The sequence below is a fragment of the Dipodomys merriami genome, unplaced genomic scaffold (assembly GCF_024711535.1).
Source record: "Dipodomys merriami isolate MVZ:Mamm:240054 unplaced genomic scaffold, mDipMer1.0.p SCAF_10, whole genome shotgun sequence".
In the NCBI taxonomy this organism is placed as follows: domain Eukaryota; kingdom Metazoa; phylum Chordata; class Mammalia; order Rodentia; family Heteromyidae; genus Dipodomys; species Dipodomys merriami.
In genome coordinates, this window is record NW_027202271.1 from 16,823,402 (window position 1) to 16,891,843 (window position 68,442).

The following is a 68,442-nucleotide window of genomic DNA, read 5'->3' on the forward strand; positions in this document are numbered from 1 at the left end:
ATGTAATCTCTTCCAGTTTTCTTATCTTTAAAATGAAGATGAAGTCTGAGATGGTTAGGTACAGGTCAATGATTTTTCATGTACCACTACCTTTTAATAAGAAAAATAATCAAGGAAAAAATTCTATCACACATAAGAATACCTAAGCATATATAACATATATAACAATAACAAGGAAACTAACCTAAAAAAAAAACAGTAAGGAGTGCCTTCTGTATCAGAAACCAACATGTCATATAAAGCTTTGGTAGTTACCATGGTGCCATCAGACGAATCAAGTGTCCAGAGGAAAGTATTTCTGCTCCGATTAAGCAAGGACTTGATTCTCAGTGCTTCTTACCAAAGGTGAGCATCTTTTAATCTCATCTCTGCCAGCAGCACTTCAAAACAAAAATCTCTAACCAAATCTACAAAAAAGGAAATAACTGGGGCTGGGAAGGTGGCTCAGTGGCAGAGCACTTGCCTTGCATGCCTGAGGCCCTGGGTTCAATTCCTCAGCACCACATAAGCAAAAAGAAAAAAGCCAGAAGTGGCTCTGTGGCTCAAGTGGTAGAGCGCTAGCCTTGAGCTGAAGAGCTGAGGAACAGCGCCCAGGCCCAGAGTTCAGGCCCCACGACCGGACCCCCCCCCCAAATAAAAAAGGAAATAACTCTCCTTAAGTGTGTGATTTTCTTTTTGATTTTATAGGAATTTATAGTAAGAACTCTAACACTTTGAGTCTCAGAGGAGACTGAATTGAAACATTTTTTTGTATCCCTTTCATTTCTTTATATTGTCTTGGCTTATATTACTCTGACTATAATTTCAATGTAGTAAATAAGAAATCTGAGGGGGTAAAGAACTCTCTGTTATGAGAGTATTATTTCACTGATTTTTGAATGGCTTTCCTTTTCAGGGCTGTTGGGGCATAAAGTACGAACAGTGAAATTCGCTGTTTTTAGGTATATGGTTCTATGAGTTTAGCCAGCTTAGTTCAGATACTGGGCAGGAGACCAGCCACCAGTTAATGGTGGTCAAAAGAAGGAAAAAAACACCCTCAGGATTGTACAGCTTTCCCCTCCAGGGTCTAACTCCCCTTTCTTCCCTGATTCTCTTACAAAGATTCTAATTTGAAGAAAAGCGCTGAGTGCAGGGGACTAAGCTGGTAACCATCCACCTAGAAAATTCCTATAACATTCCTCAGTGTTGACTAGTAAGGACGCTGGGTAAGGAGCAGCAACAGCTGTCAATGGTGAGGAATGGAGTCTTCAAGATGAAGCACAGTTTACAGAATGGGAAAGTTTCTGAACCAAGAAGAGGAATACAATCAACCAAACAAGGCATTTCATATTTTAAATCTACTGTATTTAACAGAAAGAAAAACTGAAGCAGAGAGAGCAGAGAACGAGGAAGAAACTGGACATCAACAGGGTTGGGTCATGAGGGAATTCTCTGTTTGCCCAGGATTGATATCAGTTCCTCAGGGAAATGAATGATATAATCATTTCAGGATCATGGAAGACTTGTGTTCATAAAAGTATCAAAGGATATTCATAATTGTCATCATTTTGCAGGTGATCCATGGGCTCAGGAGAACAGTCACAGACAAGAACAACAGAGAACTGTGACCTTCTCTGCTCCAACAAGAAAGCAGAGGCAAGAAGCCAAAGGACAAGCATGAGAGCAAGGGGCTGTGCAGCCAGAGCTGAGGAGAGCACCCAGGAGCAAGGGACACAGTGGACTTTAGTACTTCCTGTGGGAGGAGGTGGTAGTGTATTTGATGGTAGAGGTGCTGCCCCCAGAGGTGCTCAGGCCTCCCCCAAAGCTTCTGATGCTTCTGGAACTGAAGCCAACTCCAGGATTCTGGCCACCGCTGCCTTGACCCAGGGCTAAGCCACTGTTGGCACCACTGGCACTGCCATAAATTCTGGAAACAGTGGACTGCAACACGGCTGTAGGGAAAGGACAAGGACACAACAGACACAGTGAGCCAGGTGGTAAGCACTGAGACAGGGAGACACACAGCTCAGTACTTACAGACGTTGGCGGGTCCCAGGCCTTCACCAATCAACCTAGAAGCACAGAAGAGTGAGCTAGAGGGAGGGGTCACCCGGAATCCACAGGAAGACACAAACTAGGAATGGTTCACAAAGAACCATCTTCCAAAGGGTTGTGATGGATGCGTTATTATAAACAGCCAGTTACTCATCATCTTCTGCTTTGAGCTTGATTCTTGGGAATGTCCTCAGGGAGGCTTGCGATACCCACCTGCACTCTTCCCCTTCCAGCAGCTTCCTGTAGGTGGCAATCTCCACATCCAGGGCCAGCTTGACACTCGTGAGATCCTGGTACTCCTTCAGCAGCCTGGCCATGTCCTGCTTGGCCTTCTGCAGGGCATCCTCCAGCCCTTCCAGCTTGCTCCTGGCATCCTTGAGGGCCAGCTCACCTCGCTGCTCAGCATCAGTGATTGTGCCTTGTAGGCTGGCACACTGGCGGAGAAAGCAAGAACTTACAATCTAGGGGTCCACAGGAAAATAAAGCTGATTGTACTTCTTTTCCAATGAAGAGGATTCCAGAACCCCAAAGGATAGAGAAAAACCCCTAATATGTGTTGTCTAGTCTTTTTACTTTGTTTTGACATTTACATGTCTGGAACCATTTGCCAACAACGTCTGTGGTTAAGTCCATGAACCACCCCAGACGAGCAGGTGTTTGGTTACTGAAGGAGACACTTCAATAGAAGAAGGAGGAGCAAGTAGTTTATTTTGAATATAATCCTTAAAGCCAAACAGAGACTGTGTTTGATGGACACCTGTGGATACTACATGAAGTGACCCCAGATTATAACCATCACCATGGAAGTCATGAGAAGTCCCATGATGCTGTGGAGAGCTTTCCTCCCTTGCACTTCAGAAGCTACCATAACCTTGGACTTCCCGCTGCTGGAGCCTCTGCTCTTCCTCCACTTGTTCCACCTGGAATCTCCTGAGAAGGTTTATGATGATGTTCCTCCATTCCTTGCGGCCTGACAGTTTTCCAAAAGTTATCACAGTGGAATTCCCGAGTCCATCATTCCTCTTCTGCAAACTCTTCTAATGCCCATAGCTAATTTTTCTACAACCTTTTGCACCGGGGCTTGGTTCACTTTAGAATATGGATCAATGCACCAGTATGAACCCCAGTGTATTACCTCAGGTCAGGAGCTGATGTCAATCTGGCAGAAGTGGCTCACACCTGTAATCCTAGCTACTCAGGAGGCTGAGATCTGAGGATCATAGTTTGAAGATAGCCAGGACAAAAAAAGTCCTTAAGACTCTTATCTATAAATAACCACCAAGGAGACAGAAGTGAAACTGTGGCTCAAGTGGTAGAGCACTAGCCCAAAGTACAAACGTTCAGGGACAATGCCCAGGCCCTGGGTTCAAACTCCCAGAGCAGCACAAAAGGAAGATGAGGAGGAGAAAAAGGAGGAGGAGGAGGAGGAGGAGGAGGAGGAGGAGGAGGAAGAGGAGGAGGAGGAGGAGGAGGAGGAGGAGGGGGAGGGGGAGGAGGAGGAGGAGGAGGAGGAGGAGGAGGAGGAGGAGGAGGAGGATTGCATGTCCCCTCTCCCTGGTGTTTCATTGTCCCATAAATGCTGCCCATATGATGTTTTCTGTTGCCTGATGGGGTCTAGAAAGAGGAAAAGGAAATGGAGCCTTCTTCACCATTGTCCCCAGCCTACCTGCTTCTTCACGTGGTCCATCTCGGATCTCAGCCTCTGGATCATGCGGTTGATCTCAGCAATCTCCTGCTTGGTGTTACGCAGGTCATCTCCATGTCTGCTGGCTGTGACCTGCAGCTCCTCGTACTGGAGGTCCATCCAAAAGAGAAAAATGTATGTGAGCATGCACATGCAAATGCTAACTCCTACTGCTGGATCAGACCTGAAATATATTGACCTAATAGTTCCTGTTTAAAAAAATTTATGAACATTTAAGGAAAGCTGATGTCACATGGACATTTGAATCTATAAACAAGTCGCAAAGCAGCTTAAGTGAGAGACCACAGATAGCAAAATTCTCTTGGGACCCACAGTGTCTGAAAAGTATCCTGAAAGCCATAATTTAGGGTGAATCTTAAAGCAAAGTTGCCTAAGTCCTCATCTATGGTAGTTTTCTTCTTGCCTCTGAATGACTTTGATTCCTGGCCAGGGATATAAGTCCTATAAAAGTGACTTCTAACACAGCAGGGAACATTTGCTATGATAAGGCCCTGGTTTCCTTTCATTGGACCACCTTGAATGAGCTCAAAGTCTTAGGGTATTCAGGATGGGCACAGAGATCCCTGAGCATCTGCCACCTCCCTGCTCACCTGGGTCTGGTACCAGGACTCAGCCTCAGCCCGGCTCCTCTGAGCAATCTCCTCATATCGGGCTTTGACCTCCACAATGATGCTACTCAGGTCCAGGTTACGGTGGTTGTCCATAGAGAGGATCACAGAAGTGTCTGAGATGTGGGTTTGCATTTGAGACAGCTCCTGCAGACCACAGGGGGCAAAGGTCAACTCTGCCTGTGAAGAACCAGAGCATCCCAACTCCCAGCTCTTCCCACTTTGCTGAGTCTTGTCTGAGTAATGGAAGGGAGGTAGGGATCCTTACTTCTTCAAAGATGGATGTGAGGAAGGTGACCTCATTTCTAAGCCCAGTTGCATTGGTTTTCAGTTCAACCTCCTTCATGGAGGCAGCATCCACGTCCTGGAGAAAGAACCCATAACAGGCAGTCCTCTGAGCCCTCCAGCACAGCCCCACAATCCCAGGTCCCTGGCAACCTCCCTCTTAGGTTGGCCAGAGATACAGAGCCATGACTCTTCTACAACAGGGAACTTGATTCAATCAGCTCACCTTCTTCAGTGTCACAAATTCATTTTCTGCTGCTGTATGCCTGTGGATTTCATCTTCATACCTAGGAGAAGGATATAACACATTTGAGTCTGTCATGGATGAAATCAAAGACAGCCTGGGATCGTACTTTCCATAAATGGAAACATCCTCATGCATCCCTCTCTAAAAAAATACATATCTTCAAGCAGTTTTACAAAGGGGTTTCAATTCAACAGGTCAGTTAATGAGTATAATGTACTTCTCCCTACCCCACCCATCCCCTCCGTTTTCTTTGTTCCATTCTCACATATATACATTGAATACTATTATTGCATTCTCTCACCCTTTCTCTTCTTTGCCCACCCCCTCTTCTTAACCTCTTCTCCTCTGAGACTTCAAGCTCTAGCATCGTGGTGTTCAATTTGTTAGACTCTAGGTAGGTTAGTAGCTCAAAGGAGTAACAGCGTTGGAATTCTCCCTTGCATATACTATGCTCTAGTTAGTATATTTATTTATATATGTGCATCTGACACTGTATACATTATTCTGTATGTTCTCAAGTTAGGATGTTAACTTCTGCATAGAGAAAACATACATCCCTTGTCTCTCTACGCCTGACTTAACTTAGTTTTTCTATATCCATCTATTTATTTGTCAATGACAGACATCATTCTTGGATGTGTAAAATTGTATCGATCAATCAATAGATATGAAAACTGTAGTATATCTATCTATATCTCTAAGATATGCCACAGCATTCATCCTTCTTGATCCACAGAGGCTCAGGTGGTTTTTGTGTCGCTGGGTTTTTAACTTCTCTATTTCTGTAAACTTCCATAGCCCTCTGGGTATTATGCTGTCATTTCTCAACTTTATTACATGCTCATGTTTAATAAGGATTGGTCTCACCTCTTGACCTGAGCACCCACTGTCGTGAGGTGTGAAATTTAACAAATAATCCATTTTCCTCTTTGACTCACTTGTTCTTGAAGTCTTCCACCACACCCTGTATGTTCTTCATTTCTGATTGCATATGATTCCACTCTGTAGTGATGGAGTCCAGATGTCTCCTGAGACTTTTGATGTACTCCTCAAATAAAAAGTCTATGCCCGGCCTCACAGTCTTGGTATCCTGCTTTTGCAGCAGGGTCCATTTGGTCTGCAGGACCTTGTTCTGCTGTTCCAGAAATTGCACCTGCATTTGAGACAAGATGGTTGTGAGGACCTGGCTAGAAGAACAGAATTGTAGGCCTCTCCCTAGTTGCTGTTTCTGACTTGGAGCAGAGGCTCAGGCTTAGGATTCCACATCCTTTTGCTTCTTCCTGGGTACCACAAAGAATACTCTAGAAAGAAATCTCAAGGATCATCACCAAAGGGAACTCACACTGTGAGTTAAGGGGCCAATCAGTGACTTTCAATGTTTCTTCTGTTCTCAGACATAATGTCAAATCTAGTTTGAAGGTAGTAACTAGTGACAAACATATAAGGGTTCTTCATTGGGGATAAAATCTGAATTAGAAAGGATGCCAATGTTACCGAAGAATTATGTTCAATTTCATACTCATTATGAGTAACTACAATGAATTAGCATTTCTACATATCAGACCATTGTTTCATTTTTCTAATGCAGCTAAAGAAGTTTTCACTTTTCTGTTAAATAACTTTGATACTCTCCAGACTACTATTGGATTTACCACTGCCAATGTCACTAGCATCCTTCTGTAATTGCTTACATCCTAAAGAGAGGAAACTATAGCTACTGCTGTGTCTCTGCCTCCTCTGTACTTGGGACAGTCAAGAGTGAGGGTCACAGCAGGAACCAGAGAAATGGAGGACACAGGGAAATTTTAAATGCTAGCTTTTCCTATGTTCTTGTCAGGGCCCAATCCAGCATCCCTGTGAGGAAGTGGTCTGAGGTCCTCTCTAGATCTAGCCTACTCTTGTAGGACACTGGCGTCTATAGCTGGGACTCTGGATGCCTTGTGCAGAACTCAGTGTCCTGCTCACCTTGTCGATGAAGGAGGCAAACTTGTTATTGAGGGCCTTGATCTGCTCACGCTCCTCAGTCCTCACCCGCTGGATGGTGGGGTCGATTTCCAGGTTGAGAGGAGTCAGGAGGCTCTGGTTGATGGTAACTTCTTGGATGCCTCCAGGAGGGCACACAGGGAAGTCTGAGCCCCCATAGCCCCCACCAAAGCTAGCGCCGCCACCACTGAGCCCAAAGCTACCACTGCCAAAACCAAATCCACTGCCGGCTCCACCTCCAAAGCCACAGCTGCGTCCAACTCTGCTATATCCCCCTCTGATGCCACAGCTGCCCCCTGCCATGGAGATCCTCAATGAGCTTCCCAGGCCATAGAGGCTCCTGCTGCCCAAACCAGAACCTGCACCCACTGCCCTGATGTTAGACACACTGCTAAAGCCTGAGAGGCTCAGCCCAGGCACTCTGGCTGAGCCAGAGCTGAAGCCCCTGAAGCTGCTCTTAAGATTGATTTGTCTAGACATGGGTCCTGGAGATTCAAAGGCTACGGAATGCAGAAAGACTGCAGGAAGAGCTGAGGAACAGATGAATGTGCTGCTCTCTGGATGGCTGCTTATATGGAATACAGAGAGACTGGGCCATGTCCTGGACCTTACAGACAGCAAAGAGTTGAACTTTACCAATAATGAGATTACATCTGATTAATAGAAAAGTTATGAAATATTGAAATTGCAGCTTTGGCCTACTTTATTGAGAAATAATTCTCCTGCCCCCAGCTTTGACTTAATCTCAGCACAATAAGACTATCCCTGATTCTCTGTAACAAGGAGTTAAGTCAACATCCTAACAAAGATTCTCCCCATCTGTCTAAACATTTTGGGTGTCCTCTGCTCCACAAAGATGTCTTTTCTGCCTTGGAAATAAAAGAGGTCATGAAAAAATAGATTGCATATGCCTCCACAGACGGCTTAACTTTTACCTCCAATAATTACACATGTTCCACAACACTTTGTTTGTTTTTTATGTAACACGTAAGTCAGGTAGACAAGTAGAAGGAACGTAGTGAGTCCCGGATATGTGTCACCTGCTAGAACCACCAGGATCCCTTGGCCAGCCTTCCTGCTCCACACTTCTTCCCTAGAACTTCACCAGCTCTAAACTATTTGAAAGAAAAAATCTCAGAGATTATATGATTCCTTCAGGAAGAAATTCTGTATTAGTATCTAAGTGATAAAAACCTAAGACTATATCCAAGTCACAATTTGTACTTTAAATCCTCAAGTGTTCTTTCACATCTCTTGATACGTATTTAATCTGCAAATAACCCATTTGTGTTTATTTGTTTTATATTTTTATTTTTATGTTTTATATTTGTTTTATATTTTGTTTCAATCAAGACCCACGTCAATTTTATGCATATGCAATTGGAACATCACATCTTTTTTATTTGTTTTGTTGTAATTATAAAATTGATGTACATTAAACATTTTGGAACCTCTCTGTATTTCTCTCCTTGAAATGTATTTGCCTAAGACCCTTTGCTACTTTTCCTATGGAACCTTTGGGCTTTCCTACTTGTGTGTTTATGATGGTCACTTAATATGCTACTGTCACCTTTACATTTCCTGCCACTTTTTTACACTGACAACTAGAAATTTACTAGTGTCTTAGGATATGTTTAGACAATCCAGCATAGACACAGTAGCTTGTCTATTTAGTATTGAATATTGTTACTAACACATCCACTGGTATATATTCAATATATATTTATTAATTCAATGTTAATATATTGAATTAATTAACTTAATATTAAATTAAATGTTAATTAATATTTTATTTAATACTTTCATTTAAATATATTTTACATGAAATATTTACATATTAAATATATTGGCCCCTTGAGTAATTATGAATTTTTGTTACATGCAGTTATGTTCATTTACATATTTACAAATATATCACATAGTTTATTTGAAAAAATGTACTACTTTTTTTTAAAGTACCTGTTTAAGGGAGAAAATACATGCCTAAAGCCATTTCTAGGTACTCAGTTCTTCAGATAGAAGCAAGGAATATGATCAGTTCTTAGCCTATCTTTGGAATAACTTGATAGCTATGTGGCTCTGCTTTTCCTGAGACCTGTGTGACATGTCTATGTGTATGTATGTGTGCACTTGTGGTATGTGTATGTATATGACATACAGAGAGAAAGAGAGACAGAGACCATGCAAGACAAGTGTGGGAGTTGTATTGTGCAGAAGAAGTTCCTTCTTATAGCTGTAGAAAGTTATACCAGTAAATAAATGCTACTTATGGTTTGTGTATATCTGAGTAGTCTGCTTTGTGTATAAACATATATACATACAGATCCAGGTGGTCATCAGAAGAATGATCATGAGAAGCCAGCTCTGGATAAAAGATATCTATCTCCACAAATGTGCTCCTGTCATTCTAGCTATGCTGGAGGACATAGGTAGATCTAAACTACAGAGTGAACCCCTGGCCCTGTCTTCTCAAAATAATGCAGTGACACTAGATATGGAGTAGTAGAGAATGTATCTGAAAGTAAAGATGGGTTGGAAACCGGGGCTATTTCTGTGTGAAATGAATTAGGCCCATATGTCTACTGAGGCACTTCATTTCTTGAAACAGTAAAGTTTCTCATTGTTCAGGGTCTTGGAGAGAACAAGGCATCTCAGTGAGTCATCCTTGAGGACCAGCAGTGGTTCTTAAAGGAGAGAATTATGTGTGGGGCCAGGCATGGAGGCGCCTGCTTGTATTCTCCAGGTCTGGGGAGACAGGCAAGAGAATTGTGAGCTCAGGCCAGCCTTGGCTACATAGAAAGGCTCCTGCTCTAAAACAAATTAAATTAAATTAAAACAATAAATATTTAAAAATACTGCTGCTGTTGTAACTTGCCCTTGGAAAAATAGTGTTTTTCCTCTAGGAGCATAATTCACTCTTATTCTGATGAATGACTGGGATTGGTTTCATACTTAAAGTTCAAGTTGACATATGTAATTTATTTTAACAACACAAAAAGTGATACCCAAGTTCTTCCTTACTTCCTACCATAGCAAAATTCTCCAGGTTCTTTTTGTACATTTTGGACCCTGGCTCTAAACTCAGCCAGTGTCCAAGGGATCCTACCACCTATTAGCAAACATTCTCAGAGAAACACTATTTACTTTAAAGGATCAACCCACACCATGGGGAGACAGGTGAATCTGCAAAGTCTGATATGCCAAGTATATACAAGGCTGGTACCTGTTAATTTATTAAACATGGAAAGACATCGTATTTTTATTTTACTAGGCAAGTTCTCTACCTGTGTAGATACATACTCTATCTCTGGTAGCTACTAGTGAACCAGTTCAAAGTTCAGGGCTTGAGTATTCTCCAGCCTTTTCTTCTATTCAACTGAGCTCATGATGCTACTTACATTGAGAGGTCAATCTGCTTTATCCAGTCTACTGTTCTTCTAGACCCTGTTAGGGAACAGAAGATGTCGTGTATATATATTCTCACCTGAGCACACACACTCATTTCCATCTATTCCATCTGGATCTTTAAACGTAAGTTCACACTGCTGTGTCCAGCTCCAAATCATTGTAGAGCTCCTTCTAACCTGTTCCCTGGCTTATTGGCATCCTCACTGAAAATCAGGGAGAAGCTTGGCTCTCACTATCTGCCATCTGTTTATTTAATTGTTCTGTTTCACATTGTATGTTGTTCAGATTAACTTCAGGTAAAGGCAACTACTCTGAGTGTGTCTGAGTGCGTTTCTATGAGATTAACGCATGAATTGATCAACTGAGGTAGAACAAATTTCCCTGGTTGATGTGAGCAGGCTTCATTCCCTTAGTAAAACAGGGAGAAAATAAAAAGGCTGAGTCAGAAAACATTCCCTTTTCCCCCACTGTCTTTCTGACTGTGTTTATCCTGCCTTTGGATTCATAATGAAACATTGGTTGTTCTGTGCCTCCAACTGGCTAACAAATCTTACCACTTGTCAGTCTTGAAAGTTATAATAAATCAATCTCTCTCTCTCTCTCTCTCTCTCTCTCTCTCTCTCTCTCTCTCTCTCTCTCTCTCTCTCTGCACCTTGGTTTTACCTCTAAATTTATCTGGATGTGGATTATGCATATACAATATACAATATAGATATAAATATGTGTATACATGTACATGCACATATTCTGTTTCTCTGGGAACACTAACTAATCCACATGTACAGAAGGTTCAGAATTACTAAGCTATATCCCCAAGAGATCTGCATTATCACTGACAACACAGTACTTACTCGGAGCTCCTTTTCTTATAGTCTTACACACACCTCTGTTCCCAGTTCTCCTAAGGTCAGCCTTGTCTCTCCCTTTCCACTTAGGACATATTTCTACCCAATGTAACTTTAATTTCTTTTTCTCATCTCATTTCTCTAGATGGACTAAACATTTCAATGCCGCCACTAACAGTGATGAGACAGGACATGCTTGTTTCAATGTCAAACTTAGTGAGCAGGTTCCAGTGTCTCATCATTAACTTCTTACTTTAAGTTGTTAATTACATTTAGTTAATGTAATTTCTAAAACATTTGAAGATTATATCCTATATACTTTTCCTGCATTGATTGATACAGTTGCATGGTATTTTTTTTCAGTTCTTTCTGGGACTAGATTGTATTGTTTGGTTTTGATTAGAACAAAACCTTCTTGGCTATGGTATATCATTCTTTTAATACTTAATAGACGAGGTTGCTGCTATGTTGTTGAGATTTTGTTCTCTGTGTATAAGAGGTATTTATTGATTTTCAAAATGATTTTATGCAGCTCCAGTGGTAAAAGAGAGTTGTCTGCCTAAAATGAGACAGAAAGAACTCTCTGCACTTTTATTTCCTGGAAGTACATGTGGAGAACTGGTGCTGTCCCAGTTACAAGGTTACATGTTATTGAATTAATTTTTGTAGTGAGAATATGAAATTCTGATTCTCATTCTCTGTGTGAAACCTGGTATTTTTCCAAGGATGTGGTGCATTTTTATCAAAACACACAATTTTATTGGCAGATAATTATTTGTTGTTATTCTTTATTATAGTTTAAATCTTCATGTGATGTTTGTATCTTATCTATTTAAACCCTCATGCCTACACAAACTTTTTAAACCTTCATTTCATATATTGCTATACACAAGATGATTGTCCTTTCTATTTTTTTCCCTTTTGTATGTCATAGATACATGACAGCACATGTTAGAGGTGGGCTTATATGAGTCATCTAATATCTACTGTTGGGAAAGTCTGGATAGGAAGAAGTAAGGAAGTAGCAATGTAAGAGAGTACCCTACATCACTAAGGAGATGATCAGAAATAACACAAAAAAAGATACTGATGGAACTGGATCCAGAACTACATCCTATAAATTAATCAGTTCAAGAATTGTAGGGAGACAAGTGTCACACGTTTGAGAAAAAGAAACTGATACAGCTCTAAAAACAAGTTCATCTTGACTGACCCACACACCATGTCCTAAGGCTTTCCTTACTCAGTCACAGATGGAAACCAAGGTGATCCACTTCTCAGAAGGAGAATAGGTCCGTCTCTTCTGACAACACCAACTGGGCTGCTTGGAATCTCTGAGATTTTAGGGAGTGATCCCATTCTAGTTTTGTTTTTGTGCCTCCCTCCTGCCCCCAAAGAAAATAAATATCTGAGTAGTATTTCTGGTTCTTTGAATCCTGGATTTTTCAACTGGAATATCTCTGTGTTTCCTGTGTTGGAGATTATGCAACGCACATCTGTGTGTGCATCTTTCTGCATTTACACTATTTCCTCAGACCACATCCTGGAAGTGCAAGTCCAGCATACTTAATCATTCTTCACATTTGTTCTCAGGTAAGTTTACTGGTCATAGGAAATTTTAAATGAAAATAAAAAGTATAGTCTTCATTTCAGATGTCATTTGCTCTAATTGACAAGAACAAGGTCTCTGCACTTGAAGTCAACACTGGGGGTGTGGTCTCAGAAACCAAGACAGAGGAATCCATCCACTAGATGCTGGCTACAATTATCACAGTCAGTGCTCCTTTCATATGGAGCCACATCTTCAAATTCAGCACCAGTGTTTAGAAAATGTTTTTTAAAAACTGTATCTAGCTGGGCGTGTATGCTTACACCTGTAATTCTAGTGACTCAGGGGGCTGACATATGAAGCTTGTGGTTCTATGTCAACCTAGACAGGAAAGCCTGTGAGATTCTTACTTCCAATTAACCACCAAAAAGCCAGAAGTGGAGCTGTGCTCAAGTGGTAGAGCACTAGCCTTGAACAAAGCTCAAGGACAGTACTTAGGACCTTAGTTCAAGCCCTAAATTTTTCTTATCAGGATTCCCTAAATATTTACATTGTGTTAGGTGTTAGAGGTTGCATAGAATATGTAAAGAATATGGGAGAATGTGCATAGGTGTTTTGCAAATACTCTTCTGTTGTATATCAGGACATGGAGGAAAGCAGAAGCCAGTGACTGGGAACTGGGACCAGCCTGCCATGGATTCTGAGACACAAATGTATACAGTAATATTAGATAAGCCCACCCCACTCCTGTAACACGAAATTTGAATGAAATATGGTCTGAATGTCAGCAGGCCATAATGTGCATCAAAAATAGAAATAGCCACTCTAAAAGAATTGAAAACACTTCAGTGCATTATTTTATAAATCTGCTTTATTTGGCAATTACAAGAAGGCAAGGGAAGAGATTCTACACCTCATAGGACTTTTCACTTGTTCACTTAAGATACTGTGAAGGAGGCTCCCACGGGGGTCAGATGGGATTTACATGGACCAGTGGAAATCAAAAGGAAGCTGCCTGCCTGAGTCTGGAGAAGGACCCAGAGAGAGATTTCGAGAATGAAGATGGAAGAGATTCTTTTCTTGTCATGCTTGATCTCAAAGATAAACAGTCCAAGGGATAAAATGAGCATCAGATGTCAGTGAACCATGATGTGAAGTCAGAGGTTGACATGGGGTCTGGAATGGCAGGAACAGACAGAGGAACACCGAGGCGTCCTCAGCTCCAACTAGAGAGCAGGGGCAGGAGAACAGAGAAGGACAAACACCTGAGCAGAGGGGCTCTGCAGCCAGAGGTAAGGAGAGCATCCAGGGACCACATCCAGTGGTAGACTTTAGTGCCGGTAGCTCTTCCTGCTGGAGGAGGTGGTAGTGTATTTGATGGTAGAGGTGCTGCCCCCAGAGGTGCTCAGGCTGCCCCCAATGCCTCTGCCACTGCTGGAACTGAAGCCACCTCCCAGGTTGTGACCACTGCTGTAGGAGTAGCTGCCACTTCCGCCTAGGCCTAAGCCACTGCTGGCACCACCGGCACTGCCATAGCCACTGGAGACGGTGGACTGCATCACGGCTGTGGGAAGGATACAAGGAAACGACACACACAGTGAGCTCCCTGTGCCAGACCAAGCCAGCTCACAAGGGCTGAGACAGGAAGACACACAACTCGATACTTACAGATGTTGACTGGTCCCACGCCTTCACCGCTCAACCTGGAGGAAGAATAGAGAAGTGAGACCCAGGGAGTTGTCACCTGCATTCTGTGGCATGTCCTGACCCTTTCCATATCTGTAATGGCTCTAACCAGTGTCCTGTAACTTTATGCTCAGTGCCTGACATCCTGAAGGTATCCTCAGAGTTTACGGGCCACGTGTGGTGGTACCCACCTGCACTCCTCGCCTTCCAGCAGCTTCCTGTAGGTGGCAATCTCCACATCCAAGGCCAGCTTGACATTCATGAGCTCTTGGTACTCCTTCAGCAGCCTGGCCATGTCCTGCTTGGCCTTCTGCAGGGCATCCTCCAGGCCTTCCAGCTTGCTCCTGGCATCCTTGAGGGCCAGCTCACCTCTCTGCTCAGCATCAGCAATGGCAGCCTGCAGGCTGGCACACTAGGAGGGGAAAACAAGCCCAATGAATTTAATAGTCTAATCCTCTCACAGGAGAGTAGCCTTGCTTCTTCTTTCCCATTGAGGAAAAGTCCTAGAACCCACAACTAGGAGCTATCATCCTTCCTGGCCAATGTCTTTGCAGTCTGAAATTTGGTCTAGTCTTGTAAATCATGCCTTTACTCTTTGGGTTCACCATCCACATGCTGATCTAGATGATAGAGGTGGTAGATGTAATAATGTATTTAAGGCCAGGGGTATTGGGTGAACTGGATCTCACCAGTTGTTTGAACTGCTTTCTCCAAAGACATCCAAGGAGCATTTTGGAAGATCACATAGAGATGCCGGACTTGGTTATACAAATGATCAAGTCTTCACATGAATTTCTTGGGCCTTAGTCCCATTGGTGAAGCTCTAAGAATGTGGGCTATACTGCTCTTACTCTCTTTCACCTGGGATTCTGAGCAAATTCATAGCACTGTTATGCATGCTTTCATGTTTCTATTTCCCATCCTGTCTGTGCATTTCAGAAGTCAAGCAATTTTCTTACATACACATTACATAAAGCATTGATCATTGCAGCTGGTTCTGTCACTATTCATCGATCATGATTATGTCTTTTAACCAGTGGGTACCTCCTCTCTGAAGCTTCACTAATCCCTGGGAAACTCCCCCAAGTGATAGTTGATGACTGAATACTAGATGGCCTCGCAAGAACAGAAGGTTTTGTTCACCACTGTCCCCCAGCCTACCTGCTTCTTGACGTGGTCGATCTCGGATCTCAGCCTCTGGATCATGCGGTTGATCTCAGCAATCTCCTGCTTGGTGTTGCGCAGGTCATCCCCATGTCTGCCTGCTGTGACCTGCAGCTCCTCGTACTTGAAAAAGAGAGAAAACCCTATGTGATCACATACTTACAAAGGAGGATTTTTACTTTAGAATCAGACATCTAATACTATTAACCTAAGGGTTTTTTATCTCTCATGATATATTTTAGGAAAATCTGATGCCACATGACCTTTGGTTGAACAGAGGTCTGTAGACCATGCTAACTAGGACTGTGGCAATGTGCTAGGGACTGGCAGTGTCTGTGCTGTCTACTGAGAGCTAGCAGGCAGGGTGAGGTTTAAAGAAAAGATGCCTAGATTGTTATTTCTATTAGTTTTCCTCCTGCTTCTGGGCTCTATGCATTCGAGATGTAGACACAACTCTATGTAAATGATAATCAGCACTAACAACTAGGAGCAAATCTACTTTAAAGTAAACTCTTTAAGGTAAACTCATAATAGTGAATATTTATTTTATGAAGGAAAACCACAGATTTCTTTCAATAGATTCTTCTTTCCTCCCATATTCAGTTAATCAATGAAGGCAGATCTTTCCATTATTCTATGTGAGGGACACAGGGATACCTGACATCTGCCACCTCCCTGCTCACCTTGGTCTGGTACCAGGACTCAGCCTCAGCACGGCTCCTCTGAGCGATCTCTTCATATTGGGCTTTCACCTCTGCAATGATGCTGTCCAGGTCCAGGTTGCGGTTGTTGTCCATGGACAGGACCACAGAAGTGTCTGAGATGTGGGTTTGCATCTGAGACAGCTCCTGAAGAACACAGGGGGCAAAGGTCAACCCTGCCTGTGAAGAACCAGAGCTTCCCAACTCCCAGCTCTTCCCACTGTGCAGAGTGCATAAAGGAGAGGAGGGAAGCTTACAGCATCATAGAAGGCTCTCAGGAAGTTGATCTCATCCCTGAGACCGTCTGCCCTGGCTTGCAGCTCCACCTTATTCATGTAGGCAGCATCCACGTCCTAGAGACAGAACCCACCAACAAGGGAGGAGTCAGCTGAGCCTCCATCTCCACCTTTCTGCCCATCTTTCTGTGGGATGGGCCAGAGAGACAGAGCCATGGCTCTCCTTCAGCAGAGAACTGGAAGCTCTCAGTGGATCATCTCACCTTCTTCAGGGTCACAAATTCATTCTCTGCTGCTGTGCGTTTGTTGATTTCATCTTCATATCTAGGAGAAGAAGGGATTAACACGTTTCAGTCAGCAAGTTGCATGACATCAAAGCAACCTGTAATCCCACACTTCTCATGAATCCAAGTGTCCAAATCCACAGATGATTTTACTCATGCTTCATTTTCCACTTTTTGCTTCCCCCTATCCATCCACACCCTCCTCCTGGAAATCTACACCTTGAGCAGATTTACTGTTACTGCTGATTATTATTTGCCTAGGCATGATTGCTAAGGAATCATGCCCACATGAACCCCCATTAGTGTTCACCTGGTGCTTTAGAAATGTGAGCCTATTTCTCTTCTTCAACTCACTTTCTCTTGTAGTCCTCCACCACGTCCTGCATGCCTCTCAGCTCAGAGTCCAGGCGGCCTCGCTCCCCAGTGATGGAGTCCAGCTGCCTTCTGAGGTTGTTGATGTACTGCTCGAACAAAGGCTCCAGGTTGTGCCTCACAGTCTTGGTGCCCTGCTCCTGCAGCAGAGCCCATTTGGTGTCCAGGACCTTGTTCTGCTGTTCCAGGAACCGCACCTGGAGGGAGCCAAGTGTGAAAAGATGGTTGGATTTCTCTTGTCTATGACAGACTCATTGTCCTGCCTCCCAGATGGGGTGCGTCCTAGGGCCACTTGGGGATTCCACACTGAGACCCCAGGCCCTCTCTTCTAGGGCAGGTGGGACCCATTTGCACCAGGAACTGCTGGCTGCAGCATGGCCCTGGCTTTTGCTTCTGCAAAGGCCCTCAGCTTCTGTCTGATAAATACATCCACCCTGTTCATCAATCCACACCTCACAGGAGGCTGGGAGCTCATCAGGGCCCTGCTGAAACCAGGAGCTCTAAGAGGGCAGCCTCTGGGTGGGAACAAATTAGACTCAGTCTCCCTGCCTGCCAGTGCAGTTAAGAAAGAGGGCCTTGAGGCCAAGACACAGAAACAACTGATCACACCTGCACAGTGTGAAGGCCTCTACACAAAGCCTAGTAGATCTTCCCTCTTCCCTCTTTGTTTGGCATTTACTCTCCACTCACAGGGTGCATTCCGAAGGGCCACAACTCACCTTGTCGATGAAAGAAGCGAACTTGTTGTTGAGGGTCTTGATCTGCTCACGCTCCTCTGTCCTCACCCGCTGGATGGTGGGGTCGATTTCCAGGTTGAGAGGAGTCAGGAGGTTCTGGTTGATGGTAACTTCTTGGATGCCTCCAGGAGGGCACACGGGAAAGCCTGAGCCCCCATAGCCACCACCAAAGCCAGCGCCGCCACCACCGAGCCCAAAGCTACCACCGCCAAAACCAAATCCACTGCCGGCTCCACCTCCGAAGCCAAAGCTGCCTCCAACTCTGCTGCCATATCCACCTCCGATGCCACAGCTGCCCCCTGCCATGGAGATCCTCGATGAGCTGCCCAGGCCATAGAGGCTCCTGCTGCCAAAACCAGAGCCTGCGCCCACTGCCCCGATGCCACCGCTGCCCCTGGAGCGGCACACAGACACACTGCTGAAGCCAGAGCGGCTCAGCCCAGGCACTCTGGCTGAGCCAGAGCTGAAGCCCCTGCGGCTGCTGCTTTGGCTCCTGATGGTGGTTTTGCTAGACATGGTTCCTGGAGCTTTGAAGGCTGGAGAATGGAGAGAGACTGCAGGGCAGAGCCAAGGAACAGATGAGTGAGCTGTGCCCTGGACAGCTGCTTATATGGGGTGCTGATGGGCTGGGCTGAGTCCTGCCTGGAAGGTGAGCTTGCAGAGTGGGAAGGGCTGGGCTTTACAAATAATGAGATCACACCTGGATTATTAGAAAAGTTATGAAATATTGAGGTTGCAGTTTTGACTTTCTTTAGTCAGGGAAAAATGCTCAGGACGCCAGTTTTGACTTGATCTGAATGCAATAAGTCAGTTCTTAATTCTCCATATCTCAGAGTTAGTCACTACTCAAACAAAGGTTCTGTCTGTTCTCCTGGAGTTGGAGAGTGTGCCCAGTACTGGCTGTACCACCTGTGGTCTTTTCTCCCAGGAAGATACTAGAGATTACTTTAGGCTAATAGAAAGATGACCGTTTTCTTTCCATGACTAGGAATGTGAAATATGACTTGTATTCATTTCTATAACATTTAAACACAGAGAGAAACCTCATAATGAACCTTCATATACCTGTCACCTAATTTTAACAATTGCTAGGTCATCCCCAGTCCTATTGTTCCACATTTCTTTTCTCTTCACTCACTGACCACAAATTATTTGAAACCACATCCTAGAAATCATATTATTTTCCTGTAGGTATTTTAATATTATAAGTAAAAATGGATTCTTTAACACAATAGATTTAAATCACTTTTACACCTTTAAATCCAATAACATCAAGAATTATTCAACTGATTCTAATCTTCCATATTTTTAAAAATATTAGTGTGTGTGTGTGTGTGTGTGTGTGTGTGTGTGTGTGTGTGTGTGTGTGTGTGTGTGTGTGTGTGTGTGTGTGTGTGTGTGTGTGTTGGTACTGGGGCTTGCTCTCAGGACCTGGACACAGTAAACTTAGCTTTTTTGTTATAGACTGGCATCCTACCACTTGAGCCACAGCTCCACTTCCAGCTTTTTGCTGGTTAATTGAGTATGAGTCTCAAGAGTTTTTCTACTTGTTCTGACTTTGAACTGCTATCCTCATATCTCAGGCCTACTGAGTAGGTAGGATTATAGGTATAAACCATCAGCACCTGGTAGTTTTACTGATTTAAAAATATTTTTGTTTGTCCGAATCAGCCAGATAAGCTTCATGTTTTATTTTATACTGTTCAACAATATCTGTTTAAGTAATTTACATTATCCACTCCCCTTGCCATAATTTTTTTCTCTTAGCAGTTTACTTGTAAATGACTGTGCAGTGTTTAATCTTTATATCTCTCTACTTGCTCATGGTGTTTTATTCTGCATGGTACTCTTTCTTTCCTGTTTCCTATATTCAAAACATGAAGCTTAATAAGACTCTCTAATTTATCGACATGTTTCAGAAGTATATATAGCAGTATGCCTATTTAAATACACATTTGTTATTTTTATCTATTTACAAATTGAGTATGTAATAAGTGTTTAAGGATCAAAACATGCTAAGGTTTTCCCCACCAATTTCTACATACATAAGAAAAACAGTGTTTTTAGTTCCTTCTAGGAACTTCAGTTGGTTTTTGTTTTGTTTTGTTTTTTTGTGAGATGTGTTCATTTGTGTGTGTGTGTGTGTGTGTGTGCATGTGTGCGCATGGGTAGGGCTGTTTCTTTTGCAGATATGAACATTTTCACGGACATATAAATATTGAAAATGTTTTATATAAGTAACACATATGTAATATATATGTTATACATATTACATATATATTATATATTACATATGTTGTCTTTTCTGGTTATTCTTGTTGTATCCACATCATCTCTCCTGTCTCCAATTTTTCTATGTGTTTTAAGCATTCTAGATCCCCTTTCTTAACTGTATACTGTTTTTAACTGCTTGTCTTTCCTTGCATGTCCCTAAGTGGCAAGCAGCCTTATGCTTCTCTTTGTGCTGTTTTCAAGTTAGTCTTCATCCATGTATGTGCCTTTATGGTTTTTTTTTCTGTCCCTTTTCTAAACTCTGCCAGCTAATGTAATCTTTTGCTCTCTCACTATATTGTTTCTTAATTCTCTTACTTTGCATTTAATTATCTTACTTTGCATTTGCTAATATTTCATTGTGACATTTTTTTTACTGAGTGTTAAGTGCCTTTTGCTTTGTCAACTGCTTTCTTGCCTGAGTCCACAGATCTTTTGTAGGTCCTGCAATGGTTCCTTTCTGAGCAGTTCTTATTTTTGAAATAGACATCTTCAGAAGTATGTGGAAGGAAAAAACAGGACTATTTCCTGGCTAACAGGAATTCTCATTATGACACACAGCTGAGTAATTCTCTAATTCAGTTAACCCAGCAAAGATCACTGCACTATAGCTCACAAGCTCTCTGCTTTCTTTGTCTCATCATTAAAATGCTGCTAATAAGCACCAATGCCATCAACTTGACTAGGCCTAGGAGTGCCCAGATATTTGGTTACACATAATTCTAGGTATATCTGTAAGAGTATTTCTGGATGAGATCAAAATTCAAGTTTGTTAACTGACTAAGGCCAATCTCTTTGTCCTAATTCAGACAGGCTGTTTTACTCTGTTTAAGGTATGACTATAATAAAAGGCCAAGTGCTAATCCTCTGTGGGACTGCCTCTGAGCTGAGACATTGCTGTTTTCTACCTTCAAACTTAAGCTAAAACATCAGCTTGTTCAGGGTCTTTGTCTGTGTTTTTGATTGCAGTACTGGCTTCTTTGGGACTTAGTCTAGAATAGGGTTATTGATTGTTATGGGACTCTGGATCACTGTGTAGAGATACTGGGATTATTAACCTCCCAATTTAGATCTACATGTTCTTTCTTCTTTCTTGCTTGCTTCTTTCTCTCTTTCTTTTTTCTTCCTTTCTTGTCTTTTTTGTGGTACTTGGGTTTGAATTCAAAGTTGGTGCTTGTTAGAAAGATGCTTTAATACTCGGGCTATGTCCTCAGTTTTGCTTCTGCTATCTTTGAATTGGGTCTTGATCTTTGCATGGCAAGTCATCAACCGTAAGAGAAATAATTGATAAATAAGACTTCATTAAAATTAAAAGTTCTAACATTGAAACAAGGACACAGGATGACCCAGTGCAACAATAATACCCACAAGACAGCATATTGGAAATGGACTTTACAACTTCGGGGTGGGGGAGGTAGGGCAGGGAAACGATAGTGGAAGAACAACGAAGGAGGAGGTAACAATGCTCAACATGAAATTTACTCATTACCTTACTCATATATCTAACCCCTCTGTATAGCATCTTTACAATAAAATAAAATTTAAAAAAATTAGAAGTTCTTCTCTGTAAAAGCCAATGTTAAGGAGAAGTCAAACCGCAGACTGGAGAAAATATTTGCCAATAATAAACTGTCATTAATAATGTACAAAGAACTCTTAAAATGCAACAATAAGTACATAAAACAACCTAATTATAAAATGAGCTAGGTTTTTTCATTTGTTTTTGTTTTTGCTAGTCCTTGGTCTTAAACTCTGGGCTGGACACTGGGCCTCTTTGTACTCAAGGCTAGTGCTCTATCACTTGAGCCACAGCTTCACTTTCAGCTTTTACTGAATAGTTTATTGGAGATGAGAGTTTCATAGAGTTTCCTATCTGGGCTGGCTTTAGACTGAGATCCTTAACTACTCAGTCTCCTGAATAGCTAGGATTACAGGCATGAGCCACCAGAGTCCAGCAAAATGAACTAGTTTTTAAAAAGGACCTCACTGAATAAAGTAACTGTTGACAATTTAGCATATGCTGACTTGTAGATGCTCCATGTCATAGGTCATCAGAGAATTAAAATGACAATGAGATATCACCACATAGTGTTTGTTACAATGTCCAAAATTCAGAGCTCTGACAGCATAAAATGTTAGACACAAGCTCTCTCCTGCATGGCTGGGTGAGCACAATGTGTCACAACCACACTGGAAAACAACTTGGCAGTGTCTTTCAAACCTAAGCATACTTGTTCCAGACAGCCCAGCAACCACAGCCCTCCCAAATGAGGTGAAAAAATGAATTGCACAAAAACCTACATGCTGATGTGGGTTTTTGAAGCAGCTTTATCCTAATTGCCAAAAACCTGAAGGCACAAAATGTCCTTTGGTAGGTAAATGGATACATAAATCAGTACATCAAGACAATGGAGTATAATGAAGCACTATAAAATGAGTTATCATGCTATGACAGGGCATGAATATTACTAAATGAGAAAAGTCAATCCGAAAAGTCTACAAACCATGAGAGTCTAACTTTTACGGAAGATGGTAAAAGCATGAATGACACTCAGAGTTGGGAGAGGGAGGGATGAATAGGTTGAGTATAGTAGACTTTAGGATGAGACTATATGTTGCTGTTATATTAAAGGCTATAGTGGTTGATACATGTTCAAATGTAAACATGCATTTTTCCCAAAAACACATAATAGGTAAAACAACAAGACTGAATTCGGATCCAAATTATCGACTTTGGATAGTAATGGTATGCTACTGTAGTACATTCATCAGCTAGAATGCATATAACTAAGCTGGGTGCTGGTGACTCACACATTGCAGTCCTAGTTATTCACGAACCTGAGATCTGAGGATTGAGGTTCAAATCTGAGCCAGCATAGATGAATCTGTGAGACTCTTATCTTTACTTACACAGCAAACCAAAACAGAAGTGGATGTGTGGCTCAAGTGGTAAAGTACCAGTCTTGAGTGGAAAAGCCAGCAAGAACACAAAGCCCTGAGTTCAAGCTCCAGTACTGGCACACACACAAAAGGTACCTCCTATTAGGTGTTGTTGATTGCTTTTGAGTGCTGGAATCGCTTCACACATTTACAATACATGACATTTGTTCATGGTATGTAATTGTCTATATGTCGGTAGAATTCAATCTGATACATTTCATTGAACATTTCTGTGGCTATATAAGAAGTTTTGGGTTGTAGCTCTTCTTTCTGGAAATGTCACTATCTAGTTTTGGTGTTATAGTGACACTATAGAGAATGAGTCATTGCTCCTTCTGCTTCTGTGAGATTATGAACATTTAGTACAGTTGAATACCAGAACTGCCTGTAATCCTAGTTACTCAGAAAGCTGAGGTGAGGTCTGACGATTGAAGTTTGGAACCATTCCAGGCAGACAAATCTGAAAGATTCTTATTTCAAACTATCAGAAAAGAAAACAGAATTGGAAGTGTGGCCCAAGTAGTAGAGTGCCAGCCTTGATTGACAAAGCTGAGTCAAAGTTCAGAGCCCTGAGTTCAAACTGTAATACCAGCATGAATCATGAATGTACACACACACACACACACACACACACACACACACACACACACACACACACACACACACACACAGTTTGGTACAACTTCATTTAAAAAATGTTGAAATTTTTTAACAATAAAATATAACCCGTTGCTTAGTTTTAGAGTTATGTAGAGTTTAGACTTAATATGCTCAATTGCTCTATGGACATTCTAACAACTGATTTATTTTGGTGTGAAATGGGTATTTTGTGCCTTCTAGAATATAGCCTGTTTAATCTAAGCTATCAAATTTTGACATCAAGTTCTTTGTTATATCTCTATTATATTTTTGCATTCATGGACTATAAAATTTTAATTTTTTTTCTTTTTATGTAAATTCTTTTATTGTAAAGATACTGTACAGAGGGGTTACAGTTACATGAGTAAGGTAATGAGTACATTTCCTATTGATTATTGTTACCCCTCCTTTGTTTTTCCCCTACCATCACTTTCTTCCCCACCTCCCCAACTCCTCCTACCCCCTCTCTCCCCAAAGTTGTAAAGTTTGTTTTCAACATGCTGTCTTGTACATCTCATTGTTACAATGGGTCAACCTGAATCCTTGTCTCACCATTTTGTTATTTCCCTTCCCCTCCCCAAATTAGAAAAATGTATATACAAGATGAAGGGTACTGGAATCAAATACAGTGAAAACAGGGATTATACCTATAGGAAGAACCTATAGTAAATAATGCTGGGAAGGTGGCTCAATGGTAGAGCGCTTGCCTTGCATGCATGAGGCCCTGGGTTCGATTCCTCAGCACCACATAACCAAAAAGGAAAAAGCTGGAAATAGTGCTGTGGCTCAAGTGGTAGAGTGCTAGCTTTGAGCTGAAGAGCTGAGGGACAGCGCACAGGCCCAGAGTTCAGGCCCCCCGACCAGACCCCAAAATTTTTTTTAATTTTATGTACACCCATATATTATTAACTTCCTTTTGGTGTTTTGCTGGACAATATTCCTTTTACTTGACAATATTCCTTTGTATTCTTTCTCATAGAAACATGTATGTGGAAAAGGTGTTTAGCTTTCAGAATCAGTCTTTATACAGACCTTTCTGTAGTCTTTATCAGAACCTTATTTAGGTTCTGCTACCAGAGAAGCTCTGGGAAGAACCATATTGCCTGGGAGCAATGAAATGTGAATAGAGAAGATAATAACACAGAAAGATCCAGAAGTACCAGTCATATCCTATGAGACGAGAATCTGAGAGTTTATTTACTTTTTGTGACAATCTGAGAGTTAGTATTTTGTGTGTGGGGGGGAGAGATTTGGAAAGTTAGGATGATAAAAGTCACTAGCAAGCCTAGGAGAGTCAGAGCTAGCTGATTTAACCCAACCTTTATTCTGGATTTTCACTCAACCATTTCCAAGACATTAAAGCAGAACAAATCATTCCTGAGAGAGGAATAGAATTATCCTTTCTGATCAATAACCTGGAGAGTAAGTTTTTTTTGAGTCTCTATGATGTACTGAGAGTAAAAGAAAGAAAGAATATTCTGCTACTTGTTCCCACATGAAGAAAAATAAAAGTTTGAGTATTACCTAAGTATTTGGGTCCTTAATATGACCAACGTCAATGGCTCCAAGTTTTCTGGGTTGTGGAGAATGTTGAGTTGAGATACACACCCCCATCCACACACCTTTCTGGGTTCATAAATTTCCTCAGGACATTTCTAGAAGTGTAGCTCCAGTTCGAAAGCTATTCATGGCTACTGTTACCTGACATCAGGCAGGCTTCTTGGTCATGAGGGAATACATGATTATACAGCTAATATTTCACATTCTGGTCACATCACTTGTAATTAACCAAGGATATGATTCCCAAATTGAACATAATGGTCTAGCTCTGACATAAGAGACAAAAGGTCTTAGAGCTCACATGAGAGAGAATACACTATTAATTACAAGTATGGAAAGTTAAAACAGAATGTCTACTAATGGTGAGCCAGATTCCTCCATTTGCTTGGTAAGAATCTAGCTGGAATTGATCTGGGCAGGCATCCTGAGCATCGGGATAGCAAACTGCTACTTACTAACTGTCTCTAAAGGAGAAAAGAGAAACTCATAGAATGTGAAAAGGACATTTCAGACACCCCTTCTATGAAAAAGTTAAGAACCCTTGAAACTAAAGAAAGGCAACAATGAGAGGTGAATTACATTATAAATCTGCTTTATTGAGCAATTACAAGAAAGCAAAGCAAAGAGACAACATCATAAAGAGAGAGGCTCTAAGTCACAGGACTCATCGAAGTGCAATCACAGCTATCACCAGGGTGGTTCACAGGAGTGTCCCATGGGCATTTTTGGGGCCACTGGGAATTATAGAGGAGCTGCCTTGTTCTGGAGTAAGACCCAAAGAGAGATTTCTAGAATAAACTGGGCAGAGATCCTTTTTCTCATCAGGCTTGGCCTCAGAGATAGAACAAATGAAGCAAGACCTTGATGACTTAGGAATGAAGGGAGCACCACATGTACATGAATTGTGATGTTTAGTCAGAGGTTGACATTTTACAGGTGAGCCATGAGGTCTGACAGAGGAACACCGAGGGCCTGTGGCATCCTCAGCTCCAACTAGAGAGCAGGGGCAGGAGAACAGAGAAGGACAAACACCTGAGCAGAGGGGCTCTGCAGCCAGAGGTAAGGAGAGCATCCAGGGACCACATCCAGTGGTAGACTTTAGTGCCGGTAGCTCTTCCTGCTGGAGGAGGTGGTAGTGTATTTGATGGTAGAGGTGCTGCCCCCAGAGGTGCTCAGGCTGCCCCCAATGCCTCTGCCACTGCTGGAACTGAAGCCACCTCCCAGGTTGTGACCACTGCTGTAGGAGTAGCTGCCACTTCCACCTAGGCCTAAGCCACTGCTGGCACCACCGGCACTGCCATAGCCACTGGAGACGGTGGACTGCATCACGGCTGTGGGAAGGATACAAGGAAACGACACACACAGTGAGCTCCCTGTGCCAGACCAAGCCAGCTCACAAGGGCTGAGACAGGAAGACACACAACTTGATACTTACAGATGTTGACTGGTCCCACGCCTTCACCGCTCAACCTGGAAGAAGAACAGAAGAGTGAGACCCTGGCAGCTATCACCTTACCCTAGTGGGGAAATGCAATCCAGGGATGGTCCACAAAGAACCATCTTCCAAAAGGTTGTATCAGAGTAGTCACATGGTCTTAGCCAGTATCCCCACACCTGGTGCTCTGTGCCTGACATGGTAGGGATGTCTCAGAATTGGGGGAGGCAGGTGGTACCCACCTGCACTCTTCTCCTTCCAGCAGCTTCCTGTAGGTGGCAATCTCCACATCCAAGGACAGCTTGACATTCAGGAGCTCTTGGTACTCCTTCAGCATCCTGGCCATGTCCTGCTTGGCCTTCTGCAGGGCATCCTCCAGGCCTTCCAGCTTGCTCCTGGCATCCTTGAGGGCCAGCTCACCTCTCTGTTCAGCATCAGCAATGGCAGCCTGCAGGCTGGCACACTAGGAGGGGAAAACGAGGGAGATAGATTTATGCTGTAGTCCTCGGACATGGTTAGCTATATTCATTCCCCCATAGAGTCCAAGGATATGATTTAACAATGAATTCTGACTGTTTCTGCTCACAGTACCTGCTTCTTGACGTGGTCGATCTCGGATCTCAGCCTCTGGATCATGCGGTTGATCTCAGCAATCTCCTGCTTGGTGTTGCGCAGGTCATCCCCATGTCTGCCTGCTGTGACCTGCAGCTCCTCGTACTGTAAGTCAGTTGAAAAGAGAAAACTCAATGAGCTCTTTCACATTCAAATGAGCATTCTTACCTAATGACTTCTCCTCAAGAAAGCATGTGACAAGGACATTGAATAATTCATAAGTATGACACAGACATTGTTATTGGGAAAGCACAGAGTTCTCTAAGGGTTGACAGGGTCAGAACTGTGTTTTGAGAGCTAAAGTTCAGAGTATGTCTTCAAGGTATCTAAGTCCTTATCTACAGTGGCTTTCCTCCTGCCTCTGAGTTTATTTTTGATTCATAGACGGAACATTAAGTGCTATACAAGTCAATTCTAATAGTGCAGCACACACTTGTTATGGTAGGACTCATCTTCCTTTCTCAATGAAGGCAGATCTTTCCATTATTCAATGTGAGGGACACAGGGATACCTGACATCTGCCACCTCCCTGCTCACCTTGGTCTGGTACCAGGACTCAGCCTCAGCACGGCTCCTCTGAGCGATCTCTTCATATTGGGCTTTCACCTCTGCAATGATGCTGTCCAGGTCCAGGCTACGGTTGTTGTCCATGGACAGGACCACAGAAGTGTCTGAGATGTGGGTTTGCATCTGAGACAGCTCCTGAAGAACACAGGGGGCAAAGGTCAACTCTGCCTGTGAAGAACCAGAGCTTCCCAACTCCCAGCTCTTCCCACTGTGCAGAGTGCATAAAGGAGAGGGGGAAAGCTTACAGCATCATAGAAGGCTCTCAAGAAGTTGATCTCATCCCTGAGACCGTCTGCCCTGGCTTGCAGCTCCACCTTATTCATGTAGGCAGCATCCACGTCCTAGAGACAGAACCCACCAACAAGGGAGGAGTCAGCTGAGCCTCCATCTCCACCTTTCTGCCCATCTTTCTGTGGGATGGGCCAGAGAGACAGAGCCATGGCTCTCCTTCAGCAGAGAACTGGAAGCTCTGAGTCGATCATCTCACCTTCTTCAGGGTCACAAATTCATTCTCTGCTGCTGTGCGTTTGTTGATTTCATCTTCATATCTAGGAGAAGGAAGGGTTGACACATTTGAACCAGGGGTGGATGAAAGCAAAGCCTGCAATCCCACATAGTCTATGTCTGTCCTGTCTGTCCCCACAAAATGTAGAAGATAATTTTTATCTGAAACTTCGCTTTTTTATTTTCTCCTAACTCTATTTGATCTTAGAGATACTGCTGTCTGGTAACAGTTTGCCATTTTCTTTTCTATGAACACATTTCACTGAAGAATGGTGCCCCCTGTTTGTGAGGGGTGAGTGTTGGAAACAGCCATTCTCCTCCCTTCAACTTACTTGTTCTTGTAGTCCTCCACCACGTCCTGCATGCCTCTCAGCTCAGAGTCCAGGCGGCCTCGCTCCCCAGTGATGGAGTCCAGCTGCCTTCTGAGGTTGTTGATGTACTGCTCGAACAAAGGCTCCAGGTTGTGCCTCACAGTCTTGGTGCCCTGCTCCTGCAGCAGAGCCCATTTGGTGTCCAGGACCTTATTCTGCTGTTCCAGGAATCTCACCTAGGATAAAGGAGGGTGTGTAAGAAAGAAAGTGGTCAATTGTTAGGCAAAGGTCAAAAGAATAGACTGTCTGTTAGCAGGTTCTCGGCATTTCCTGGCCTACGGTCCTGGGCTCAGGCTGAGATTTCTCTTTAGCCAATCTTTGAACATTGGCATCACACAGACCCACCAGAGAAATACCTATGGACCAATGAGGGTCTTTTGCATTCCCAGTTATGGAGTCAATTTTGTCTCCTGTGTCTAGGCACACTGCCAAGTCTAGTTTTAAAGTCGTATATACTGACATAAATGTACAAAGGTCTTCTCATTAGGGATGGTATCTCAGGTGTAAAGAATCCAACCCTGGCCTAAGAATGTGATTCCCACCTCAATTCCCACCGGGTGCAGGCATCTCATTCCAGAATAGACTCATTTTACCTCATTTTATGGTCACCTTCTGTTTCTAGAATAGATTAGCATTTCTACCTATTAAATAAATGTTTTTAATCTTTCCCTTAATATAGCCAGAGAAATCTTTTGCTTGTTTTTTCTTTTCTTTCTTTGCTTTTTTGTTTTAACTCCTTCTTACAAGACCCCTGAGTGGAATTGCTATTCCCAAAACACAGACATCTTTGTAATCTCTTAGAGCCTAAGGAAGGGAGACATCACCCTTTCCATCAGCTCTTCCTTCTGGGCACATTGTCAGTAGGACTGAGATATATGAAGGACCCTGAAGAGTTCTACATGTTCCCTCTCCTGGCTCATATCCAGCATCCCTTTGAGAAGACATTCTGAGGTCCCCTGTCTTAGCTCCCTTCCGTAGGAAGCTTTTTGTGTCTGTTACTGGGTCCTCTGAATGCCCAAAGGCAGGGCTTAGCCTTCTGCTCACCTTGTCGATGAAAGATGCAAACTTGTTGTTGAGGGTCTTGATCTGCTCACGCTCCTCAGTCCTCACCCGCTGGATGGTGGGGTCGATTTCCAGGTTGAGAGGAGTCAGGAGGCTCTGGTTGATGGTAACTTCTTGGATGCCTCCAGGGGGGCACACGGGGAAGCCTGAGCCCCCATAGCCACCACCAAAGCCAGCGCCGCCACCACTGATCCCAAAGCTACCACCGCCAAAACCAAATCCACTGCCGGCTCCACCTCCAAAGCCAAAGCTGCCTCCAACTCTGCTGCCATATCCACCTCCGATGCCACAGCTGCCCCCTGCCATGGAGATCCTCGATGAGCTGCCCAGGCCATAGAGGCTCCTGCTGCCAAAACCAGAGCCTGTGCCCACTGCCCCGATGCCACCGCTGCCCCTGGAGCGGCACACAGACACACTGCTGAAGCCAGAGCGGCTCAGCCCAGGCACTCTGGCTGAGCCAGAGCTGAAGCCCCTGCGGCTGCTGCTTTGGCTCCTGATGGTGGTTTTGCTAGACATGGTTCCTGGAGATTTGAAGGCTGGAGAATGGAGAGAGACTGCAGGGCAGAGCTAGGGGACAGATGAGTGAGCTGTGCCCTGGACAGCTGCTTATATGGGGTGCTGAGAGGCTGGGCTGAGTCCTGACAGGTGAGCTTGCAGAGTGGGAAGGGCTGGGCTTTACAAATAATGAGATCACCCCCACCTTCTAGAAAGGAATGAAACTGAAGGTTGCTTTTTGGCTTCCTTTAGTCATGGAGAAATTCTCTTGCCTTCCAGCCTTGACTTGATCTTAACACAATGAGCCTGGATATAAAGTCACTGAAGTCATCAGTTAGTCATGTCTCAAACAAAGGAGACAAGGAGCTGATCTGTGATAATTGTCCCTTCCTTCTGCTTATTCAGCCACTCCCTGCGTGCCCCCTTACCACACAGGTTTTCTCTTCCACCTGTACGTCCCATCCTATCTGAGTGGGACTCTCTGTCTCTGAGGGCATACCATTGTTTACCCAAGGTCCTGAACAAGAAATGGCCTGCAAAACTTTTTCACCAAGTTTGAGCCAGTCCTATCTGTTGTTCTTGGTGGTACTTCCTGGTGGATTGTGATCTGGATTGGGATGGTTTACAGCTATCATCCCCCTTGAGATGACATTTATTATTTTTTCATTCTAGGCAACATTTTCTGTGTCCTGTGATACATTGCCCACCTGGCACTTTCAGAAGGACAGGAATAGATGCCTCCTGACCTCAGAGGAAGTCTCCATCCACCAGTCCCTCCCTCACTACTACTTATTCACACATCGATCTGATTCTCATGGAAAGTTGTCTTTCCAGTGAAAACTCATAGGCAATCTTCTCTCTGATGTTCTAGAACGTTTACTTAGATCTTAAAGCACCTCTTAAGTGAAGAAGATAAAAATCGCTAAGGAAATTCCAAGAATTTGACTTTTTTTTTTTGGAGTCAAAAATCAAGAATCAGTAGGGCGTGTACAGAATGTTAAGGGGCACACGGAAGCAATGAATCACCACAATGTGTCCTTACAGGTGTGATGATTACACAAGTAAGTTTTAACTCCTGTTGGATATCTCAACTCTTCTAGACAGCTGCTCCGAGGGAAGGCAAGCTGTCCAATGAGAAATAGTTAAGAATGAGGTTCACTTTTTCCAGGGCACCCATGAAGTACAGTATGTGGGGAGAACTGACAATTCTAGGTGTGTTCTTCTCCAGGACCACGTGGCTACAAGGGACCTACTCCCACATCAACATGAGTCTACAAAGGGCTGTTGTAAATGCAGATCTTTCTCCCCAACCTGTTGAGGGCACAGAATCCAGTAAGGGAGGGAGTCTCCTACTAACTCAGCATCTGGGCAGGAACGAAACACCTTCTCCAGACAACGGAAGCAGTTGTCCTCCCTCCACCCTGGTTGCACAATGGTTCAGGAAGAATGCACTTCCACCCAGTTCTGGGAAACAAATGCCCCAGCTCATGGTCCAGTGCACTGATTCATTCTATCCCCTTGGGTCAGGGGCTTTAGGTGTGTCATGGGTGGCATAAGGATGGGGAAGAATCATGGGCAAGTTGGGTGGTGGTAGCAACCTTTATTTGTTCTATATCATTGTCAGTGTGCAATGTCAATGGCAGCTTCCAGACTACAAACAAGGGCAGGAAAGATTGTGACTTGCAAAGCTGAAAGAATTCTATTCCTTTAAAGAAAAAACTTTATCAAGCCTTATTTCTGAGCATGTTTCCTGGAGTCAGACCAGGGTTCTTTATGCAAATTATTAAACCTTTTTGTGCTATGCTAGATACCTGTCAATGAGGTGGAAATGATTCCTACCGTACAATGTTGTTGTGAGGCTGCAAGAAGATGTAAAAGCCGCAGCATAATGCCCAGCATCTAAGTTCTCAATGAGGAGGAGCTACTCTCATTATCATAAGGAATCATGAGGAAGCTGAGTGTAGTATATTCAAGAAAAAGTACCATGGATAAAAGCTTGATCTATAGAAGCTTCAAGAACAGGACCACGGATGCAGCATACATCTATATGTGTTGGGGGCTGGGTGAAGGACAGTGAAAGAAGTGAGACCATCCATGCATGTTTGGTGTGTGGTACTAAGGACCTAAGAAGCATGTGTTGGAGTTTGCTTCTGTACCTGCAAGAGCCACAGCAGGCTGGAGAGCAAACAGCATCCAGCAAGCACTTGCAAGCTTGCAGGAGCTCAGAGCAGCAGCACAGAGCAAAGGATGAACTACATTTACTGGATATCTGGGAGGAAACAATGTGAGCAGAGAGAATCCATCTTTGGCAGCAACCAAGAGGGCTGATCTCCCTCCTCTGGAACCGGTTCTCAGTTCATCCACTCTTGGTGTTTGGCTGTGCTTACAAAGCCAGCACCTGCAACCCCCTCAGTCTTCATTTTATCTTTTTCTGAAGATAAGCATGGACTCTCTACCAAATGAAGTTTATCATTTCATAGTAACAAGGACCTTCCATTAGTCACTGAGCAGGACAGAGATGGTTTAACTTTGTCTCCAACCCTAGGCTTGGCACCAAGTATATTTTCTCCTCTATTTGTTCCTTCCTTTCTTCTTTCCTTCCTTTCTTCCTTCCTTCCTTCCTTTCTTCCTTCCTTTCTTCCTTCCTTCCTTCCTTTCTTTCATTTTTTATGTTTTTTATTGTGAAAATACTGTACAGAGGGGTTACAGTTACATGAGCAAGGTAATGAGTACATTTCTTATCAAGCATTGTTGCCTCCTCCTTTGTTTTTCCCCTACCATCCCTTTCCTCCCACCTCCACAACTACACTTCTCCCACCACCCCACCCCCACCTAAATTGTAAAGTTCATTTTTCAACATAGTGTCATGTACATCTCATTGTTTCAATGGGTCCACCTGTATCCCTAGTTATATATTTTGTTTTTTCCCTTCTTCTCCCCAAATTATACCGACATCAAATACAGTGAAAACAGCAGTTATACCATAGGGGAGGAACATACAAAGCAACAAAAAAAATCACATGGTACCTTATAAACACATTAGAAACAATAGCAAGCAAGAAAAAAAAAACCACTTGTGTCCCTATCTTGGGGTTCATTTCGCTTAACTTCATCTTATCTGGTCATATATACATAGCTTTTGACCTTTTCCTACTTGTCCCAGACATATATTAGTTATTGCAAATAAGGGAAATCATGGGACCTTGTACCAGTCCTGGGGCTTGCACTCAGGACCTGATCCCAGACCCTAATATTTTCTGCTCAAGTCTAGTGCTTTACCACTTGAGCCACAGCTCTACTTCCAACTTTTTGGTAAAAAATTGGAGATAAGAGTTTCATGGACTTTCCTTCCTGCCTGGGCCGGCTTTGAACTGTGATCTTCAGATCTCAGCCTCCTGAGTGTCTAGGATTACAAGCATGAGCCACTGATGCCTGGATCATGTTTTGTTTTCTGATATCTGCCACAGAATGCTCTGGAAACAAGTCTGTGGATCTCAATAGAAAGTAAGGTTAGCTGAGAGGGATTATGAGAGATGATGAGGGCTTCTAAGACAGCAGAGGAGAAGTTAGAGGGGAAGGATCCCTGCCCACTCACTAGCAGATCCTTTTCTTCACAGCCCACCACTTTCCAGGTGTAGTCGACTCCTTTGCTGTTGGTTTTCTGTCTTTCCTAGACAGGGCGTGGGAGGTGCTCAGTGTTTCCCAGCCTCCTTTCATCATGCAATCCTGTCTGGACTGTTTCTCTCCCCCTGTGGAGTCAGCATGTCTTCCTTCTCCCCTCCTGCTTTAGTCCCCAAGGGCAGTCTTGGGCAGTGGGGCACCCTTGGGAGGTTCAAGAACTTGTAAGGTCAAATCTGCTGACCCTGAGTCATCCCTCATGATGGAGCCTAGGGAGCTCGTTTTCCCCAGAGGAACAGGTGAGATAGGGCACCCTTCATAAGAGAACAAAGGACAATAGTTAAAGGATGTATACGAGGGAAGCAAGTAGCGTGAGTAAGTTGATGACAGCGGGCCTCCTCCCTAGCGGGCTGCTAAACCCTGCTTCTTTGCTCTGCTAGAAGAACCCCCTCATTCAGTCTAGTCTGGAGCCACCTGTGTTTGCCATGGAATGCAGAAATCCTGGTTCTCAGCCTAGGGTTGAGGCTGCCTTATTCCCATTGTCCCCAGCCTGAAGGAAGGGCAGGAGGAAGATCCTGAAGCCTGAGTCCATGGGAAAGTCACCTGGAGATGATTTGCCTGCCTGGGTGGAGCTGGTGACAAGAAGGAAGGACAGGCTATGGTCACCATCATGGAAAGCTGAGCACTCAATGCTTAACCCTGCAAGCCACAGTGAACGTGATGCTGTCCAGAGGGAATCCCACAGACAAAGTCCAGGCCCTGGGGAGCACCCAGGGTAAAAGAAGCTCAGGCAGCCCCTGGCACCGGTGAGGATGGAGGGAGCAGCTGGAGGGGTGGAGTACTGCAGTGCAAAGCCTCCCGATAGAGTGCTTCAGAAAGCACTAGCATTCACAGCCCCACATTTGTAGTAACTGGCTGTTTATGAACCTAATGTATACTGAACAGAAGGACTTCCTTTCATTTCTCAATGCTCATGCATTCAGGTGCACCTGTCTGCCATGTTTTGTAGACAACATGGCAACTAGGCCAGATATCTGGATCGGCTACGTACCTAGATTTTTCTACATTGCAGAAGGTCTCTGACAACTTGTTTATCCAGCACCATGGAGCTCTGTGTCAGGTTGACCTGATTACGGAATCTAGAGGTCACTGAAAGGCTATTTTCCATAGAATTTGGCAAGATACTTGGTTCTAAGCCTTAATGTTCCTCTGGAACTGTGGTCCAAAATTCCTGATTCTCAGTCACTTTTTCTGGTGGAGATAAAGAGATGATTTGGAGTGATACAAACCTCAAAATTATTTATGTCAAAAATCACCTGACTCCAATGCTTGGTAAGAAATGTATCCATTATCCTGCCCATGTAATTGTAGCCCCTTTGTACAGTATGTTCTCAAATAAAATAAAATACAATTTAAAAAAAAAAAAATCACCTGACTCAAGCCGGGCGCTGGTGGCTCACGCCTGTAATCCTAGCTACTCAGGAGGCTGAGATCTGAGGATCTCGGTTCAAAGCCAGCCCGGGCAGGAGAGACCGTGAGACTCCTATCTCCAATAAACCACCAGAAAACAGGAAGTGGCGCTGTAGCTCAAGTGGTAGAGCGCTCACCTTGAGCTGAAGAGCTGAGGGACAGCTCCCAGGCCCAGAGTTCAAGCCCCACGACCGACAAAAAAAAAAAAAAAAAAAAAATCACCTGACTCTCATTGTACAATATCCTAGACAGCAAACAGGCCTCTAGCCATCTGCTGAGATTTCTTGGCATCGGGCCTTAATCCTTCATGAAGTCATTTGAAGCCTCAGGGGGGGATTAATGATAGATCATTGATAACTCTGGCACAGTCTGTGGAATCGATGTTGCAATTGGAGGCCTCAGGGAGATCTGATCATTTCCTTCTTCTTGCCTTTTGCCCTTCTCTCAGCGATTAGAGAGAAACAGGCCAAGATTTTCAAGAGTGGCACAGAAGAATATACAACATTATTAGCCTAGATCCCAGGAAGGAATGGTTAACTGGCTAATCTAGGTTCAATTCCCAACAAACTTCCTCCTGTCCATCTCTACTGCAAAAATGGGGGGAAAATATTTTCCCCTTTTGTAAAAATGTCCTTTTGAACTGGACACCAGTGACTCTTACCTGTAATCCTAGCTACTCAGAAGGATGAGATTTGAGGATCACAGTTCAAAGCCAACTCAGGCAGGAAAGTCCATGAGATTCTTATCTCCAAAAACTACCCCCCAAAAATTGGAAGTGGGGCTCTGGCTCAAGTAACAGAGTGCTAGCCATAAGCAAAAGATGCTCAGGAACAGTGTCTAGGCTCTTAGTTCAAGCCCCAGGATAGTTACACACACACACACACACACACACACACACACACACACACACACACACACACACACACACACACACACTATTGACTATTCCCTTTTTTCTGAAAAAAATTCCTTCGAGTCCCTTTCCTATGTATCCCACTGCCATAAGCAAAGAATTTTTCTACTGAAGAATCATACAATATATACTACAGTATATGCCATACCTAGTATATTTATTATTTATGTTGTGTTATATACTCTTTGCCCATGTTTAGAATTTTTTCTTTTTCTTTTTGGCAGTGCTGGGCTTTGAACTCAAGACCTCACACTTGCTTACCTTACCACTTGAGCTACTCCACAAGTGCCTTTTTTGCATTGGCTATTCTCAAGATGGGCTTCATAAGTCTGTGCTAGCCTGGATAATAGCCTGCATTTCAGGAACAGAGTACACTCCAGTGTATCCAGCCATTGATTGGGATGGAGTCTCATAAACTTGTATACCTAGGCTGACCTTGGACATCAATCTTCCAATCTCCACCTTTCAAGCAGCTAGTGTGTGTGTATCGACTTTTTCACTAACAAAATTCACTGTGATTTATCCAGGTTGTTGTGTTAGCAGGTTATTGTGTTTACAACTGAGTGATGTGCCCTGGATGAATGAATCACAGTTTGGAACTCAGACTTACAGGTGAGTTTCTGGGGGGGTTCCAGTTTGGTGTTACCTTGCATAAAGGAGACTTGAACATAACAAGCACCTACCCAGAGTTCAAAGTTGAGTACCTCACAGGAGTAAGAGGAGATGATGTCACATCAGCTACTTTGTGTCTGCCCTTTCAAAATTAACCAGAGCCGGGAGGTCAGTAGAAGTAAGAAGCCTGCCCATCCAATGTCTATACCTGTCTACCTATTAACTGAACAGGAATTTATATTCTTGCCTTTGTCACCTGACTTCTCTACCTAGTCGCCAGATGTCAGAAGTAGCTAGGGACATTTCTACCAACATTTTCAGCCCCTCTTGCCATTTATTTGCTCTCTAGTATTTTTTTTTCCAGCCCCTCAATGCTCATGAGACTTTTCCAGACTTCATCTAAGGACTCACACCACCAAGGGACAGCTGCTGCTCACTGCCTTCTCTGGCTGGTAACCAAATTCCAGCCTTTTACCCCTAATGTCAATGCCCCTTGTCAGCAGGAAGTAGCTAGAGAGAATCCTTGCCCTATTTCATGATTATTAAAAGGCTGGAATGTAAGGTCCACTCCTGGATGGCGAGCAGACTCCACCCTCCTTGCAGCAAAGTCTCTACCCAGTACCTGGATTACATAGGCAACTGGAACACCTGGAAGAGGTCACATATACATCCGCTGAGGTCATATCTGAATTTGATGTGGCCACACCATTCTCTGCCCATACCCTAGATAAGGCCTAGCTCAAGCCCAGATGCCCTCTCTCTGCTCTTTTCTAGCTCTTTCTCAGCTCTTTCCTTCTCTTCTCTTTCCCAGCTCTCCCACTCTCTTTCCCAGGCCTTTCCCTACCACGTGGAGGACCAAGATGGCCTGGTGCCAGCCAGAACAATGAATAAACCTACCCCTTACCTGAAAAACAACAACAACAACAACAACAACAAAAGAGTACCTCAAGAAAAGGAAAGATCAAAATGAAAAGAAGGGAAAAAGAAAATGGAGGTGACTTGAACATGGCAAGCACAAACCCTGATTTGAAACTCAAGTACCGCCAGTAAAGAAGGGAAGGGGGCTGAGAAGGTGGCTCAGTGGTAGAGCACTTGCCTTGCATGCCTGAGGCCCTGGGTTTGATTCCTCAGCACCACATAAAGCAAAATGAAAAAAGCCGGAAGTGGCGCTGTGGCTCAAGTGGTAGAGCGCTAGCCTTGAGCTGAAGAGCTGAGGGACAGCGCCCAGGCCCAGAGTTCAGGCCCCACGACCGGACCAAAAAAAAAAAAGAAGGGAAGGGCAGGTAGGGGAGAGTAGGTGAAGGGAAGAAGGAAGGGGACAGTAGGGGAGAAGAAAGAAAAGGAGGGAAGGAAAGAGGAGGGAAGGAGAGGGGAGGAATAAAAGAACTGATAGATCTAAATTTGGAGGCTAGCAAATACCAAGATCTATACAGAGTCCCAAAACAACCAATAATCTTGTTCTAGACCCAGTTGCAAGACCTGAAAACTAGAAGACCCAATACTACAGACCAAAGCATGATGAAAATTCAAGACCCATAACAAGTTGATGTTTTAGCTTGAGTATGAAGGAAGAAAACAGCAATGTATCATCTCAGAGGCAGTGGAATAAGAGAATTAGCACTTAGTCTATTTTATTGTCTCTAACAATATGCAAATAGGATTGTAGCCAAGTAAGATACTTCTATACAGTGAAAGATGCAATTGTCAGAGTAAGAAGATGATCTATAAAATAGAAGAAAATATTTAGAAACTATTCATCTGGCAAACAAAAAGAAGTACCCAGAACATATATATAGAACTCAAAAAGTGAAATCTTCTAGAGAGTTAGTAGGAATGTAAATCAGCGCAGCCATTCTTAAGAACAGTGTGAGGCTCCTCAAAGAGACTAAAAATATATCTGCTGCATGGTATAGCTATCTCACTTCTGGGGATATATCCAAAGTAAAGGAAATTATCAAATCAAAGAGATCTATATACTTCTATGTTTCTAAATTTATTGTAACATTATTCACAATAGCCAAGCTATATCAACCTTAGTTTCCATCAACTGAATGGATAAAGAAAATGTAGTTTATATACACATAAAAATGAATGAGAACTGTGGCTCATGCCTATAATCCTAGCTACTCAGGAGGCTAAGGTCTGAGAATCACAGTTTGGAGAGCCAGTCCAGACAGACAAATCTGTGAATTCTTATCTCCAAATAAACAACAAAAAGCCAGAAGAGGAGTTGTGGCACAAGTGATAGAGCCATTTTTCTTTAATATTTCCCATTTTATATATATTCTTACCATTACAGTTCTTGCATATTCAGTTCCATTTTTTTCTTTTATCTTTTTATATTTCAGTTTTATAATATCTCTTGTCTTATCCTCAGTCTCAGAGAACCTGTGCCAAAGAACTCTTCACTGTGTTCAGTTTACTAATGAGTATATATTAACATAATTCACATTAGTTAAGATTGATCTGTAATATTTATTTTGAATTTCTTATATTTGTTTTACCCTGGATAGATTAGGATCTGATAAAAAAAAAAAAAAAAACCTCAGCAGGTTAGGTAGGCTATGATTGAATAGTTTAGTGGACAGATTGAACAGAGCACTCTATTTCAAAGTGATTCACTTTTTCACTCCCCCTGCTGGAAACATGAGGGGAATTTTTCTCCAACCTTCTTTAGGAAGCACAGTAGAGCCCCTAGAGGTAAAGTTCACAAAGTGTTAATGCAATTTATCAATGACAATATCAATTCTCCTCCTAGATATTGGTTCCTATGGAGATTTCTGTTCATGGCTTCTGCCCCTGAGATGGTGAGTAAAGGGTCTCTATAGCTCCAGTGGCTGGGGGTGGGGGGGAGAGGGGCAGTAATTTATTCAGTGACCTCATTTCTCTGGCAAATGAGGAAGAGCTGCTTTTCATTTGATCAGTTTTGAATAAGCTCCTGTGGATGTCTGCAGGAAGATGAGAGCTAGAGGAAACTTGAGGGATAAATGCCCTCTCTCTTGGCCATCATTCCTCGCCTTCACTACTGCCAGGAACCTCCATTTCCTTTGTTTTTTCTAATTACTATCTTTAAGTAATTGTACAAAGGAGCTGCCATTCAACAAAGCCATTTATGAATTCAACGTGCCTTGATCAATGTCATTCCTTTCAACATTCTTGTCCATCCCTCCCAACCCGCCCTTTCCCTCACTTTTCTTAATTTTTTTTTGGGGGGGGGTCTGGTCATGGGCCTGAACTCTTGGCCTAGGCACTATCCCTCAGCTCTTCAGCTCAAGGCTAGCACTCTACCACTTGAGCCACAGTGTCACATCCGCCTTTTTTTTTCTGCTTATGTGGTGCTGAGGAATCGAACCCAGGGCCTCATGCATGCAAGGCAAGTGCTCTACCACTGAGCTACCTTCCCAGCCCATTTTCTTTTCTTAATTTTGTAAGATACTCATTGAATTTTTTTTTTTACTATATTCTCCCCCTTCTTCTCCTTATCCACCCTCCTCCTCTTGGCATCATCCCACCCTTTCAAGTACCCATTTCCTGGTGTTCATTTTGTCGACCTTTGATTTCGCCTTGCTAAGGAATTACACTGAGTTCCCCCCTGAATCTACCAAATTTCAGTTAGTACATTTGTATACACTTGCATATAGGGTCCTCTGTTCTTGGCTTTGACTTACTTGACTGGTCTAGAGCTGTAATACCTGGCATTTAAGGACAGAAGTGTGAGATTTAGTCTCTCCCTCTTTCTCTCTCCTTCCTTCCCTCCCTCCATGCCTCCCTCACTCCCTCCCATCCCCACCCCTCCCCCCATCAGTCGTGGGGCTTGAACTCAGGGCCTGTTCCTGAGTTCTTTTGCTTAAGGCTGGCATTCTAACACTTTAAGCCCACAATTCCACTTCCATTTTTTAAGTAGTTACTTGGAGATTAGAGTCTCCCAGGGACTTTTCTGCCTGGGCTGGCTTCAAACTGTGATTCTCAGATCTCAGCCTCCAGAGTACCTGGGATTACAAGCATGAGCCACAGATGTCAAGCAAGTCTCTCTTTAAAATGGCCCTGGATCCTATTGGCTCAGCCAAGACCTATCTGTATATCTTATATAGCTACGATTCTCAGTTCCAGTATAAACCAAAGTTGAGGCTGGGCTCAGGGGAGAATGTCTCCTACCCCATGCTATGGACATTGTAACTAAGGTAGGTACTAGCCTTTGTTTTATGGAATGTTCATGAAAAAGACTGATAATGTGTGCCATATAGGGTCCTTTCATGTCATGGTCCATGTGGAGGAAGAGCAATTCCTATACAGAGTTCTGAGACCACAGTCCTGCAGTTGGATGACTGACTAGGATTTTATAAAATACCTTGGCTGAAGCTACTGCTGCTGCTGTTTCCACAAAAGGGACCAGGCATCCTCAGGTGGTACAGCCAAAGAGCTAACTCAGCTATTTCTGTGGGAGAGGCCTCTGGCTTTGATGGTATTAATTGGAGGCTTCCTGAAGAAAGATACTTATAAGTATGAGCAGAAGAATTCTTTCTAATAAAGGACATCCAGAATCAAGGAAAGGAAGGGTTTAAAGCTAGGAAGAGTAAAAGAGAGTTAGGGAGGGAGGGAGGGAGGGAGAGAGGGAGGGAGGGAGGAAGAAGGGAAGACAGGAAGGAAGGAAGGAAGGAAGGAGAGAGGGAGGGAAGAAGGAAGGGAGGGAGGGAAAGGTTAAAAGGGAAGTGGGGGGAAGGGAAGGGAAAGGAAGGGCTTTCTCCTACATTTAAAAAGAGATCTGCCAACTCAGTTAAATTCCTGAAATTCTTGGTAAACTCAGGGCTGCTCCATCCTTGATACTACCAAGAAATAACTAGTAACCTTCTCAGCACCTACAATATTAGAAGAGACCCAACATCTTATGCTTTCTTGGGTCCCAAAGGCAAAATAATCCTTATCTATTGTTTCTTAAGCACATTTGTACTGTTCTTGCAAACAAGTTAAAGTTTCTAAACTCCACCCAAGTTGCAATGCAATGGACACCCCCACTAGTGTCCTGCAGACTTTTCTTCCCTACAGAGGCTTTTTTCAACCTCCTGTCCCACCTCTTAGAGCCTACAAACCACCCCTGATGGCCACTTTTCCTTCAGTTTTCCATTGTTCCTGTGACTCATCAAAGGATTCAATCCCATGTGGATAGATCATTCCTCATGGGGTCTCTAGGCTGGTTGTAGATCTGAAAAACCAATTTGACACCATGGCTTATATTAGAAAAGCATTTTATTGAACACACTCTGGAGAGAGTCAGAATTAGGACAGCATTGAGGTGGATGCTGGGGTGGGATTCTGTTTCAATGGCTTACATTCTAAAAGACTTCAGATTTTTACATTGTCAGGAACCATGCTAGAGGGACCGAAAGACTGACTTGCTGCGGAATATAGAGAGGTGACATGGAAAAGTAGTCTGGGAATAGGGTTCTACCATGGAAGAGTATGTGGTAGATTGGATTAGACTACTCTCCAGAAAAGGGAAAACTTGACTTGGACAACTGCCTAGAAGGGGCAGGAGGCTGCCTGGGGGCGGGGCAGGGGTGGTGGCGCGGTCTTGCGGCCTTCTTAACTCTTCTTCTTAACTCTTGAAGCTCCTCCGGGAAGAGGACGTGGTGGAGACAAATTTGACACTGGAGCTGCTGCCTCCCCCAATCCCTCGGCCACTGCTTGCACTGAAGCCAGAGCCTCCTACACCGAGCCCACCACCCAGGCCGCCACTGCTGCTGGAGTAGTGGCCCCCGCTGCCACCACCTCCACCAATACCACCACCTATGCCTCCGCCAAAGCCTCCGCCGTAGCCTCCGCCTACGCCGCCGCCGTAGCCTCCGCCTACGCCGCCGCCATAGCCACCGCCGTAGCCCGAGGACAGACTGTTTGTAACCACAGCTGCAGAAAAAGGAGAAGAGGGTTAAGATTGGCCTAGGAGATTGGTTTCATAGGGCTAACTCGTTTGATGTGGTCCATGGAAGAGTGCTACACCTGACCCCTTTCACACAGAAGCCATAGAGAGGAACAAAGTAATCTTGTTAAGATGCTGGGACCAGGGAAACTAAGAATAGGGGCAAAGTAGGGGGATGGGGTCCAATATGTGAATGATACATGGCCTGTACCTCAAGAGATGAGGTATGAGCTACATCACTTCATGTCCTTATTTGTCTTCTGCCCCTCCATCATCTGCTTCCCATGTTCAATGAACATATATGGGGATAGGGGAATGTCTGGTATCTAGGCTCAGCAGGATTCTAAGATAGCATCAAGTCTCATCATTATGAATGCCTGTTTAAAATTACTTACAGATATTGACTGGTCCAACTCCTTCTCCACTCAGTCTGAAAGAGAAAACATTGAAATGAGAGTTCACATTTCTCCCACAGATAATGTTAGTCATATGGATAACCCCCATAGTCATAATGAGAGCTTAATCCAAGGCCAGATGTCTAGATGCCTCCAAGTCTACTTAAGTTAGAGAAAGACAATGCTCTCTGGAGGGACTTTCTAAAGAAGGATTGATTTATGCAAGGTTATCATAAGTCATGTTTCTTCCCTACCCATTTCACAGAAACAGGAGTCATTGGTTCTGGGAAATATGAATATGCATGAAGCATTTTGCCTTGTAAGAGTTTACGTTGTGTGAGAGAACTCAGCACAGACAAAAATCCCTAAAACAAGCATGTGTTTCTAACGCATTTATAAGATTATTTCTTTGTTGCTTTGTATGTCCCTCCCCCACAGTGTAACCCCCGCTTTCACTATATTTGATGTCAGTATAACATGTGGAGGAGATGGGGACAAACAAGTCGTTTAAGGATTCAGGTGGACCTGTTGCAACAATGAGAAGTACAAAATGTCATGTCAAAACCAGCTTTACAATGTCGGTGTGTGGGGGGGAGGGGGGTATAATTGAGTGGGGGGAGGGGGGAGGCTGGGAAGGGAGGTGAAGGGTAAACAAAGGAGGAGGCTGCAATGCTTGGTAAGAAATGTATGCATTATCCTGCCCATGTAATTGTAGCCCCTCTGTACAGTATGTTCTCAAATAAAATAAAATAAAATTTAAAAAAAAATCCCTAAAACAAAAGAATAGACTCGCCCTATGCAGGGTCAGAAGACTGAATGAAATGGTATTTGACAACTCAAAGGCTGGTGAGTTCAAGTCAGAGGGACTAACCACAAAAGACTTTTCAAAGGAAGAGGTACTTGAAAACTGGGGAAGGGAGGGGTGAAGATGAGTGTGGCATAATTATTGAAGTCTAGTACAGGACATGTACAAAGCAGAAAGGGGACAGCTTTTGCCTTGCCTTTTCTGAATTGCTCAGTGTTTGAAGGAGAGGTGGTGGCCCAAGAATATTGATGCAATGTGGGGAATTAATCAGACAGGGAAATTGAGGCCTACAAGGCACCCATGTGTCAAACTGAAATTGTGTAGATGATGTGTGACTGTGATGCATAAGACAGTGGTCACTTCTATGCGTGTTTTGCACCCTGAAGTGGAGAAGCTCCCGTTAATGAAAGCTGAGGCTCTTCTGGGCCAGTGGCGTTAGCCCACCTGCACTCCTCGCCCTCTAGCAGCTTGCGGTAGGTGGCAATCTCCACGTCCAGGGACAGCTTGACGTTCATCAGCTCCTGATAGTCACGCATCAGCCGGGCCATGTCCTGCTTAGCCTTCTGCAAGGCCTCCTCTAGTTCTGTCAGCTTGTTCCTGGCATCCTTGAGGGCCAGCTCCCCGCGTTGCTCAGCATCAGCAATAGCATTCTGCAGGTTGGCACACTACAAAGGGAAAGCAAGGAAGAGGGAGAGATCTCAGTAACTAGGTCAGATATGACTCTTCTTGAGATTCTAGATCAGACAAACTGCCTGGAGTTCTAGAGAAAGACAATGATCAGTGTCCTGAGTGTGTGTGTGTGTGTGTGTGTGTGTGTGTGTGTGTGTGTGTGTGTAGGAAAAGTAAAGCAAAGTAGGTGTCCCATTCAGAGCTCAGGCCCTTCCCTTGCCTTATTTCAACCTCACCCTACCTGCTTCTTGACGTTGTCTATCTCGGCTCTCAGCCTCTGGATCATGCGATTCATCTCGGAGATTTCGTGCTTGGTGTTGCGAAGATCATCACCATGCCTTCCTGCAGTCTGCTGTAGCTCCTCATACTAAAGCAGGCAAAAAAGAGGAATGCTCTCACTTACCTGAGGGTAAAGAGAACTTTCCCCAAGTTCTGGGTAGAAGCTCCTAAGAGGTAGTGAGTGGTACTGCTATCTCAAACCTGGAGCTGCCTCCAGTGGTTTCAAGGTAAGAGCTAGACTTAGATCATTTCTTCTTCCTCGTCTCTCCTCTTAGAAACTGATATGAAATGCTTTTTAGACTAGAAAATCTCTACCTGTCTATTCCCATAGTCATCCCAATTTGCCTCAGCAGGCCTCAATGGCTCCACCCTTAGCCTTGTCCTGGCCTGCAGTCCTAGCCACAGCTCACCTGCTCACTTAGGGGACAGTCACATAGGGCACTCACCTTGGTCTGATACCAGGACTCAGCTTCAGTCCGACTGCGGTTGGCAATGTCTTCATACTGAGCCTTAACCTCAGCGATGATGCTGTCCAGGTCCAGGCTGCGGTTGTTGTCCATGGACAGCACCACAGATGTGTCTGAGATGTGTGTCTGCATCTGGGACAGCTCCTGCGAGGACACTTGAAATCAATGATCTGATTCTGTATTATTTTAGCATAAGTTAAACAGTCAGATTTCCATCCATCGTTTCTCACCGCATCAAAGAACATCTTCAGGAAGTTGATCTCATCCATCAAAGCATCCACCTTGGCCTCTAGCTCTACCTTGTTCATGTAGGCAGCATCCACATCCTAGAGAAAAAGAGGGATGATAACACTAAGCAATGCCCACCTAACTTTAAATGCTCCACCCCCAGGAGATCACAGCCCCAGTTTTCCAGTTCTCTGGCACACGCACCTTCTTCAACATCACAAACTCATTCTCAGCAGTGGTACGCTTATTGATTTCATCTTCATACCTGGTGGTTTTAAGGGAGGGGAAATGCTCGTCAGACAATGAGGAACAGGAAAGGTATCTTTACTGACCCTGCTTTCACCCTGGGAAGGGGATTCTCACATCTCATAGTCTGGATCCAGGCAGGGTGAGACCTGGAGCAACAACCTGACCTATTAGCATGCTAATTTCTCTGTAACTGAGTAGCAGACAGTCATTCTGTTTTGTTTTATATTTTGTTTTGTGCAAGTACCAGGCCTTGAACTCAGGGTTGGAGCACTCTCTCTCTCTTTGCTTTTTCATTCAGGGTTGGTGCTCTACCCCTTGGAGCCACAGCTTCACTTCCAGCTATTTGTTGGCTGTTTGGAGATGTCTCAGAGACTTTCCTACCAAGCTGGCTTTGAACCACAATCCCCAGATTTCAGCCTCCTGAGTAGCTAGGATTAAATGTATGAGACACCAACATCCAGTTTCTGATATTCACTTGATATCACTACCAATCAGTTGCTTCAAGAATATTCCTGTGGATAAGCTGTGCTTTTTCTCCTCAACTTTGTATCGCTAGGGCTTTTGGTTAACATTCAGAATGGTTTTTAGAAAAGAAACAAAAGCAAGCACTAGCAGCTCAGTGGCTGTTCACCTGACAAAAGAAGATTTTTAGATCACCAAGTTGGATTCTGTCACCAGATTTGAAGGGAAACCATCAAAAGTGTACACTGTGAATTTTTGAGTCATGTGGAATAGTTTGCCAGGTAATGCCAAGGTTCAATGCTTGCTGTTCTGGCTGTTGGCTAAATGCCTTGCTCAGAGACTAAGCCTGGAGCTGGGCTAAAATTTTCTAAGCACAGATCTGATTTTCTTTCATTACAGTAGACATCCACAGACATTACGACTTCTAGCCTGCTTATAAAGTATATTTGGTACCATACAAATACCAATGTGCCTGCTTCTTCCTAGCTCCAACTTACTTGTTCTTAAAGTCTTCTACCAGGTCCTGCATGTTTCTAAGCTCTGAGTCCAGACGGCCCCTCTCCCCCAGAACCCCATCCAGCTGCCTTCTGAGGTTGTTGATATACTGCTCGAACAAAGGCTCCAGGTTCTGTCTCACAGTCTTGGTGCCTTGCTCCTGCAGCAGGGTCCATTTGGTGTCCAGGACCTTGTTCTGCTGTTCCAGGAACCGCACCTGGAGGGAGCCAAGTGTAAAAAAGATGGTTGGATTTCTTTTGTCTATGACAGACTCATTGTCCTGCCTCCCAGATGGGGTGCGTCCTAGGGCCACTTGGGGATTCCACAGTGAGACCCCAGGCCCTCTCTTCTAGGGCAGGTGGGACCCATTTGCACCAGGAACTGCTGGCTGCAGCATGGCCCTGGCTTTTGCTTCTGCAAAGGCCCTCAGCTTCTGTCTGATAAATATATCCACCCTGTTCATCAATCCACACCTCACAGGAGGCTGGGAGCTCATCAGGGCCCTGCTGAAACCAGGAGCTCTGAGAGGGCAGCCTCTGGGTGGGAACAAATTAGACTCAGTCTCCCTGCCTGCCAGTGCAGTTAAGAAAGAGGGCCTTGAGGCCAAGACACAGAAACAACTGATCACACCTGCACAGTGTGAAGGCCTCTACACAAAGCCTAGTAGATCTTCCCTCTTCCCTCTTTGTTTGGCATTTACCCTCCACTCACAGGGTGCATTCCGAAGGGCCACAACTCACCTTGTCGATGAAAGAAGCGAACTTGTTGTTGAGGGTCTTGATCTGCTCACGCTCCTCAGTCCTCACCCGCTGGATGGTGGGGTCGATTTGCAGGTTGAGAGGAGTCAGGAGGTTCTGGTTGATGGTAACTTCTTGGATGCCTCCAGGGGGGCACACGGGGAAGCCAGGGCCACCAAAGCCACCCCCATAGCCACCACCAAAGCCAGCTCCACCACCAAAGCCAGCACCTCCACCGCCGCCGAGCCCAAAGCTACCACCGCCAAAACCAAATCCACCACCGGCTCCACTTCCAAAGCCATAGCCAGCTCCAGCACCACCAATACTGCGGCCCCTGAAGGCACTTCCTCCGGTGTTAATGGAGATCCTCTTGGAACTACCCACGTTGTAGAGGCTCCGACTGCCATAGCTACCCAGTCCGGAAACACCTCCAAAACTGATCCTGCTACCCCCACCACCACCCCCGGAGCGGGACACAGAGGTAAAACTGGTGCGAGACACAGACGGGGTGATGGCAGAGGCAGCGCTGAAGGAGCGGCTGCCCCCACTTCGGAAGGACACACTGGACTGGCGAGACATGATGGCTTGCTCCTGGCAGGACAGAAGTCCCAGACACTAGTGGGTTGGGCGGTGCTGGAAAGAACGGAGCTCAGCGGGACGCAGTGGGTGGCTCTGTTACCTGGGAACTGCAATGCCCCTTTTATCCCCTCAGAACATGGGTTGGGCGGGAGAGCTGCCGAGCTGTGAATGATTAGTGGGCTGGGCATGCCTGGGGGGCAGCTGTGAGCTCACCCCGTCACACCTGCACAGTAGTGTGGGGTGCAAACGCTCTTCCTGGCAGGCTCTGCTCAGTTAGAAATAACCTTGCCTTGTAGCATTCATGTTTTGGCAGTGAATTAGTGAGACTGCCAGCTAGTGTCTCTTCCCCGTGGGACTTGGGGGTGGGGGTCGGCTGTGCAGCAGCCAAGAATGACCACAAGGAAGGGCATTTGCCAATGGCCACTGTACTAAAGATCCATACAGAACCAGGGACATTAGCCATCAATCTTCAGACTGGTAATCCTGCCTAGTCAGCTTAGGGGATGTTGTCCATCAGTGAGAGACAAAGGGAGGCCCTCCCTTCTTTTTTCTTCCCTCTTCTTATACTAGCTAGACAGGAAGTTTCTGAAGGGTCTTTAGCTCCACAGAGTCTGGAGATTCAAGACTAGAGAATTCCTCTCTGGACATACAGCCCAGCCGTGTGTCCCTCTGCTCTCTCTATAGCCAGGCTTCTCTCTCCGCAGCTCCTTCTAACTCAGCATTTTGTGTGTCTCTGACCTTTTCCTTGATCTTTCCCTGGGCAGGACCCTGTGGGGGCTTAGGAAATGAAAGGGTCCTGTGTGATCCCTTAGAAAGCATCTTGACACTGGGCTACGAAGCATGTCTCTCTGGGAGGTGGGGGGAACAGCACTCTGCTGGTTTCCCCCAATCCCTTCCCCCAGGTGTGTTCCAGCAAGCTCTCAGTTATTCCACCAGGGGAGAAATGAGTCATCGTATCTGTTGATACAGGCTGAAGGCTGCCACAAACACATACCTGCAGGAGCTTCTAATCTCATCAGGGAACATGTTGAGAATTGGCGGGCCTGTTATAACGGTGAACCATCCTGTTCGGAGCAGCGGGAATGGCCCCTGCTTCCTCTGAGCTCTGGCCCAGTCTCTTTCAGAGCCAAAGAGATGGAAAACTGAATTCTACATGTGGATGGATTGCCAGAGAGACTAGACAGAGCAGGTTCTGAGTGTCAGGAAAGCTAGCATAACACTCCACCAGTTACTCTCAGGAAAGATCCCAGAAGGCTCATCTGACAACCTGGTCTGGGTTGCCTGTGGTATCATTTAGAAGAAAGGGGATTCTGGTTAGGTTTTAGGAAGTGTCTATCCTAAACCACACCCTCTGGCTACAGACTAAAACCCTCTGCCTCTACCTTCTGCCTCTGGAGGAAGCTGTGGGAAGGGGTTCAAAGCCATGAGGCTGAGGGGCCATGTTCTCAAAAGTACAAAAATCATGACCGGCTAAGGCACAGAAATCTCTGCACAGGGCCTGTGGTTGGCCACAAGGAAATCAAGGCTGTGGGAAATGACTTTCTGGTGCAGAGGATCTGCTGAACCAGTGATTGCTCACCAGAGGCTGTGGTGAGAGAGCATACCGCAGCTAGAGCTGGCCTGGTAGGTTTTGGGCAATGAGGTTTGGGTGCCTCCCTACCTAGATCATGGTGAGACCCCTTACCAATTTCAGTTGCCATCTGGAGGTCAGATGTGAGTGTCTGAGACATCCTGTGGTGCTCTCAGCCCTGACAGAACAGATCCCAACTTGAAGCAAGTGTTTAGGGACTCCTAGCAAGAGTTTTCCCTCCCTGCCCTGGAAGATGACTATCTGGGCATGTCCTGCCACACACAGAGACAGGTCCTAGGTACAATCCCCACTGCCCTTGGAGACACTGGGGCATTCTCTTCTCTGCATCCATCCTCCTCCAGCTGTGTTGTGAAGGAGGGCTTGGCCGGACAGGAATGTACTCGGGGCCAGTCTGAGAATCGCTACAGTGTACCATGCTCAGATCTAGGTGCCAAGGACCAGTGGTGTGGGGGTGGCAGGTAGCTGGGCAAGGAGTGTTGTTGAGGTAACACTGGGAAAAGCAGCACTCTGTCCAAGCTCGTGGGAACCTCCCCCCAGCTGGCAGGGCAGCTCCTCCCACCACGCCACACCTGAGAAGATGTGAGGATAGAGAAGTCCCCATGGACAGATAAGTCCCAGCCCTTCGGCTGAGTGGGAGTCCCACTCTAGCTAGAAATCCCATAGAGACAGGAAGAAAGGAATTGCACTGGGACCGCAAACTCCAATGGGAGCTTAGAGAAGCAGTTACCAAGACCTGGTCAGACATGCTATGTTTAGCCTAGCTTCTATCCGACTTCCTCTACAGCACAGTTGGACAGCACAGTGTTGGGGTGAGGGGCCTATCTAATGGAGGGCCCACTGATTTCTCTGTCAGAGAAGATGGCAATAAGATGACTTTTCAGATTCCTCGTGGAGGAGTATGAGAAACAAAGACTATTCTGCATGAACAGAGTTCTTTGCAGACAGCAGACACAGGGGAGAGTCTCCGCTCATAGATGAAGAATATGCAAACCTGAAACACCAGCCAAGCCTTTCTCCATGAAGCCTACACCTCAAGCTGTGTGTTGCTTGTTTGTTTTATTTTTTTAAGACACATTTGAGCCTGATGCCAGTGACTCATGCTTATAATCCTCACTACTCAAGAGGCTAAGAGCCGAGGATCAAGGTTCAAAACCAACGAGGGCATGAAAATCCATGAGATTTTTATCTCCAATTACCCACCCCCAAAAAATGCAGAAGTGGTGCTGTAGCTCAAGTGGTAGAATGCCAACCTTCAGCAAAAAAGCTAAGGAACAGGTCCAAAGTTCAAGCTCCAGTACTGGCACAAAGGACAGAGAGAGAGAGAGACAGAGACAGAGACAGAGAGACAGAGAGAGACAGACAGAAACAGAGAATACACTTAATGGAAGACATAAAATAATAAATAGGACATGATTTGCATATAGGCCTGCCCCAATCTCTCCCAATGTCAGAGGCCCTTATCACACACACTTAGTCCAGTCTTGCTCACTGAGGGACTCTGAAATCCTTCTCTAAACTGAAATGATACACACAGAGTCCATACCACCCCTCTCTGGGTATGGATCCATCTATACAGGACAACTCTTTTGTCCCTTTCAGACTGGACACTCTTTGAATACAGGTCATGACTTTTCATTCTTTGGTCTTCTCTCTGTTCCTCTCCTTTCCTTCCCAGCCCTGACAGCATCCTGCTTCTGAGTCTACCAATAGCTTCTATATCCTGCCATTAGCCCCCAAATCCCCTTCCAAGAGAGAAAGAGAGCAGTAGTGTCCTCATATTTGCAGCCTTTCCATCCCTGCTTGAGGAGCAATAGCTGAAGTGTGAGTCACCTTATTCATTGGGCTCTGGTTGGCAGACCCTATTCAGAAGCCTGGGGCCAGATCCTCGGGATGGGGAAGGGCAGATGGAACAGTGTGCCAGCCCCAGACAACTCTCCACAAAGCCTAGCCGCAGGGAGGAATTGAGAGAATTTTCCTGACTCCACCCTAAGCCATGGGTGTCCTGTCCCCACCCCAACTCCTTGGGGATTGGCGGGGGGGGGGGGGGGGGGGGGGGGCTAGATCCTCAGGATTACAGGATCCTAGGGGAGCAGGAGGGGGATGGGCAATCCTGTGGACCTGGAAAGTCAAATATACCATTTCTCCCTCTGGTAGCCAAGTTGTCAAATACTGCCTTATGATTCTGGGAATCCCACCAGCTTCTCTAGGACTCTTATACCCCAAGTCTGAAAACAAGCCTTGGTAGAAATGTCCACAAGTAAAGCAGTCTCTTAACCTTGACTCAGATGGACTTCGGAGGCTGTTCCCAGCTGTTGTGATTGGGGTCATGGTGACAAGTGGTGTCTTGACTCCTTGGAATTGGGTTTTCCTACACAAATGCTTCATACAAATTGAGACCACAGATACAAAAACTTGTGGCGTCACTTGGTCCTAACCTGGTCCATGAAATGTTCTAGAACCCTGGACATGTTTTCCAGCCTCTTACTGCAGTTTCTCCAATGACCCACAAATGTCAGAGGAAAGGAACCTGAGCTTACTGCAAAAGGCCATGAAGATGGAAAGGGCATTGTAAGACTGATCTCATGCCTGCCCAAAGCTGGGTTTTTAATGATGAAAGCTGTGTGTGTGTGTGTGTGTGTGTGTGTGTGTGTGTGTGTGTGTGTGTGTGTGTGTGTGTGTGTGTGTGTGTGTGTACAATGACTAGTGGTAGACAGGAGAGCTGGGGTGTGTGTGTGTGTGTGTGTGTGTGTGTGTGTGTGTGTGTGTGTGTGTGTGTGTGTGTGTGTGTGTGTGTACAATGACTAGTGGTAGACAGGAGAGCTGGGGAAAATAATCCAAGAAATAAAAAAGTCTCAGAACAAAGGAAAGTAAATATTGTCAGTGGGACCAAACAGGAAGAGTGGGACAAAATGCAGGGTTTACGTACAGAGTCTGCTCTGTAAATGGCCCCAGATCCAGCAGGAGTTTGGCGCTTGTGGGTGAACGCTGAAGACCAGAGTATTCAGCTTCTCCCCAACAGGTCTCTGCAGGTCCGGGGAATGTTCTTTCTTTGCTGGAAGAATGTTTTGCCAATAGCATACCAAGTCTTTGAAAATCCCCTTTGGTTGATTGAAACTATGGGCTGGAAATCAACAAATACTTTAATTAGTCAGAGGGACTAAGATAAGGATATACAGAAAACACACACACACACACACACACACACACACACACACACACACACACACACACACACACACAACCTCTGGACTTTGCTTTCCCATAGAGGGTGGTTTGGGGTTTTAAACAGCATATATAGGAACTGTCATGTGGTCAGCTCCATGCTACAAATATCAGCACATCTAGAATTGTGGGCCTGACAGGAAGATTTGTACCATCTTCATATTTGCTTTGGTCTTCATATATAGGCTGAGCATATCTGCCATTTTTGAAATTCACAGCTTTCCCTTTCAGTGAATAGTTACACCAGGCTGTAAACCTATGGTGTTAGAGACATGGAGTAAGTCTCTTCACATTCTTTTGTTTTGTTCTGTTTTGTTTTGTGCCGTTATTGGGGCTTGAACTCAGGGCCTGGACATTGTCCCTTGGTGTGTTCACTGAAGGCTGGTGATATACCACTTGAACCACAGTTCTATTTTCTGGCTTTTCATTAGTTAATTGGAGCTAAGAGCTTCTTGAGCTGGGCGCCTGGAATCCTAGCTACTCAGGAAGCTGAGATTTGAGGGTCTCAGTTCAAAGCCAGCCTAGGCAGGAAAGTGGGTGAGACTTTTATCTCCAATAAACTACTTAGAAAAAGCTGGAAGTGGTTATTTGACTCTAGTAGTAGAGTGCTAACCTTGTGCACAAAGAAGCTCAGGGACAGTGTCCAGGCCTTTAGTTCAAGCTCCAAGACTGGCAAAATAAAAAATAAAAAAGATGAAGTTTCTTGGACTTTCCTGCCTGGGCTGGCTTCATATCATGATCCTCAGATCTTAGTCTCCCCTATAGATAAGATTACTGACTGCAGGTATCTAGCTTTCCTTCCTATTCTTTTTTTTTAATTGTGAAAATACTGTACAGAGGGGTTACAATTACATGGGCAAGATAATGGGTACATTTCTTATCAAGCATTGTAGCCTCCTCCTTTGTTTCCCCTTCCCATCCCTTCCCATCCTCTCCCCAGCCCCCTTTCCTTCCTATTCTTAACCCACTCCATGCTCCTTTCTACTACTTCCACAGAAGTATGTTAGGAATAGAAAGGCAGAGACAGAGACTGGAGCTGCCATGTCTTGGAGCTTCAGTGTAGCTCACAGGTTCCTCATCATGACAAGGATGGACCTGGAACAGTCTTGCAATAGTCTCACTTCCATCTGACTTTGCCTTTGACTTTGGATGAGCTCCTGCCACATGGGCTGGGTCAGTATAGGTAGTGATAACCCAGGGGAAATAGGAAAGCAGGCAACAGTGCTAAGCCTAGAAATGCTACCTCAGCCAGGCTGTCCACTGTGTTACCCTGGAGTTGGAACAATCCTTGCTACATCCAGTCCCAACCTCCACACACTTTCAACCCTGTCTCCACATTATACAAATTCTACTAGCAACCTTGTTCTATGCCCACTTGGGCAAGGCACCACTGGCAAGAGGGAAGGGAAAGGGGGCTTAAGGCTTTTCCCAAGGAAGATGCAATGTTTAAAGCAACTGATATATTAGTTGTACCAATCATTGAATTGTCTCCCTTCAACACATGTATCTTGAGCAATTGTAGGGTGCTGTGTAGACTTGGGCTGTACCCATATGAATTTCCCTCTCATACACCAGGTGAGCTCAAAGCTGAATCTCCTTCCTGGAAGTCTTTGCCAGGCACAAGATGGTGACTCCCATCACTTGACCAATGTGATGGTTAATACTCATTGTTAATTTGACTGGATTAAAAGACTCCTAGGGAAATGAATCCTAAGACACATATTCAAATGTTTTTTTTTTCTTTCATGCAATTGTTTCTAACACATTTACATGATTATTTCTTTGTTGCTTTATATGTCACTCCCCCACAGTATAACCCCTGCTTTCACTGTATTTGATGTTGGTATAATTTGTGGAGGGGAAGGGAAAAAACAAATTGTGTAAATAGGGATACAGGTGGACCCATTGCAACAATGAGATGTACAAGTCATTATGTTGAAAAGGAACTTTACAACCTTGGTGGGGGGGAGGAGGGAGGAGGATTGGATGGGGGGGCAGGGGGGAGGATGGGAAGGGATGGGAAGGGGAAACAAAGGAGGAGTCTACAATGCTTGATAAGAAATGTACTCATTATCTTGTCCATGTAATTGTAAACCCTCTGTACAGTATTTTCATAATAAAAAAAAGAAAAAAGAGAGACTCCTAGAAAATTGGTAATGCATACTTGTTGATGGATACATGGGTCAACACACTATGGAGAAGACTCATCCTTAGACTGGGTCTGGACCAAAGGAAAACATGGAAGAGAGGGAAGTTCATGCTTTTGTGTACTTGACTCTCCTTGAGTGGGTATATTTTAGCTGCTTTGTCACCCATGGACAGAAGACTCCAAACTTGCAACATCAGCTCTTCTGAGACCTGCCAGACTTTCAGCCTCAGCATGGGATTACATCATGAGTCTCCCTTGTTCTGAGGCTTCAAGGTTTTTGGACTGGTTTCTCAAGCTCTCCAGTCTACAAACACCCATTGTGTATACACGAACACACACACACACACACACACACAGACACACACACACACACACACACACACACACACACACACACTATTGGTTCTGTTCCTTTGGAGAACTCTGACTAACACAGCCAGCATCCTACCCAAGTTGGTTTCAGAACAAAACTCTATCATCTCTCAGTGATCCATCCATAGAGAAAGAATGAGTTTAGGGAGGTAAGACCCAACCCCAAAGCCCACAGCCAGGTGGAGTTACAGCAGGATGGAGGCCTGGTCTTGTCCCACACACTATCCATTATCCTATGTCATCCTGCCTGACCTCAGCACGGGCCCATTTATATCCTTCTTGGAGGCTGTGGGTCTCAGTCTTCTTCAGAGGAAAATCTCCTACCACTGAGGCGTTTGTCCAGCCAGTGACTGTTATATATGATCTACATCTTACTGCTCTGCTTTTTCTCCCTGTCCAGAGCCTCGGTAACAGCCTCTGTCTTTCCAGAGAACAATGGCTCAGAGCCAAAGACTACACAATTGCATTTGCCCTGACAGGCACCTAGTCCCAATAGTCTGTGAGCAGTGCAAACCATGGACAGGAAGAGGAAAGGATGGTGAAAACCTTCTCTGCTCTGCCTCCCTCTTTCCCTCCCTCCTCACCTCTTCGTCCACATACTAATCCAAGGAGTATACACTCACACACAACTCTGTCTTCTAATCTTTGGGACCCACTGTGATTTCTTCCAGCTCTCCATCAAAGCCCTTTCTCTGAGATACTTGCTCGTTGCATTCACAAATCCCTGGCTTCCTAAGACCTATCAGCCTCAAACCTCATTCTCCAGAAGGGAGGGGTATGCATATGAGTCCTTGGAGCCTATCTATCTCTACCTTAGTGCTCCAAGAAGAATTTATGCCCAGTGCTGATGCTTCCCACCCCAGGACCCCTATCCCCATCACCCCTTCTTCCTTTCTCCTATTCAGCATCATTGATTCAAAACATGAAGCAAATACCCAGATGCTTTCTCAGTCTTCCAAATGGATGGCACATGCATGGTGATTGCTAGACCAGATGCCTCTCTGAAACTCTGTTTGGATCCCACTCATAGATGGGTCAGTGCTCCAGTTGTATATTGTAGAATGACTGAAAATAATAACAATAGCCCATTTATAGGGCAGTGACTATGTTCCAGACATGCCACATGTATCAATTCATTTAATCCACCTAACCTCACAAGCTAGATCCATGGTTATCCCTGTTTTGCAGGAAAACCTATTCCTGGAGAAGGTAAGAAGCTGGAAACGCAGCTTCACCGTGGTCCACTTCAGGTTGATGACACCTGAACATGACCCCTGAAGAAGATGAGGTCCAATCTCCAGACAGCTTAGAAGGTCAGGCACTCAGACTGCCATGAATGCTACCCAGTTTTCAGTAAACTTTGGTATTGCCCAGCAATCCAAGGGAGAGGGACTTCTGTCATTGAGTGAGAAAAGGGGGACAACTTTGGGGAGTTCTCCTCAACTCTCTGACTACCCACAACCTTCAGCTGTTCCTTCTGCTTCTCATCTCTGCCAACCACACAGCCACTGTAGATCCCTACAGAATTTTGCTCTGAATGAGCAGTGGCAAAGAACAACTACGACACATGGTGAGTATAAAATGATGTAGTACTCGGGCTGTGGTTCAGCACTTCAATTTCCTGGTGATGAGCCATGATATCCAGGGACCCCTGGTAGAGATCAATCATTTCCCTGAATGAAGGCACCACACTGAGAAAAGAAATTAACCCCACTGAACTCAGATATGTGAACAGATCTGTGTTATAGTTCTGTGAATGTGACAAAACACCTGAGAGAATCAACTTAAAGAAGAAAGATTTATTTTATTCCATAGTTCCAGAAGCTTCAGTCCAAGGTTCATGGACTCCATCTTGTTTGGCCTGTGGTGAGGGAGAGCATCATGGTAGGAAGCTTGTGGCAGAACAGAGATGTTCACCTCATGGTGGTCAGGAAGGTGAGAGACAGAAACAGAGAGGAAGTGAGAGAGGGGAGATTGAGATGGGGGAGGGAGAGAGAGAGGTACTGAGAGAGAGGGAGGTGAAAGGCAGAGAGAGGAGGAGAGGACTTGAAAGAGGAGAAGAGAAACTTGTAACAAGATGCACTTCCCAAGATGTAGCCCCCTCCTTTCATCAGATCATAGACTCATGAATGGATGAGTGCATTGGTGAGGTCAGAGATCTCGTGACCCAGTCACGTCCACAAGTCCCACCTCTGAACACTACTGCATTAGAAAGGCAGTCCTCCTCATTTGAGCCTTTGGGGAATATTACAGACCCATAACATAACATAAGCTGACGTCCTCCAGTTCTTTGAAGTCAATGGCTATCAAAGAGTACTGATGGTGTGCCTGGCATTGTGCTAAGTTTAACCCACCTTGTCTTAGTTAACACTCACAATTATTAAGAGGACACAAACACTACTTGATTATTAGCTTTTTTTGTGAGCCTTGGGATAGAATATGTCATAACTTGAGGTCACAAAGCTCAGAGGCGTCAAGACCAGAACTTAAATCCAGGTCTGGCTTCTCCCACAGCTTGTGCTCTCAACTGTACCCCTAAAAGCTATACCTGCAGCCTAGATACCATAGCCACCTGGAATAGGCATCTCATCTAAACAAAACCAGCGCCCACCTCTGCAAATCAGCTGTGAGACAGATCTGCCATGCCATAGCCTCCATTTAACCAGGTCACCCTATACCATCCACACCATACCCAGGAAGAAATCCAGAGCTAGTACTGAAATCACCAATAACATATCCTGCAAGATGGAGCTTCTCATCTTTCTAACTCCATGAGCTCCAAATGCACTCCACTTGTCCATCAGCCTTCCCAGACAAAGGCCCTGCCAACAAGTGAACAAAAGCTTCATTCATGATGACCCTCCTTTGCCCCCACCCTGCATTGCTTCCCTCCTTAGCTGCCCTCCTGAGAATCCCAAGCAGTTTGAGAGGCAGTCTGAGGGTTTGTCCCATTATCCATCAGTCTTCTTACCCTCTAGGCCATTCTGGAAGGAAGAGCTTGCATGCCCAGCAACTACTGAAGACTCGTAGCTAGGTAGCACAACTTGTCCAGCCCTCTTGAGCAGTCTCCAACCGCCAGCTAACCTAGGTATTCCCAAGGGCTGGACCTCCTTCACTCTGGTGTCAACCATGGCCTCCTGAAAGTTGGCATATTGCCCTCAGCAGAAAACAATAACATATTATGGTCTGCAAGACCTCAGACATAACATGGCTCTATTGTTCTGAGTCTGAAAAATGATCTCACACTAATCCTGAGAACTGAGGTTAGCCCTGGTCCCTTGGTGAAACAGGTTCTCCTTTGCTCAGGAACACACAGTGGCTCACACATAGTCTTATGCTCAACTCCTTATGCCTCTGTTGTGTCTCCCTTCATTCACATCCACCTTACCATTCTTTTTCCAGGCAAAATAACGACCCCCAAAGATGTCCCACTAGAATCCTTGGAACCTCTGAATGCATTTATTAGGCTACATAGCAAAGGGAAATTGGGGCTGTGGGTAGAATTTGGGTTCTAATCAGACAGCTTTAACATAGGGAAATAATCCTGGATTATCTGGGGGTCCAAGCATCCTTGAATGTGGAGACGGGAAACAGAAGAACTTAGGTTCTTTATACAGTTGCTGGGAAAAGAGGCTGGGCTAAGGCATGCTGGTGACCTATAGAAGCTGGAAGGGACCAGGAATCAGGAGCTGCCTACAGGAGCACAGATCAGCCAGGAACTTGATCTTAGCTGGTGAGACCTATCTCAGATGGTTACTTGTGAAAGAGCAAAATAAGTGCAACATATGTCTTTTGGGGAGGGAGGGGTGTCCGGTCGTGGGGCCTGAACTCTGGGCCTGGGGGCTGTCCCTCAGCTCTTCAGCTCCAGGCTAGCGCTCTACCACTTGAGCCACAGTGCCACTTCCGGCTTTTTTCTTTTTGCTTATATGGTGCTGAGGAATCGAACCCAGGGCCTCATGCATGCAAGGCAAGCACTCTACCACTGAGCCACCTTCCCAGCCCCAGCAACACATGTTTTATCACATGTGACATAATAAAATTGCTCAGTTTTTCTGAGTCTGTGTTATTGGGTTGCATAGCAACAATGAACCATCTCTAGATACACCATCCAGACACTTTTCCAAAGAATTCTGGTCTGTACTGTACATACTCAGGCCATTCTCCCCCAACTTCAAGGTCTCTTTCCCTGCCTCTGCTTCTCAGCCCTCCCTCCCTGCCCCTCCACTTCCTGAATTCTGCTCCTTGTCTAACCTCTGCCAAAATCCACTGTTTGTATCAACAAAGCTCAGAACTCATTTTGTTCTACCAGGCCTTTAACTAGGTCCAGGGAGCCCCAGAAAGCAGGCTACCTTCTTCATTTGTGGTATAGCTATTTCCCCAGATGCATAATCTGATTCCTCCAGAGTCATATCCACTTGTCTAGACTGAAAGCCTTCAGTCTACCTGTCTCTCCAGACCCACACCCTATGTTCCTTACCCCTAGTGCTGAGCAGCAACTGATGGACAGACTCACTGCTTACAATGGCTAAGGGCAGGAGAAACTCCAGCTACAAGTAGACCTTTCCTCTATTGCCTTTGGATGGGAATAGGGTCAGCCAGCTCAGGTACCCTCTACCTGGAGGTCTTGCCTTTTGTGATGATCCCAACCAGCTTGGTGGAGGGTGCCCCGCCTTGCCAGCCTATTTCTAGAGTTCTGAAGGAATTAGATTTTTGGCAGCTCAGTCGTCTCATCCCCTGCCCAACTGACTTTGCCCACGGCTGCCTCTACTTTCTATTCTCCCTCCATTGCCTACTGCTATACTTTTCACCCTGATGAGAGCATGAAAGGTCTGTGTGTGGGGAAGGGTTCAGCTGGAGCTTGGGTCTGTCCAGGAATATGACACCATAACTGGTATCTACCTCCCTGAGGACACTGCCCTGGTAGACAGGTATAGACATTCTCATACTGGAGGGGAGGCAGTAAAAACCAGTTCTCCCCTTTCTCAAGAAAAGAATAGGCTCCATCCATCCCAAGGCCCTGTGGCCTTCTCTGTGGCAAGGAACAGGGGGCACCTTATGTGTTCACCTCCTTGAGGAGAAGCAGGACATGCCTAACAGGGTTACATCACCATGACCTCAGCAGGAGCACACACTCCAGACAGTCATTGACCTACAAATAGCTTTGGTCTGCCCAGGCATTCTGCCCTCCATGAAAAGGGTTCAACCTTCATGGGAAGAAAGTTCCCATGAGGCCTCTCTCCACTGCCCCCAAGGGGAAACAAGACTGGCTGGGTTACTAATCTGCCACCATTGGGAGACAGCCCATGAGGGAATGGAAGACACAGAGTAGGTGATTCCTCTAGTCTCCTGATGACACCAATCTAATGTAGATTTCAAACACCCAACATTGGATCAGATCACTGGATTGGGCTCTACCTGGTGAATCAGTTGGGCAGTCCCTATAAAGGCCTGAAGCACCTGCTTCCATCAGGGACCTCAGTCTTGAGACAGGCAGCAGGCTGGCCGCCCTGGATCCTCAGTCTCAAGTCCAGTGTGCCATTGTTTCCTATGTGCAATAATCCTAAGATGGCCAAGGTAGGGTTTGCATCACAAAGCCTCCTTCGCGCTAAGGGAAGAAATACTTTCTAGCAGGCTTCCCATAGTCTCTATCTCCTGGCTTCATTCATCCGGGCCCCCAGATGCAGGGACTTCAAAAGTGACTTGGTAAGCATTTCCTATTAGGCACATGACTGGCCCTAAGAGACAAAGGCCAGCCACTTAACCATGGACCTCTGACAGCTGGACATAGCTGCTGAACTCTTGCTGGAAATAGTTACTGTACTTTCTTGGGGTGCTAGAGCACCTGCTCCCAGTTCTTGCTAGACAGCAGCCTGAGTACCTCATTATGAGCTAAATCCTACCCTCTTCCCACATCCACCTCTCCACCATCTCTCTGCTCTGTGGAGCTATGCAGAAAAGGATCATTTGCTCTACCTTTTGACAAGTAATTCCATATTTGAGGACATTTCATGGCCCTCTCCCAGCCCTGACTCCTTGGGAGAACCGTGTATTTATGTTTCCCAGCTACCTGCACTGTGGCTACTTCTTCACCCATCCTTCTCTAAGCCCCTGGATGCTGACTGCAGCCCTCTCAGCCAATCTGAACTGGGTCTAGGATTACTAGCCTCTCCATCCAGAGTCTCTCTGCCCCCTCTCATACTTATATGACTCCTTAAATCTTTCCAAAACAGCAGTCACTATAGTACTACCATCGGGAGGTAGTTCATAGCCACCAGCTACGTGGACTACTACTTAGTTGTGTTTTTTTTCCTAGTATAATTACTTTGTCAGGAAGCTTTGTTAACTACTGAATTAGATTTCTCCTAGTGTTCATCAGAAAACCACTGTGAGCATGGCCTCAAGGGGTGTGCCATCCTGCTCCAAAAGCAATTCCTCACCACTTCCCCACTCTTCTCTCTCCTCCTGAGCATTTTATCCTCATCTCCTTCCTGAGGCAGCTCTTGTCTCTCCCTGGGAAGCAAGATAGAACCTCCTTCTGCTTCCTGGCTCTTATTCATTCTGTATTCTAGAAAGCTGGGACTTTCTCACCCTGGGAGCTCAGGTCTCTACTTCATCCAAGCAATGATACCTCCACCACTACCCCGCTCCCTGCCCCTGTGGCACTTAGGAGAGGAATGGGATGTAAAGGTCAAGGGCCAGGTTGCTTTACTGTCAAGCCACAGTCTCAAATGCCTGGCTGTGAATAGAGACAGGCAGCTACACCTGACCCACGGTCAGGGAGGTGGCCAATGAGTTGCTGTAATTACATGAATGAGTGTCTGGAAACCACAAATGAGCACTTAGAAAGTGGAATTATAGTCCTGACAGGGTGAGAGGGTGAGCGAGCGTAGCAACGGGCAGCTTTTGGCCAGGCAGACAAAACAGCTGTGGGAGGTTTGGCCCAGGTATGCGTGAGGGGAGTGGGGGGGGAGGTGACTGGAAACTCCAGCTCCACACTACCTAGAGTTGGGGGAACACCCTCACTGACCTCTGGCAAGATCCAGGAGAAATTTCTGGAAGCTTTCTACTTCAAAATCTCTACCCCTCCCCATATCCTGGACACCTGCTTGGCCTTGACCTTCTTTGGAATTCTGCTCCATCCACCGGGCTAAGTCTAGCCTCACCTCCACTCCCAACTGCTGCCATACTCTTGGTCCCAACTCCTCTGAATACCTTGAGAACTGTCTTTGCTCAAGAACTTGGTGTTATATTCAGGTACCAGACATGAGGCCTGGAAGGAGACAGGAAGATCAGCCCCCCCACCCCACCTCACCTTCAGCTCTGCACAATTGGAAGTCAAAGCATAGACTGCCACTGAGCATGCCCCCTGGTCTCTCTGGCCCATATTTCCTTATTTATATGAGATAGGGGTGCCAGTAAGATGTCAAGAGGTTTTAATCATGAACCTGGCTCAGGGTCTGACACAGAGGAGCCCTCATAGGCCATAGCTATTACCATTGTTCCTGCCTTCCAAGTTTATTTATTTCCTAGTTCCTCGAAGAGCTCAGCATCACTTCTTTCCTGTGTATTCTTACTGTCTTTTTATACTCTGATCTCAGCTGATGATAGGTGCCTGGTACTCATCTGTTCTGTGCTATTTCCCCAGGATATCCTTTCAAGTGTCCTGGACTCAAGCATTTTCACATAAGAAGAAAGACTTCAGGTTTGTCTTCATCAATGATTATCCTAGACCCAAACATCTAGAAATAAGTTGCTCTCTGGAATAATAACATGGCTGGGTAAGTTTAAACAGGAAGGTATAAATTGCACATACTCTTTTCCTATATCAAGTTACATGGACCTGATTTTTCCTATTGCTTGCTAGGTGGTCTTGGGTCAGCTAGGAAACCATTCTGGAAACTAATGGTAAACTGAGGCGCTGGCTCAATAAATCTCTCAGATCACCTGTGTAAAGGCTCTGGTATTTGGGGCTGGGAAGATGGCTCAGTGGTAGAGAGCTTGCCTTGCATGCCTGAGGCCCTGGGTTCGATTCGTCAGCACCACATAAGCAAAATGAAAAAAGCCGGAAGTGGCGCTGTGGCTCAAGTGGTAGAGCGCTAGCCTTGAGCTGAAGAGCTGAGGGACAGTGCCCAGGCCCAGAGTTCAGGCCCCACAACCGGACCCAAAAAAAAAAAAAAGGCTCTGGTATTTAGCTTCTTGGATTCCTGCTTCGCAGTCCTACCAGCAGTCTCTCTCATCTTCCTAAAACGTTCTGTGCATTTTAGATTCTTGCTTTGGCTTCACCATCACTGACACTGGATTACCTTTATCCACCTTTTTGCCCTTTGAGAAGGCCACTCGTTAAACCCAGTTCACCCCTCTTGCTCATTGTTTTGGAAAATCCATCTTGGAGACTGCAAGGAAGATTGGAGCTTCAAATGCCTTAGGAAAAGAGCCACGTCTGGAACCCGAACACCTTACCTTTGCCACTTGGGGTATATATTTCTCAGAGCCACTATCATGGCTTGCATGTGTTATTATAACTCAGTGCCAGGGCCTTCCTCAGATCACAAAGCTTCTGGGAACCACAACTATATATTTTTCTCTAGTCTCCTTTCCTGAACCAACCCATCAATATAATTCCAAGTGGAACTTCCATAAGGTTTCAGAAATGGGCTGAAATATACCAGTTGGGGGATCAAGATAAAGAAGGTCAGAAACAAGTACCTTCACCATGAGAAAACCAAGTAAAGACCAGAGCCCGCATGAACCACCAAATTATTCAGAGATTCCTGGGGACTTCTCACTGTATCTAATAATAGGAATACTAGTAATTATGTGATGATTGCTAACATTTATCCGGCTCTAACTATTGGCTTTTATGTCTGGATCACAACAATGCAAGGAAGAAGTCATTATTATTGTTGTTATTTTATTACTATTGTTACCATCCACACTTTTGTACGTGCGTGCATGCACACACACACACACACACACACACTCACACACACACACATACACACCAGTACTGGGGCTTGAACTCAGAGCCAAGGTACTCTTAGTGGTTTGGTTTTTGTTTTTTGTTTTTTTGCTCAAGACTGGTGTTCTGTCACTTGAGCCAGAGCTCCACTTCTGGCTTCTTGATAGTTACTTAGAGATGAGAGTCTCATGGACTTGAATCACACTCCTCAGATCTCGTCCTCCTAAGTAGCTAGGATTACAAGTATGAGCCCATGCCTAGCTTTGCCTGTACTTTTGCCAAGGAGGAAATAGGCATAGGCAGGTCAATAAACTGGCAGAGAGGGGCAGTTCTGCAGAATCAGGGTCATAGCCTAAGTCCCCTACAAACCACGTCCTCCCACACACACCTTACCTCTACCAGGTCACCCTTGTGATCCTCAGTCCTCATTGACATCCTGGTCCAGAGTTCAGCAGCTCATATTATTTTCCTGCCTACTTTCCCTCCTCCACCCCATGTGACAATGTTCTAAACATTGCACAGCTGACCACACTTGGATGCATGCCCCACTGTTTAGGTGAGGACACTGAGATACAAGGACCCATGCTGAGGCAGCCCTCCTGGGAGCAGTTTTTCATGAATCTTGAGGAGGCCCGGTACAATGCAGTACATTTTCACACAGCTGGCTCAAAGGCTGAACTTCCTCAGAGAAAATGTCCTTCCTACTGCTAAACTATTCCTTCCTTTTTAGGAAATGATAAAGGCAGTAGGTGTGTTTTGGGAATTTTTAAAACAAAATAAAAGGAATAAAAGGCTGGTTGCCTGGGCATTAGATTTGAAGAGAAATGGGCTCTGAGCCTGTCCCCAGTGGTCTAGAGGCCCTGGGGTCTGCACCTTGCGCTCCCTACACACCTGGTCAATCTTGGGTAGGGTGCTCAGGCATACCCATGCTGCCTGGAGCTGGTGAAGGGTCTCTATGGATGATGTCCCAGCTGTGTCTCACTGAATGGAGAAGCTTCCATTACCCAAGACTGTGGTTTAAGGGGCTTCAGACTCAGTGAGAGCGAGTCCTGAGGCTGGAGTGGGCTTGCTGAGGTTGTTATTATAAAGAGAGCACCTCAGTGTTTCTAGCTGCAGAGGTGTGCCATCCCCTTCAACCCTCTTTTTCAGACCTGCCTCAGCCTGCATAGGGCCCCTCTCCCACAAACTCCCCTTGCTTCCTTAGTGGAGGGGGAAGGGGGATGGAAGATTAATCTTCCCACCACTAATTTATCTCTAGGGAAGTTCTATGTTATGATTCACCCTCCCCTGTATTTGTTTAGGAGGTTTTCCATGACAACCAAAAGGCCCCACTCCCCTAAGTTGGCTGGCTTCCAAGACCTGAAAGGCCTATTTAAACCAGGAGATGTCAGAACCGTGTGAAAGCAGTGAGTTCCCAGAGGATGCATGCACGCACCTCTCAGGACTGGAAACAAGATTCCAGAATGTCAGCTTCATGGCCTGTCCTTCAGGTCTGGGTTGTCAGTGGCTCTTTTTTTTCTAATATATTTTTATTGTTATTGTAAAGGTGATATGCAGAGGGGTTACATCAGTCAAGTGATGAGTACATTTCTTTTTGAACAGTGTTACCCCTTCCCTTGTTCTCTCCCAGGTTTTTCCTCCCATCCCCACCCACAACATAGTGCTGCTTTTGTTCACCTTTTGTCCCACCCTTTCTGTGCCCCCTCTTTGCCCTCTCCCAAAACAGATAAACTTATTTTATAAATAAAACAAAATGTACACAAAACAAAAATAGCAATAAAGGAAATAAAAACATCTTGTTTCCATTTCTTAGTTTATTTTGATAAATATTATTTTATATGATCATATGCACATAACTATTGAGCCCTTACGATCCTCTCCTAAGAATATCCTCCTTTGATCTCACTGTATGAATATCTAGAGATGTATATCGTTTATCATGTCCTGGTGTATTTTTTGTCTTTTATTATTCAGTGTGTTTACTTGTAGATTTATAGACACATTCTAGTTACCACAAATGAGGGGAACATGCGGGCCTATGTTTCTTTGTGTCTGCCTTACTTCACTTAATATAATTTTGTCTCCATCCACTGGCAGAGTAATGGGTCAGAATCTGAGTTTAGAATGGAGAGGAAAAGAACCAGCTTAGTCAGAAATGCTGGCCTGAAGAAGTCATCTCTTCCTGAGATGGCATTGTGAGAAGACCATACTGAATGAGAACTAGGTCACTGTGAGCCAGACCATGGGACCTGAGGATCTTGACTCAGGGTCAAATGTACTAGGGCTTCATCTAAGCCAGGCAGTGAGTGAGCACAAATAGAGGTGTAAGTCCTGTGTAGAGCGTGAGGTCAGACATGAAGCAGAAATTTCCTATGGTTAGAATGTGAGACATACGGATTCCAGTCTCCCCAATAAAGAGAAGATGTACCTTTTTCCAGGAGTACTTGGAGAGGTAAGAGCTGGCTTCTGTGGGCTGGAATGGCCCCACACTGAGTCCTGAAGAAAGGACAGTGCTCAAAAGTCCACTCTGAGGCTGGGTTACCTTCTTCCTTTTGTTCTCTGCCTCATTTTGAGGTCTTGGGTTTCGTGTTAAGTGATTTTGCTTTGCCAAGTTCCAGGTAATCTACCTACCCAGTTCCCTCTACGTTACCACACACACTGGAGCCACTCAATCTGTGGTGCAGGCTGGCAAAGGACCCGCCCCCCTCCATATCTCTTCCCAGGTTGGCTCCCATTGAAGGTGACTCAGCATGATCTGACTCCCATTGAAGGGGACTTGCCATCATTTGGAGTCATGGCCAACTGCAGTATTGAGGCTTTTCTTTGCTGCTTCTATTCCATCTGTACATTCTCTGATGACAGGAAAACATTCAACTGCCCAAATGGCAGTGGCCCAAACACCAGTACATGGAAGCTGGACAACATCTCAAATCTGAAAGATGTGTTAAGACAAATTTCCTTCACTACCCTTGAGTTTGGCTTTGTTCATGAAAACTCCCACTAGAAACTTGCGACCAAGATGGGTCAGAAATAGTCCAGTTATTAGAATATTCATTGTTCTTGGGTTGGAAGGGAATGGAGAGAATCAAGTTCTCTGCTGCTCAAGGTGAAGTGCAAGAAACAGCAGGAAAATGACATGATCTTGTATTTAAAGAACCCCATGGACTCCATTCTCAAGTTACTCAAATTGATTCGAAACTTTGGCAAAGTAGCAAGATACAAAATTAATCCTCAAAAATCAATGGCTTTCCTGTATGCCAATAATGAGAAGAGTGCAGCTGAAATCAGGAAAGTAACTCCTTTTGTAATAGCCCCATAAAAAATAAAATATCTAGGAGTTAACTAAAGAAGTGAAGGACCTCTATGATGAAAACTTTAAAATCCTGAAAAAGGAAATTAAAGCAGAACTGGATCAGGAGGATTAACATTGTGAAAATGGCAATATTTCCAAAGGCTAGCTACAAATTCAGTGCAATACTTATCAATATCCCAACCTCATTCTTCAAGGAAATAGAAGAAGCAACTCAAAAGTACATATGGAACAATAAAAGACCCTAAATAGCAAAAAACAATCCTTAGCAGAAAGAACAGTGCTGGAGGATTATCAATACCAAATTTCAAACTCTACTACAAAACCATAGTAATAAAAACAGCTTGGTACTGGCACAAGAACAGACCTGAGGAACAATGGAATAGAAGTGAAGACCCAGAAATGAACCCACAGACCTATAGCCAACTAATCTTCGATAAGGGAGCTAAAAAAATAGAATGGAAGAAAGACAGCCTCTTCAGTAAATGGTGCTGGCAAAATTGGTTAAACACCTGTAGAAAACTAAAGCTAGATCACCACATATCACCCTGCATCAGAATCAACTCCAAATGAATCAAACACCTGGAAGGCAAAGCAGGCACCCTGAAAACATTACAGGAAGGAACAGGAAAAACTATAGGGCTCCT

General features: G+C 44.8%; 4 protein-coding genes across 6 annotated transcripts; all 4 read right to left on the reverse strand.

Annotated features, from left to right (window-relative positions):
* Positions 1 to 1,722: 1,722 nt before the first annotated feature.
* Positions 1,723 to 7,342, reverse strand: LOC138838203 (keratin, type II cytoskeletal 6A-like). Its single transcript, XM_070037441.1, has 9 exons — positions 6,845 to 7,342; positions 5,818 to 6,032; positions 4,859 to 4,919; positions 4,616 to 4,711; positions 4,330 to 4,494; positions 3,701 to 3,826; positions 2,248 to 2,468; positions 2,017 to 2,051; positions 1,723 to 1,931 (listed from the first exon to the last, which is right to left on the reverse strand). Exons 1-9 carry the CDS (start codon positions 7,340 to 7,342, stop codon positions 1,723 to 1,725), a joined length of 1,626 nt encoding a protein of 541 aa, XP_069893542.1.
* Positions 7,343 to 13,946: 6,604 nt separating this feature from the next.
* On the reverse strand, positions 13,947 to 18,360 carry LOC138836914 (keratin, type II cytoskeletal 6A). 2 transcript variants are annotated; one of them, XM_070035621.1, is made up of 9 exons: positions 17,827 to 18,360; positions 17,090 to 17,304; positions 16,715 to 16,775; positions 16,473 to 16,568; positions 16,198 to 16,362; positions 15,512 to 15,637; positions 14,542 to 14,762; positions 14,333 to 14,367; positions 13,947 to 14,228 (listed from the first exon to the last, which is right to left on the reverse strand). In XM_070035621.1, exons 1-9 carry the CDS (start codon positions 18,358 to 18,360, stop codon positions 13,996 to 13,998), a joined length of 1,686 nt encoding a protein of 561 aa, XP_069891722.1. In that variant the 3' UTR covers positions 13,947 to 13,995. The 2 variants fall into 2 exon arrangements, with proteins under 2 accessions (XP_069891722.1, XP_069891713.1); XM_070035612.1 differs by having other exon boundaries at positions 14,282 to 14,367.
* Positions 18,361 to 26,352: 7,992 nt separating this feature from the next.
* On the reverse strand, positions 26,353 to 30,321 carry LOC138836927 (keratin, type II cytoskeletal 6A-like). 2 transcript variants are annotated; one of them, XM_070035640.1, is made up of 9 exons: positions 29,788 to 30,321; positions 28,705 to 28,919; positions 28,356 to 28,416; positions 28,114 to 28,209; positions 27,839 to 28,003; positions 27,281 to 27,406; positions 26,932 to 27,152; positions 26,690 to 26,724; positions 26,353 to 26,585 (listed from the first exon to the last, which is right to left on the reverse strand). In XM_070035640.1, the coding sequence occupies exons 1-9, from the start codon at positions 30,319 to 30,321 to the stop codon at positions 26,353 to 26,355; spliced, it is 1,686 nt and encodes a 561-aa protein (XP_069891741.1). The 2 variants fall into 2 exon arrangements, with proteins under 2 accessions (XP_069891741.1, XP_069891733.1); XM_070035632.1 differs by having other exon boundaries at positions 26,639 to 26,724.
* Positions 30,322 to 42,139: 11,818 nt separating this feature from the next.
* Krt5 (keratin 5) lies at positions 42,140 to 48,274 on the reverse strand. Its single transcript, XM_070041517.1, has 9 exons — positions 47,617 to 48,274; positions 46,879 to 47,093; positions 45,875 to 45,935; positions 45,673 to 45,768; positions 45,422 to 45,586; positions 44,938 to 45,063; positions 44,472 to 44,692; positions 43,223 to 43,257; positions 42,140 to 42,814 (listed from the first exon to the last, which is right to left on the reverse strand). The coding sequence occupies exons 1-9, from the start codon at positions 48,190 to 48,192 to the stop codon at positions 42,507 to 42,509; spliced, it is 1,803 nt and encodes a 600-aa protein (XP_069897618.1). The 5' UTR covers positions 48,193 to 48,274; the 3' UTR covers positions 42,140 to 42,506.
* Between the last annotated feature and the right edge of the window lie 20,168 nt (positions 48,275 to 68,442).

Bases quoted from the DNA above. Each gene is read 5' to 3' on its own strand.
- LOC138838203 (XM_070037441.1), bottom strand. From the start codon at position 7,342: ATGTCTAGACAAATCAATCTTAAGAGCAGCTTCAGGGGCTTCAGCTCT. The intron at 4,920-5,817 runs GTGAGTCAAAGA...TCCTTCTCCTAG, and splicing joins GTGGAAGACTTCAAGAACAA to GTATGAAGATGAAATCCACA. The intron at 2,469-3,700 runs GTAGGCTGGGGA...TTTCTCCGCCAG, and splicing joins TGGACCACGTGAAGAAGCAG to TGTGCCAGCCTACAAGGCAC.
- Krt5 (XM_070041517.1), bottom strand. From the start codon at position 48,192: ATGTCTCGCCAGTCCAGTGTGTCCTTCCGAAGTGGGGGCAGCCGCTCC. The intron at 45,936-46,878 runs GTAAGTTGGAGC...TAAAACCACCAG, and splicing joins GTAGAAGACTTTAAGAACAA to GTATGAAGATGAAATCAATA. The intron at 45,064-45,421 runs GTGAGTGCCCTA...TGCCTGCTTTAG, and splicing joins AGTCCTGGTATCAGACCAAG to TATGAGGAGCTACAGCAGAC.
- LOC138836914 (XM_070035612.1), bottom strand. From the start codon at position 18,360: ATGTCTAGCAAAACCACCATCAGGAGCCAAAGCAGCAGCCGCAGGGGC. The intron at 16,363-16,472 runs GTAAGCTTCCCT...TGTGTTCTTCAG, and splicing joins TGAGAGCCTTCTATGATGCT to GAGCTGTCTCAGATGCAAAC. The intron at 15,638-16,197 runs GTGAGCAGGGAG...CTCTTTTTCAAG, and splicing joins AGTCCTGGTACCAGACCAAG to TACGAGGAGCTGCAGGTCAC.
- LOC138836927 (XM_070035632.1), bottom strand. From the start codon at position 30,321: ATGTCTAGCAAAACCACCATCAGGAGCCAAAGCAGCAGCCGCAGGGGC. The intron at 28,004-28,113 runs GTAAGCTTTCCC...TGTGTTCTTCAG, and splicing joins TGAGAGCCTTCTATGATGCT to GAGCTGTCTCAGATGCAAAC. The intron at 26,725-26,931 runs GTGGGTACCACC...TTCTTCTTCCAG, and splicing joins CTGGAAGGAGAAGAGTGCAG to GTTGAGCGGTGAAGGCGTGG.